At 58.2% G+C, this 69,362-nt stretch overlaps 3 protein-coding genes across 3 annotated transcripts; all 3 read left to right on the plus strand.

The window, feature by feature from the left end:
- Nucleotides 1-6,832: 6,832 nt before the first annotated feature.
- Nucleotides 6,833-9,406, plus strand: CIRBP (cold inducible RNA binding protein; the record flags this gene model as incomplete). Its single annotated transcript, XM_084250944.1, has 6 exons — nucleotides 6,833-6,950; nucleotides 7,033-7,139; nucleotides 7,248-7,386; nucleotides 7,482-7,563; nucleotides 7,649-7,719; nucleotides 9,306-9,406. The coding sequence occupies exons 1-6, from the start codon at nucleotides 6,848-6,850 to the stop codon at nucleotides 9,404-9,406; spliced, it is 603 nt and encodes a 200-aa protein (XP_084107070.1). The 5' UTR covers nucleotides 6,833-6,847.
- Nucleotides 9,407-11,153: 1,747 nt separating this feature from the next.
- On the plus strand, nucleotides 11,154-13,088 carry FAM174C (family with sequence similarity 174 member C; the record flags this gene model as incomplete). Its single annotated transcript, XM_084248616.1, has 2 exons — nucleotides 11,154-11,386; nucleotides 12,522-13,088. The coding sequence occupies 2 exons, from the start codon at nucleotides 11,154-11,156 to the stop codon at nucleotides 12,631-12,633; spliced, it is 345 nt and encodes a 114-aa protein (XP_084104742.1). The 3' UTR covers nucleotides 12,634-13,088.
- Nucleotides 13,089-20,949: 7,861 nt separating this feature from the next.
- Nucleotides 20,950-32,429, plus strand: EFNA2 (ephrin A2; the record flags this gene model as incomplete). The annotated part of the gene is made up of 4 exons (XM_084249651.1): nucleotides 20,950-21,098; nucleotides 29,820-30,133; nucleotides 31,736-31,801; nucleotides 32,308-32,429. 4 exons carry the CDS (start codon nucleotides 20,950-20,952, stop codon nucleotides 32,427-32,429), a joined length of 651 nt encoding a protein of 216 aa, XP_084105777.1.
- Nucleotides 32,430-69,362: the final 36,933 nt, after the last annotated feature.

The raw sequence follows: 69,362 nt of genomic DNA on the forward strand, positions 1-69,362 counted from the left end.
TCAAATGCGTAGACAGGGCATGGGTGGGGTTGCTTCCTCCTGCCCCTGGAGGTTGGAGTGGGGCTGTGGACCTCAGCCTGTTCCCAGCCTTAGAAACCCAGTGGCTTTTGTCCCCAGCCTGCACTGAGGCGAGCCTTGGGATTGTCGGCGCTGCATCTCACAGCACCCAATGTCGTACAAACAAGTTCTGCTGTGTGTTCGCCCAGCTGCCACCCCACCCACCCATGCCTCAGTTTCCTCAGAAAGGGACACCAGTCAGGTCTCTTTGGTGGAGCATCATGAGTATTGACAAAGGTGATGCCCAGGAGCCAGCTTATGGCTCCCACATGCTTTTCATCAAGGAGCAGGAAAGCCACATGTACCTGGAGTGTGCCCGTGGCATGTGCACGCAGCTGGCAGGGACTGTAATCACCAGCATGTCTCCTGTTTGTCCCAGGTGGGTGCTAATGGGTGGCAGCCTCCAAATTCCTGGGCCGTGAGTCACAGGGCTCTTCCCCCACCACACACAACACAAATCCTCCTCTATCTTGCAGACCTCCTCCTCCTAGGGACAAGGAGGGAAACTGAGGCCAGGGCACGGCCCCAGTCTGGTTCCCCTGTGAGGCAGGCAGCTGGATCTCCAATGTTCAAGTTGGCAACCACCTAGGGTCGCTTCGCGATCTCAGAAGTCCCCGCCCCCATCCTTGTGCAAGAGGACTAAAACACCTGAGACAGCTGCTCGCTTCATGTGGCACTGCACTGCCCTGGGGACCCTGGCTGCCACTGACAGTGTGCTCTCAGGGGCATGAGTCACACCAGCAAGCCATGGGCACTAATGCTGAGGAGGCCCAGCCCACCTGAGTCATGCACACCCAGCCCTGTCCCCTGCGCTCCCGGCCTACATCCCAATTATGCACGCGCTTTAGGATCTCCACACAGCCCCTGTGGTGATCCTTGCACATGTGGCACCGTGCAAACATGTTTTCATGAGTGCGAGCACGCATGAGTCCTGGGTGCCATGCACACACCTTCACGCCTCTGCACACACACACACACACACACACACACACACACACACGAGCTCCTTGCACAGAGCCCCACTTTCGTGTCCATACACGCACGAGTCCCCAGGAATCCTTGTTGCTCCGTCTTTGCACCCACGAGCGCCCTGCCCACGGGCACACCTGGCAACACGCATACAGATGCCATCACTGTTCCCCACCCTGGCTCTGGGCTCCGAGAATTCGGGCCGGGCGGGCTGGAGTCGGCCCCGTCGGCCCCGCTTCCGCGCCTCCGCCGGGCGGCCGCCAGGTGCACCGCCGACCCCGTCTGGTCGGCCGGGAGGGAGCGATAATTATGCGGCCCCGGGCCCCCTCCCGCCCCCCGCGCCTTTCATCCCCCGCCGCGCCCGTCCCGGACCCAGACGCTCATTACCGGCGCCCGCCCGGTCATTAGTCGCAGGGCCCGGCGTCCGGCGGGCCCCGCCCGCGGGGAGGGCGGGGCGGGAGGGGGCGGAGCGGGCGGGCCCGCCCCCGTCTCCATGGAGACGCGCGAGGCGGGGAGGACGGGGCACCCCTCCCGGAGACGGCGCCGGGTGGGGCTCGGGCGGCGCGCCCCGCTCCGCGCCCCGGGCCGGGCCGGGCTTCGTGGACGGGCCGCGAGGGCGCGCGGGGCGGGCGGCAGCTCCGCGTCCGGCTGCGAACAGTAGCCTCGCCCCGGCCGTCCCTGTGTCGAGCCCCTCCTCCCGCCGCCCTTCGGCGGTTCGGCCCCGGCGCGGGGCGAGGCCCGGGCGAGGCCGCGGGCGGGTCCAGGGCCCCCTCCCACGCTGGGCCCCGCGGCCGGGCGCGTCCCCGGGAAGGACCCGGAGTCCCGGGCCGGCGTGGTGCGCGGCCGCAGCGCCCCCTCGTGGCCGCGGGAGGGAGCGCCCTGCGCGGGTCCCGGAGGCGCCGGGCCGGGCCGGGCTAAGGTGCCGGCGCTCCCAGAGGCTCTCACGGGGACGCGCGGGCCTGGTCTCACACCGGATCCCAGGGACACGCAAACGCAGGTAACCGCAGCAGCGTAGCTACGGAGACACGAGGACACAGTTCCCACGCAGTGCCTGGTACAGGCACACCTGATGGCAGCTCCCCGCAGGTATGGGGGCGCCCAGGACGGACGGAGATACACGTGGCCCAGTACCCAGGAGCCAACTCATAGCGCTCGGTCCCCGTGTGCTGATGGAATGAGTGAATGAATGAACGAACGCAGGGCATGCCACAAAATCAGGAAAAGGCAGACTAGACTCAGAACTAGAGAACACTTTTGGGGGTCTGGGGTCGGGGCAGAGAATGGCCGTGCCACTGTGCCTGCAGGGACTCCTTGGACTGGTCTGGGGTCAGGAGTCTGCCCTCTGAGTTTGCTGAGCATCTGAACAGAAAGGGTGGGCCAGAATCTTTCCTAGGCTGGGCCTGCAGGGCCCGAGACTTCAAGCCAGCAGAAGGGGGAGCACATTGCTTCTAATGCTGATGTCTCCCTCTGTTCCTTCCAATAACCGCCCTCAGAGTGGCTGAAGCAGCAGCTTGCTGCTTAAAGGGAGTTGTCCCCCTAACCCTCTCACCCCATCCTCCAGCCCTAGGTGCCTAGGGGGCCTTTACTCATGGGCTGCTGCCTGGGGGAGGGGGTTTCTGAGGAGGGGGCCCAGCAACCTTGTAGCAGGAAATAGTGCCCTTGCCCCTCATACCTTGCTGCCTTCAGCTAGAACAACCTGAGCCAGCCTGAGGCCTGGAGTGGGCCAGAACTTCTCTGGGATGGGCAGCAAAGGGGTCATCTGTTCCATATCCCCCCAGTCTTCTGCAAAGGGTCTGACTGCATGTAAAGCCTTTCCAGGGCAAAATCGTAGCTTGGGTCTCTGGTCTGGTCGGACAGGGATCCCCACTAGCTTCTTCCATCCTACAGAAGGGTCTAGGGCCAGGGTAGGCAGCATGAGCTAGGGTCTGGGCTAGGACCTTGGGGATAAGGGTACCTGCAAGGCTATTGTTAGTTCTGGTAACAGAGGTCTTGGGGTCTCCAGAATTTGGTGTGTGCCATTTTTTTTTTTAAGATTTATTTAGGGCCTCCCTGGCAGTGCAAGGGGTTAAGTTGCAGCACTGCACGAGTTCAATACCTGGCCAGGAAGCTGACCCACATGACGCAGCAGAGTTCTCCTGTGTCACCCGCAGCTCCCCTCAGCTGTGTATTTTAATTTTTAAAAAAGATTTATTTATTTATACAAGCACTGAGTACAGTCAGAAGCACGGGAGGTTAAGAGAATTCACCAGTTGGGCCTCCCCGGTGGCGCAGTGGTTGAGCGCTGGGTTGCGATGCTGACTGTGGTCTCTGCGGCGCCGGTTCGATCCCCAGCTGCTCCCCGGCCACCAGAGGAGGGTCCCACGTGGCGCGCAGACCTCTCCTGCCGCCTGCTGCTCCCCTCAGCAGCGTCCTTCGGTCCTTCTGCCTGCTCTGCTCCCCGCTCTGGCTCTGGTGAATTCTCTCACCCTCCCGTGCTTCTGACTGTACCCAGTGCTTGTATAAATAAATAAATCTTAAAAAAAAAAAAAAAAAAATTAAAAAAAAAAAAAAAAAAAAAAAGAGAATTCACCAGAGCCAGAGCGGGGAAACAGAACAGGCAGACTGCTGAAATACACTGCTGAGGGGAGCAGCAGGCATGGCAGGAGAGGTCTGCGTGCCATGTGGGACCCTTGCCTGCGGCAAGGGATCGAACTGGTGCTGCATAAGCTTCCGGCAGCTTAGCAGCCCAGCGCTCAAACACTGCGCCACCAGGGGAGGCCCTCAGCAGTGTATTTTAATGGATCCGCCTGTTCTGTTCCCCACTCTGTCTCTGGTGAATCCTCTTATCCTCTGCACCTCTGGCCTACACCCCAGCTCTTTTTTTTTTTTTTTTAAAGATTTATTTATCTATGCATACAAGAACTGGGATACAGGTCAGATGTGCAGGGGATGAGAGTATTCACCAGAGACAGAGTGGGGAGCAAAACAGGTGGATTGAGTGAAATACACTGCTGAGAGGAGCAACGGGCGATACAGGAGAGGTCTGCTGCGCCATGTGGGTCAGCTCCCTGGCTGGCCAGGGATTGAACTCATGCTGCAGTGGCTGCGCATAGTTTCATAGTGCTGCGACTTGATCCCTTGTGTCACCAGGGAGGCCCCCTACATCCCAGCTCTTGTATGCATAAATAAATAAATCTTAAAAAAAAAAAAAAAAAGACCTATTCATTTATTTATTTATTTTTAAAGATTTATTTATTTATGCATACAAGAACTGGGGTACAGGCCAGAGGCGTGGGGGTGAGAGGATTCACCAGAGACAGAGTGAGGAACAGAACAAGCAGATTGAAACACACTGCTGAGGGGGGCAGTGGGCACATCAGGAGAGGTCTGCTGCGCCATGTGGATCCGCTCCCTGGCCGGGGATCGAACTAGTGCTGCTGTGGCTGCAGACAGCCCCACAGGTTGTGTCTTAACCCTTTGGGCCACCAGATTTATTTATTTATGCATGCAAGGCCTAAGATTTATTTATTTATGCATACAAAAGCTGGGGTGTAGGCCAGAGGTGCTGGGCAGAGGATTCACCAGAGACAGAGTGGGGAGCAGAACAGGCACATCTATTGAAATACACCACTGAGGAGAGCAGCAGGCAAGCAGTGGCTGGCAATAGCTTGATAGTGCTGAGACTTGAACCCATCAGGGAGGCCCAGCGTGTACCTTTTAGAGATGTTGGTGTTCCCCATGGGTAATGAGTGGATCCTGGGTGTACAGAACTGTGCTGGCAGGGCTGGGGGTGAAGGGCTGGAGCATTGAAAGAGAAGGCCCAGGGCTGAGCTGAATATTGGGGTGCAGTAAGGATACAGGGCTAACCCTAGTAGGGGGCTTAGGAGCCCAGGTGGGGGTCAGCCCAGCATAGAAGTGGGATGTACAGAATGTCTTGCTAGATTGGTGTTGTGGTGTCGCTCCTACAAGAGGCAGAGTCAGGGTTGGGGCTCAAGTTAGGTGTAGGTACAGGTTGGGATCTGAACAGAAAGGGTGGGCCAGAATCTTTCCTGGCCCACCAACTGGGTTGGTGAAGTTGGGGTGGCCCAAGGTTGAGGAGTAGGAAGAATTGGGATGTGAATATTGGGGTTCACATAAATAGGATTCTCAGTATTGACTAGATTTTGGGACCAATCAAGTGAGTGGGTTATCCGTCAGCCGGGAAATGACCGGAGTATCAGGAATGATGTCCGAGTTTAGATGAAGTTGGGGTGTCTGAGAGCGGAAGCCAGGCGGGAAGGAATGAGATGGATGTGTTGGTGACTGCTGCAGCACAGCACAGGTCGGGGCTCCAACGACTCTCGAAGGGGCTCAGCCCCTGGAAGCAGCTGTGAGAGACCCCTTTGTTCCCTGCATCTTGCCGGGGGGCTGGGGGGACAGGCACGCGGAAGTGGGTCAGCCCTGACCCCCGCCCGCACGCTCGAGGGCGGAGGACTGCAGTCTGTGCGCGTCGCCGCCAAACTCCGCGTCCCGCGCCGGCGCGGGGGAGGAGGCGGGGCAGAGACAGGCCCGGCCCCCAGCTCATGAATATGAGGCGCGGTCGCGGCCTTCGGCGCCTCTGATTGGCCGGCGCGGTGAGGGGGGCGGGCCCGGCAGGCGGGGCCCGGCGGCGGCGTACATAAGGCCAGGCGCCGTTCCCCCCCCACTTGCTCGTTAGGAGGCTCGGGTCGTTGTGCTGTGCCGTCTCTCTGCCTGCGTCAGGGACCTGCCAGATTCCGTGGTGAGGGTCCCGGCGGCACCGGCTCCACGAGCTCGGGGCGGCGGGCGGCCTGCGGCCGGCCGGCCGAGACGGGGCTGTAGCGGCACGCCCCTGGGCGGGGACGGGCCCGGGGCGGGCCCGGGGTGGAGTCTGCCCCGCCGCTGGCGGCGGCGAGGGACAGCGGGAGACCGGGTCTAGTGGCGGCCGGAGGGCGTCCCCCACCTCCCCGGCAGGCCCGGTCGGCTGCGCGCGGCCGCAAAATGGCGGCTACAAGCGCCAGGCTGCGCCCCGCGAAATGGCGGGAGCGCCGAGTGCCCGGATGCAGTGGCGCAGGGCGCGCGCGGGGCGCATGCGGGGGCGGGGCCGGGGCACGTGATGGGGCGGACCGAGCCCCCCTCTTGCCGGCCCCAGGTTAAGTTGCGCGAGGAGGGGTCCGAGGCATCCCGCTAGAGCCCCGGTGTCAACCGCCCCACCCCCATGCACGCGCGCGCACGCACCCAGTCTGCACCCGGGCGCCGTGGCTACACATCGTTCGCCCCTATCCCCAGTGTGACCTCCAGTGCCCCGTGTGGGCCCGTCTCCCGTACCTCCCGCTCTTCGCAGGCTCCCGACAGTAGACCAAGCACTTTGTCACCCCGCGCCCTCCACGGCTAGGTTTAGGAGTTAGCCCCAATTTAAAGGGGAGAACTGTGGTGCAGGCAGTTCCGACCACGGAGGGAGGCCTGTGGGTTCAGCCCTCAGCACCCCCTGAGGAGGTTGGTCTGCTAAAGTTGTGCCTCCCTCCAGCCCAGGAAGCCCTGAGGCGCTCTGCAGGCCTCCACTGTGGTCGCTGCCCTCCCCTTGGCAGCTTCCACTGGGAGGTAAGTGAGGGGAGTCGAGGCTGGGCCGAGAAAGGGAGCAAAGGATGTAGGATAAGAGGAATGAAGGGTTTATTCCAGTAAAGTCCTCGGTGTGGGTTTTGGGTTGACTGAAGAATCGGTAATTTCCCAGTGTCTCCCTAAAGAGCTTGTGGTGTTCGTATAAAGTGAGGCATGGGGGAGGGGTGAGCATGAAGCTCCTTGAGGATCTCAGTGACGATTTCATCTGTGTTTGCCACAGGCCACCATGGCATCAGATGAAGGCAAGCTTTTCGTGGGGGGGCTGAGTTTTGACACCAATGAGCAGTCGCTGGAGCAGGTGTTCTCAAAATATGGACAGATTTCTGAAGGTGAGACTGGTGCTGGGGGTGGGGGTGGGGCAGCCCTTGGGGAGGGCTGGGTGCCAACTGCAGATCTCTCTCCTTGGCACAGTGGTGGTTGTGAAAGATAGGGAGACCCAGCGATCTCGGGGGTTTGGGTTTGTCACCTTTGAGAACATCGACGATGCCAAGGACGCCATGATGGCCATGAATGGGAAGGTGAGGGGTATTGCTCTGGGGGGCAGAGGGCTGGGTTTGCAGAGAATGAGCCCTGCCTCTCTCAGGGTGGGGAGATGGAGGCTCACCCTGCCTATCTCTGCTCTCCAGTCTGTGGATGGGCGACAGATCCGAGTTGACCAGGCAGGCAAGTCCTCCGACAACCGATCCCGCGGGTACCGAGGTGGCTCTGCCGGGGGCCGGGGCTTCTTCCGTGGAGGCAGAGGCCGGGGGCGTGGGTTCTCTAGAGGTGAGTGCTACTCACAGGGCCTTGGGCCCTCAGGGATGAGGTGGGGTCCATTACTGCTGGCAAGAGCAGGCACTTCTTCATGTTCTTTCCTGCAGGAGGAGGGGACAGAGGCTATGGGGGGAGCCGGTTTGAGTCCAGGAGTGGGGGCTATGGAGGCTCTAGAGACTACTACAGCAGGTGAGAATGGTCCTACCTGGGGTTGGAGGGAGGCGTCTGGTGTGTAGGCTTCAATGGCCTCTAGCGCCTGTGTGTCCTCCTGCAGCCGGAGTCAGGGTAGCAGCTATGGTGACAGGAGCTCGGGCGGGTCCTACAGAGACAGCTATGACAGTTACGGTAAGTTGCGCTCCGAGGGCACCATGCTGCCGTGGCCTGTGGTGGGAACTCAGTAATCTTTGGCACCCTCTGTGAGCTACGTAGGCTGGACGCTCAGACCTTGTCACTGTGCTTGCCCATAAGGAACAAGAGTACCCTTGGGTCTTGCCCGCAACCGTTTCTACCACAAAACAAAGGCAAAAACAAACTGACCAGAGAGGAAAGGGAGCGTGAGGGACAGCCAACAGGCAGCATAGGTGCATGTGCGGCCGCCCGGCCCTGCGGCCCGGGGGGGTTGGTTGCTCCGTGGCCGCAGGGCGCGCCCCCCAGGTCCGGACCCGGGAGTGGAATGCTGCATCTTGTTGCGTGCTTCAGTGCCTTTACACTGTCCCTGCTTCTTGTTCTCAGCTACACACAACGAGTAAAAATCCTTCCTGCTCAAGATCGTCCTTCCAATGGCTGTATATTTAAAGATTTTGGGAGCTTCGCTGAATCGTTAATGTGTAGTGAACACACCTCCTTGTATCCCACTTTTGTAGCCTTCTCAGTTCTGAGCTTGTCAAACACAGCCTGACTGCTTCTGACCCCAGATGGCCTCATGACCAGACTTTTCTTTTTAAAGAAGTGCCGTCCATTTTTAGGGGTTTAAAAACGTTTGAAAAGCACTTTTGACTTCACATTTTTCTTTTTACCATGAGCCGTAAATTGAAAAAAAAATTCTTTGGGGGTTGTGTGGGGTTTGGTTTTTTTGTTTTGGTTGTGTTGCCTTTTTTGTTTCTTTTTAGCGGGGTTACCTTGAAGTCAGTGCCCCAGTTCACTTCTCTTTGAGATTGAACGGACTCTCAATCTGCTCTTTGTCGGAAGCTGAGCAAGCTGTGGCTTTTTTTCCAACTCGTGTACCGTTTCTGAGTGTAGCGTGGTAGGACCTGCCCAGGGCACTGCAGGGCGGGCTGGCCTGTCTGCCCATCTGTGCTGGGGGCCCGCAGTAGACGCACAGACGTCCCGTGAGGTTCTTGAAAATGTTTATTTATATTGTCCTTTTTTACTGGAAGACATGCATACCCATTGATGTTGTATTTGAAGTGGTTAAGGAATTGTACGCAGTTTCTTTGGCTTTACGAAGCCGATTAAAAGACCGTCTGAAATGAACTTGCTCTGACAATTTCCCTTTCATTGCACAACACACCTCTGCTGTGGGTTCGCGGCTGTCAGGCCTGAGCAGAGAGGCAGTGTGAGAAGCAGGTCTGCCAGCCCTGCTTGAGCCCAAAGGAGAGATAGACGAGGAAGGCAGAATAAGCTGATGCTGGTGGGCCCTTTGACAGCGACTGCCACCGGTCCTGGTTAGGTGAGCGAGGTGGGTGACGGGAGCGGGCAGCTGACCACAGGACAGCCCTGGGAGCCCTCTGGCGGTGGCAGCCAGAGGGCTCGATGGGGCGGGCAGCCCAGCAGGGACAGTGGATGTGCGGGCACCTGACCCTGACCTGAACCCTTCACCTTAGCTTAGACTCTGGTTAGACAGACGGCAGGCAGCATCCCTGGGTGACCAGACTGATGGCTCGGTAGCTAGCTCTGCTGTTACTTTACAAGTTCTGAGCGTTCTCCGCTAGCCTATGGAAGCTGCAGCCCTCGGAGGACAGAAGTGTTGTGCGCCCAACAGAAACCTCTGAGATGCAAGCTGCTCCCTTGGCTAGCTCATATGTGGAAATAGCCCTGTAATTCGAGGTAACTCCTTTTGCTCGTGTCCGCATCCCTCCTCTTGTCAAGAGCTCATTTGAAAATGTACCCGGGGAATGTTCCTTTGACTTTTTTTGTTTTTTCCAATTTTTTTAAATCAAGCTAGAACTAAAAACGTCAGACCCTGGCCCCACGGGCAGTTGCGCCTCAAGAGTAGGTTCGGTCCATAAGCAGGATTGGAGACCACCGAACACCATGCCTTTTGGATTTTTTGTGCATCAATTGACAGTCTTTTCCAGACCTCCTTAAGTCACACTCCTACCTGGCTCTCTGATGTCTGTTGCTGCCATGAGTTTTTTTCCCAGAGCCCATGCCATCTATAAGCAGCTCCATCCCATGTGGATAGCTGGCTCTGCTTAAGGTGGGACGTGGCCTGGCCCATCTGGAAAGGCACAGGCCCACCAGGGCTCACCGCCGTGACGGGCCTTTGCCAGGATGGCCTGATAACTAGCTTGAGACCCTCCTAGGATCTGTGGATGGTTTCAGGGGAGGTGGGGAGGACAGCTTCCAGGTGCAGAGCAGCCAGGATGTTGGGTAACGCTCCTTTGCTTTGGCAGGTTGAAGGGAAGGAAGCCCAACTGGGAAGGGTGGTCCAAGAGCGGCGATGACCTGGGGTCACTGTCCCAGGAGGGACTTCACCTGGGAGCAAGAGCCAGAGGTGCAGCCACCGTTGTGGAAGTCCGTCGCCTGTGAGTGCTTTTTGGGGTGGGTGATGTGGACCCTCTGACACTGGCAGTGTCTGGCTCTTCCATGGGTTCTCCTGGTCTCCTGCCCTAACCAGGAGCCAGCGCCTCCCTACCCCCAGACCCCAACACCACCTTGTTTTTCCAGCAGATGCTTCATCTCGAAGGTTGGGGCTTTTAAGTCCCTCCAGGAGGATGGGTGGTGGCAGCAGAGGGTGAGGCGGACAGTCTTTACCGGCAACAGTGACAGGACGTGGAAGTCCAAATTGAATAAAGGACTGGTGTGTGCTCCTAGAAACCTGAGTCTGGTTTGGGGGTGCAGCTGTGGGTGGTGGGGGAATCCATGAGAGAGCGCTGCCTCAGATCTGTTCAGGGTACCAGCTGGATCCAAGTAAAACCAGCCACCCAAGTCACTGCCCCCTTCAGGCTGGGCTCTTAGGGGCATGGCCAACCTGAGCGGAGGTGGTAGACATCTCACTCACAGGAGGCCTTGCTGAGGATAGGGCAGAGTGACCAGGACCCCTTCATCTGTGCTATTCAGGCTGAGCCTGCTGCCAGATCTTGGGGGGTGCTGAGCAGAGTGTTGGGACTGAACCGGAGCCAGCAGTGTGGGGGGGCATGTGATGCCTGTACTTCTCCCAGTGGTGGGGACTGGCCAGGGGGTGGTGACAGTTGCCCCAGGCTAGCGGGCCACAGTTTCTCCAAAAAGTCTCCCAGGACAGGCAGGGCTGCAGGCACAACAGCCAGAAGCCTGGGTGGGAAGGCAGGCCCAAATTGGGCTGGCATCCACAGCAGGTTTCGAATCTGCTGTCGCCCCGGTTTCCTCAAGCGAGGACCTCACTTCTGGCTAGAGGAGGGAGGGAGCTGGCTGCGGGGCTCCGGGAGCCGCCTGAGCTGTGCGGAAACCAGCGACCAGGCTTAAGAGAGATAAAGGAGCTAGGTGGGCGCGTGCCCCGCCCCCGTGGGCTATTGGTTGGCACCGCCCAAGAGTGGCAGCCACGCCCGGGGGCGGGGCGCATCCGCCGCTTCCGCCGGGCCATGGGACCACGCATGCTGCTGCTGTCGGCGCTGCTGCTCGGGGCTGCGTCCCGGCCGAGCCTCGCGCAGGACACGCTCTCCCCGCCGTCCGCCCTCACGAACGGGAGCCGGCCGGGCGCGCCGCACAACAGCACGCGCCTGTGGCCGCCGGGCTCCCCGCTGCAGCGTTCCTTCTACGTGCTCTTGGGCTTCAGCGGCCTGGCCGTGCTCTACTTCCTCATCCGGGCGTTTAGGTGCGTCTGCCCAAGGCCCCCCTCCCCGCGCTGCCGCAGCCAATTGGCGCGTGCGCTGCCCGTCACCGGTTGGGCGACAGCCCGCCCCTGCGGGGGGCGTGGCGAGGCGGCGTCGGTCGGGTGGTCTCAAAATCACGTGACCGCGCAATTTCTTAGCCGGGGGCGCTGCCCCGGTGTTCCGAGGCGCGGCGGCTGAGGCCTGCGGGTCTGCTGGGACCGCCGGCCCTCACGCTCCTCTCACCCCGCGATGAGCCAGGAAATGGCTGGCTCTGGCGACTCGCTTGGGGGCTTGGCCGCAACTGTCAGCGAGATTGTCCCGCCGGGTTCCGCCTGGCCTGTGTGTGTGTCTGCTGCTGCCCCGCCTGGGGATGGAAGGGCCGTGCCCACCCTCCCAGGCCGGGCAGTGGCCCGGTGGGCCCAGCACCTCTTCCTTCAGTTCGTCCTCCAGCCCGGGACTGGAGCGCAGCGGGCCTTCGTTCGCGATCACGCGGGGTTTGGCCAGCGTGCTCCTTACAGTGATGGACACTGCCCACACTCCAGGCCCGGGTTGAGCCCCTGGCTTCCCTTCTCAGTCCCCTGATTGCTCCTTTGGCTTCTTGGGAGGTGACCTCTGGCACCTGTTTGTCACACAGTTGGCCTCGTCCAGGCATGGTAACATCCGCTGACACGCTGCGGGTGTGGAATGCGCCCACAGAGCTGCTCTTTCGGGGTCTTTGCGGAGAAGTCACTTCTCCACCCTAGTGCTGGCCAGAAGCCCGGGCTTCAGTGCCAAACAGCGCTACATTCCGTGATCTTTGCGAAACCCTCTTTCCCTCTCTGTACCTGGATTTCTCATCAGTGAGGTGAAATGACAGCTCTGCCCTTGTAGTCTGGGAGACTCCACTCGGGTCAACCAAGGGAGCTGTGCACTTTCTGCTGCTGACACAGGAGCAGCCAGTAGCTCTTGGGACCCTCATACGGCAAGAGAAACGGGGTTAGACCTGAGGGTTCACGGGAGGGCTTTTGGGTGTGGCAGAGGAGCCTGCTGGTGAGGCCACCAGGATTCTGGGGTGAGGGGTAGGGGGTGGAAGCAAGATGGGGCAAGGTGGGGTGGACTGGAACAGCAACCCCACCGAGCTTCTGGGCCTGCTAACAGGTTGAAGAAACCACAGAAGAGGTATGGCCTCCTGGCCAACACAGAGGATCCCATGGAAATGGACAGCGGTGAGGAGGAGACGGTGTTTGAGACTCGCAATCTGAGATGGTAGTGTAACCCTTCCTGCACTCGGGCTGGTTGGGGGTCAAGCTGAATTGGAGAGCGGGGAGACCAGACCCATCAGGTCATTGTTATGATCCACAGCATGTGCTGTGCTGCAGCAGTTGCAGGCTGTTTTGCCTCAGGTGGAGCATCCCCCTCCTGGCCTCAGTTTCCCATTTTATTTATTATTTATTTGTTTGTTTATATGTTTAAAAAGCAGGGTTATTAGAAAAAGTGCAGAAAAGTAAGACACTTGCATAGACACAAGGGGGCAGGAAGATTTGCCTCCCATTTATTTTTTTATTCAATTTAATTTTTTTTTTAGCTTTATATATTTATACAAGTACTGGGTACAGTCAGAAGTGCGGGGGGGTGAGAGGATTCACCAGAGCCAGAGCGGGGAACAGAACAGGCAGAAGGACCGAAGTTCACTGCTGAGGGGAGCAGCAGGCGCGGCAGGAGACGTCTGCGTGCCATGTGGGACCCTTGCTGGCGGCCGGGGATCGAACTGGCGCTGCAGAGGTTGCAGGCAGCTTCGCAGCCCAGCGCTCAACCGCTGCGCCACCAGGAGAGGCCCTCCCATTTATTTTTTAAAGATTTTATTATGCATACAAGAGCTGGGGTATAGGCCAGAGGTGGGGGTGGGGGAGCATGAGAGGACTTGCCAGAGACAGAGTCAAGAGCAGAACAGGTGAATCTACTGAAATATACTGCTGAGGGGAGCAGCGGGGAGACAGGAGAGGTTTGCTGCGCCATGTGGGTCAGCTCCCTGGCTGGGGATCAAACTCAGGCCGCAGTGGCTGGTGATAGCTTGATGGCGCTGAGACTTTTACTCCTATGCCACCAGGGAGGCCCAGATTCCCATTTCTTCAAGGTGGGGTGAGGCTACCGTGCATGAATCTGTGGGGTACCTCCCCTGGGCAGGACCCCAAAGGACAAGATCAATGTCAAAGATGCAGAATTAACTATAGAGTTTGGTGTGGGCGTTGGATCAGGGAAGGCCCTTCTGTGGCACCCTGAGACCAGCCCCAACCCCTTGAAGAGTATTCAGGCAAGAGGGAACAGCCAGGACAAAAACTCAGACCCTACAGGTGGGCTGAACTGAGATGAGCCAGAGGCCTGGAGCTAGTGATGGGGCCTGTTCCGTCTCAGTGCTGTGTGGCAGGAAACCAGGGCTTGGCTTTGACTTATCGAACCCCTGGAAGGAAGTGTTGGTAAGATCTGGGAGCTCCTCAATGGCTTCCTCCACTCTCCTGACTGGAAGACTCCTTTCCTAGGGAGCAAGCTGTCCTGCTGGACCTGGCAGACTAGGGGACCTGGACCCCTGTTCACCGCTAGGGGGCTACAGCAGCGCCTTTTCTGCCCAGTCTTTTTTTTTTTCAATTTTTAAAAAAAGTCTTTTTTTTTTTTTAGTTACTTACTTTTTTAAAAAAAGATTTATTGGGACTCCCTGGTGGTGCAAGGGATTAAGCACCACACTATGAAGCAATCTGCAGCCTCTGCAGCATGAGTTCAATCCCTGGCCAGCCAGAGAGCAACCCACATGGTACAGCAGACCGCTCCTGATTTGCCTGCTGCTCCCCTCAGCAGTGTATTTCGGTCAGTCTGCCTGTTCTGTTCCCCACTGTGTTTCTGGTGAATCTTCTCACACCCTGCATCTCTGGCCTGTACCTCAGCTCTTGTATGCATAAATAAATCAATTGTTAAAAAAATAAGAGTGAAATCTTAAAAAAAAAATTATTTTAGTTATTTATGCATACAAGAAGTGGGGTGTAGGCCAGAGGTGTGGGGAGTAAGAGGATTCACCAGAGACAGAGTGGGGAGCAGAACAACCTGATCTACTGAAATACTCTGCTGAGGGGAGCAGCAGGGAGACAGGAGAGGTCTACTATGCTGTGGGGGCCAGCTCCCTGGCTGGGGCTTGAACTCAGGCCACTATAGTGGTAGCACTGGTATTAAGCTCTGCACCACCAGGGAGACCCAGCCCAGCCTTTTGGGTGTTGAACAGGGAGGGCTCCTTCCTCCACACTTCTCATCCCTATCACCTTCCAGATGCTGAGATCTGGGAGGAGGTATTTGCAGCTGCCCTGGCAGAAGGACAGAAGCCAGTGCCAGTTCTCCCAGCTTTGGTGCCAGCCCTGAGAGCTCCTGTGGGACCTGCCCAACCTGCCTGAAGCCATCTCAGCCCTCACCTGGACATGACTGCCCCGGATGCTGGGTGGAAGCCGAAAGGGCCCTGATAGCTCCCACTGAAGACTCTGAGCCCCTCTGACAGAACTATGGCTTACCTTTCCTTATGAGGACACAGCAGCCTTGGGCTGAGGCCTGGTGGGTGGGCAGGCTGAGGGCCCTGTCTGAGTGGATATTCCTTCATGCCTGGAGATAATAAAGGCAGTTCCACGTAGTCCCGATCCCGGCTCACACCTGGTGGGGCAGACAGCAAAGTGGGGCTCATTTAGGGGCTCCCTTCTCCAATCTCACGGGGCTTGGCTGCTTTGGTCTCACCTCAGCTGTCCAGGTTAGATGAGGAATCTCAGATGATGGATAGATGGGGGGCCCGCATGGAGCAAGGCCTGTGGGTCATTGTCTGAATCTAGAGAGAACTTCACCCAGTAGTCCCTAATCAAGTGCTCCTTCCTTTCTGCCACCTGCAACCAGGAGCCCTCAAGGGTCATGCCCTTTTGGATCCCTGGCTCATACCACCAGCACATTTGGGGGTATTTCCAAAGGAGCCCCAAGGTTGTATTTTATAGGTACTGGAGTGTCTTTCAGCTCGGGGACCTACTGTGCCCCACCCCCAGCATCCTCTTGTGGAATCATTGATGACTTCAACCATATACTGGGTACCTGAGCCCTCATTCCAGGACCCCAAGCCCCACCCAGAGCACCTGAACCCATATCCTGAGCACTTGAGCCCCCATTCTTGGCATCTGAGTCTCATTCCAGGCCTCAGTCTCCATTTATGATGAGAGGTTTGGGGGAGTTCTTATGTGGGCCTTCTCTTCCCTTTGAGGCCCTATGTTGGGGCACATTACAGCTGTGGCCATTTACTCCCCAAGTCTGATCGTGGGAACGGGTGGAGTCTGGTCAGCTTGTGGTCTTCCTAGTCACGGGCCAGAGCCAACAAAATGTCATAAGGAGGGTCTGCCACTAGGGGGCAGCATTGCACCGCCAGTCCTGACCTGCAGGCCCAGGTGTGGCCTGACAAGCCTCCCCACCGACCCCATCATGTACTGCCGGGGACTAGGCCCAGCTGGGTGCTCTTCCCCCCTATTTCCACCTGCCTCAACACCCCCCACCTCTGATTTCCCCTTGTCTGCTATCCACTGAGAGCTGGGCAGTGCCTCGTGCCCAGTGGGACCCATCTGATCCCTGGGTGCCATCCATCCTGCAGCCCCTATGACCCTCCCTGCCCAGCCCCAGCCTGGGCCCCTGTGCCTGGGAGGGTGCAAACTAGCGGTTCCCATCATGGTCCACTGGCCACCCCTCTTCCCAGCTGGGGGTGTCTGTTCCGTCCCCGCACACACTTCCCACTTCCCCACTCCAGGGTTCAACTGCCTCCTCCAGGAAACCCTCCTTGACTGTCCCTCCCACCCCCAGCCCCTGGGACATCCAAGATGTCACACCCCTCCCTCTGACCGTTCTCTCCCGTCCGCCCCCCACTCATCTTTCTGTCTCTGCGCCTCTGTCTCCCGCTCGGAGCCCCTGCCTGTCTCCGTTGACGTCTCTCCATCTGCGCGCTCTTCCTCGCGGTCTCCCTGCTTCCGCGTGCCCCTCGCCGTCTCCATCTCTCCGAGCCTGACCCACTGGGATGCGTTTTGAACAGGCTTGCGCACACCCTCCTGCCCCCCTCCCCGCCCGTGATCGGCGCCCCTTTCCCACAGCTCCGAGCGATTTCTCCAGCTTCAAAAGGCACATTAATTACTCTAATGAGGTCAGGAGAGACCCCGCGTTCTGCCATCCGGAGCCAGGGACGCGGTGTGTCCCCCCCTCAGCCCACAGTCTCCTGCCTGCCCCCGCCAGGCGCCCCGCCCGCTTTCCGGCCCCTGTGCCTGCCAGTGAGCCTGAAGCCCCGGCATTAGTGCCGAGTAATTGGCAGCCCCCGCCAAGGTTAATGCACGATTAGCAGGAAGTTCTTGGCGGCTAAAAGCTGGGAGAGGAGCCTGTCAGTGCGAGATGAAAGGCCCGTGGCCCGGCTGGCTCCAGGGCCCACATGTGTCCATGTGTATGCTACAGCCAGCACGGGAGGGGGCTTCCAGCACCTTCTTGCGCTCGCATTTCCACAAGTAGACACAGGCACCGATGGCGGCCACGAGGACACGGAACAGACGACAGAGTCACACACAGCAGGAAGGACACAGGACATTTGTGTGCCTGCAGCAGGCCCCAAGCCCGTGACCAATGGGCTGGGCAGACCCACTACCTTTGTCCCCCCCGGTCCCTGGACCAGAGTCCAGGCTGGTGTCTTAGCTCCTGGTCAGGTCAGCCGTAGGTCCTGCCCCCAGGCTCAGTGCTCCATCTGGCGGGCGGGGACCACTCAGCTAATTGAAAGAATGGCCTGTGGGGGTGGTCAAGGGGAAACGTGTTACAGGACATCAGACTGGGGGCCCCTGACTTCAGGCTCTACTTGCCTTTGCAAGGACATGGCCCAGCACCCATCAGGGCAGCCGCCCGCACTGGGGCTGGCAGGCAGGGGACGTGGGATGCCTGTCCTGCGTGGGGTTCAGCTCCTGGAGCTCCATCTCACCCTCACTGGGAGGTCTGAGTTGCCGCTGCCTCAAGGTACCCTTGAGGGTACCTGGTCCTGGCGAGGTATGGTTGTCCAGGTGCCTACCTAGGTACGACTCAGATGTGCCCAGAGGTGGGCACCCAGTGCAGCAGCCACAAGCACTACTTACATTCACACTGAAGTAGGAGAAACTTAAAATCCTGTTCTCCAGCTGCATGTGCCACATCTCAGTGCCCGGTAACCACATGGGCAGGGGGCTCCTGTATTGGAGAGCACCAGTCTGGACCGTGCCCAGCATCGTGGGAACGCTGGACGGTAGAGGCCTAGCCCGCAGACTGGTGGGCGATTGCCATGGGAAGGTGGTATCTGTGTCCAGGCACTATGACTGGTGGGGGTGGGGTGGGGGGGCAAAGTCGGACGCAGGAGGATGAGGAGGAAGGAAATGGGTGGAAGGAGGAGGAGGAGGAGATGGGAAAGGGAGGGGAGGAGGGTGAGTGGGAGAAAGCGGGGACCGATGCCTTTCAGCCTGTCGCCAGCTGAGGGTGTTGCAGAAATCCTAGGTTTGGGGCTGAGATTCTGAGATTTCAAGGGCCTGGCTGGACCCCAGACGTGGGGGTGGGGGGAATTTTAATTTGTGAGCAAGAGAAAGGGATACATTTTTATTTTCAGTGACCTCAACTGACAGCCCCAGGGTAATTTCTCCTTGATTGCTCCCCCCCACCCCATCCTCACCTGGTGCTACACAGGCTGGTGCAGATGCCCTGTGTCTGCCCACATGGGAACCAGGGTCAGGGGAGCCCCCCATCTGCCAAGGCCTCCACCCTCCCCAATGACCCCTTCCCCTGCTCCTACCCCTGCCTAGCCCAGGGGTAGGAGCTTCTGAAAACGGCTGGAGCCAGAGCAGGCAGCAAATTTGGTCCAATTTATTCTGTAATGAGAAATTTCTCTCCACATATTTTTAGCTTCCTCCACAGCCCCGTGGCCTTTGAAGACTGAGGGGCGCCAGACGCTGATCCTGAGCCCTAGGGACTCACCCTGCAGGCCTGCAGGTGCTGGGCCAGGGTCAGTGGGTGGTGGGCCGAGTGTCCATGGCCACACCTGCTGGGCACACAGCCTGGGAGTCATGTCTGGCCCTAGCTGGGCGAGATCCTACCCGAATCTGGGACAGACTCCCATGAAAGAGCCTGCCTGGGCCTGGGACTGACAGCTAACTCTGGATAATCCCTGACCCCAACTAACCCTTGAACCCAAACCTGACCTCTGTCCCCAAAGTGAGCCTGACGTCTCTCACCCTTGACTCCAGAGCAACTTGATTCCAGAATGACCCCTGTCCCTAGCAGACCCCCTGCTGGCTGAGCCTGGCTACTGGAAGGCCACTAGCCCTGGGACGGGCTCTCCGAGTGGTCCCCACTGGGCAGGGGTCCCCAAGAGCATCTGGGCAGCTATACCCACTCCCCCAGCCCCGCCTCGCCCCAGGCCAGGCCTCCGGAGCTCCCTGCTCTCCCTCCTCAGGGCCCCTCCTCTGGGAGCAGCCAGCGGGCACAGGGAGGTTGAATGGGGGACGAGCTGCCTTTGTTCCCGTCCCTGCTCCGGCTCTGACCTTGAGAGAGAGACAAGAACAGAAGGAAAACGGAGCTTCTGCTCAAATCTGTTTGGCAGCAGCGGCGGCAGCAGCGGTGGTGGCAGCTCTCGCCTTGGTGGCCCCTGCATGCAAATGAGTCGACCCATCCCCAGGCCTTTGCTGTCCTCTCTGCCCTGTGCCATCCCGGCTCCCTCTGTGCAGGAGGGCCTGCTGGGCTTGCCGGGAAAGACCCCCACCCCATCAAGTAGGTGATGGGTTCTGTTCCCAGGGCAGAGGGCATATCCAGAGGCACCCCTGTGCCAGAAAGGATGCTGGGCTGGGCTGGCCCACTGCTGGGTTTGAGCTGCTACCTCTGAGCTGCTACCTCTCTCACCTCTCTCGGGAGGTGCTCTCTTTGGGAAGCAGAACCAGCCAGCCACCAGGGTTGAGCCAGGTCTGTCGCTGGAACCCCACCCTCCAGTGGGGTCCTGAGCATCTGTTTGAAGGCCCTGCCAAGTGATCTGTTCCCTTTCTGGATCTCTCAGGCAGAGGGCAGTTTCCTGTCCTTCTCCACCTGAGCCAGCCCTGAGACCCCTGGTCCCATCAGAGGACATGACCCAGAAGCCAGAACCCCACAGTAGCTGGGAAGAATTCCCCAGACTGGCAACTTCATCCTGGGGCTGAGGAGGCACAGGGTGTGACAGGACTTGAAAGGTGAACAGAATTTTCCTAAGAGAAAAGGAGTTTCCAGGCAGGGCACAGCCTAGGCAGGGGCTGGGAGGTGTAGTGGGCAGGGGAGCCCGGGAGGGACCACGCTCAGGGGGCTTGAGCCAGGGGCCCACAACACGTGGCAGGGTGCGCGGCTACAGTGCGTCCCTCTGCCACCCCTACCTTGCGGAGACTGGGGTTACTTTGCCCGTCTCTGGACAGTTCCCACCGGGAATTCTGCTCATCCCTTGAACACGGGGCCTTCCAGTCCCAGAGATCCTGGCCCCCAGGCGCTAGCCCAGGCCTAGGTGAGGAGACAAGCCCAGGGAGGTGGGGCCTGGCCGGCGCCACTAGAGCGTCCCACCAGCACTTGGTGGTGGCTTCGCTCTAGGAGCCCGGCGTGCAGTGGCCTGAATAAGGCCGGAGAGGGGCGCCCCGGTTCCCGGCCCGCAGTCAGCCTCCAGGGGGGGTGGCCCTGAGCTCCCGAGGCAGGTCCAGCACCGCGGGCCTGCGCTTCCCATCCTGCACCCCGCTGGACTCCGCCCGCAGTGCGCGGGTTTGCCGGGTCCCCGGGTCGCACTCTGGGTGCCGTGGGCCCCATCCTGAGCCGCTGGGGCGCCTACTGCTTGCCCCGCACCCCGCGGGGGGCGGAAGAGGCTCCTGTCCCTTTTCCCAGGGGAGGAAACGGGCCGCGGGCCGCGACGGCTGGGGCTGCGCAGGGGCCGGCGCGTGGCCCCGGGTCAGTCCGAGGCGGGTCCGGCACCAGGCCCGGGGGGGGGGCGCGCGGGGCCGGCCCGGCGGGTGCCTCCCGGTCTGGGTTTGGGCAGCGCTGCCCGCCGGCCGGCCCGGCCCGCTGAGGACGGGAGGTGACGGCGGGGGCGCGGGCAGCCGGGGGCGCAGGGCCGGGCCGGGGGGGGCGGCCGCGGGGTCCGGCGCGCGGGGGGCCCGGCCGGGGCCGGCGGTGGGCGCGGCCGAGCAGCCCCGCGCCGGCGCCCGCGCGGCCGGGACGCGGCGGGAGGGGGCGCCCTCGGCCCTCCTGGCGCTCGCGCGGGACAAAGGCCGGCCCCGGCCCCTCCCGGCGGGCGCGGCGGCGGCGGCCCGCGTCCCAGAGTCCGCGCCGCGCGGCCGAAGCCGGGGCGACCCCGCGCCCCGCCCCGCCCCCCGCTCCCCGGCGCCCGAGGCCGCGCGCTGAGGCGGGGGCGGCGGGATCTCCAAGCGCGCCGCGCCCTCCGCGCCCGCCCGCCCGCCCGCCCGCCCGCCCGCCGGCGGCAGGAGGCGGAGACGGCGGCAGGCGGCGGCCAGGCGAGCGCGGCGGCCGGACCGGGGCCATGGCGCCCGCGCAGCGCCCGCTGCTGCCGCTGCTGCTGCTGCTGCTGCCCCTGCCGCTGCCGCCGCCGCCGCCCCTCGCGCGCGCCGAGGACCCCGCGCGCGCCGGCGCCGACCGCTACGCCGTCTACTGGAACCGCAGCAACCCCAGGTGAGCCGGCCGGGCGGCGCCGGGGCGCCCCGGGACCGCGGCCCCCCGCCGGCCCCTCCGCGGCGCGCCCCGCGCCCCCTCCGAGCGGAGCGCCCGGCGCCGCGCAGCCCCCGGGGAGCCTCACCCCCCGGAGTTTGGGGGACTTGTGCTCGTCGGGCGTCCTGCCCCCGGGCGCCCCGCCGCCGGGCAGACTTGGGGGACGTGCGCCCTGGGTGCCCCGGAGCGGCCGCGTCCCCCGGAGTTTGGAGAACCCCTCTAGCACCCGCAGACGCCGCGCAGCCCCGAGCCGGGGACTTGGGGAACCCCCACCCTCAGGCCTCTCCCGGGACCCTAGCCGGCGTCAGAGTTGTCGGGATCCTCTGGGACCTCATCGCTGAGGCGTGTCCGGGGCGGGGACCGTGGCCCCTGCTGTGAGGGGCCCACGGATGCTGCTGCCAGCGGGTCCCCAGATGAACTTGAGCAAGTTGGGAGATCCCTGCCGCCAGCTCCGCCGCAGAGGGCTCCCGGGCTGGGCTTTGTGGGGACGCGGGGAGACTGAGGCACTGAAGGGCTGGCGGTCAGTCTATGAGGTTTTTCCCGGGCAAAGTCCTCTCCTGTCCCCTTGGCGCGGATGGGGAAACTGAGGCACAGAAGGGGTGAGTGACGGGTTCAAGGTCACAGGAGAGGAGCAGAGCTGGGGTCGGGACCCCGGTGGCCCCACGCCCAGCCTGCCATGCCTGCAGAGGTGCCCCACCCGCCTGCTCGCACAGCCTCCTCAGCGCCAGCCGCGGAGACAGCCGGAGAGCAGTAGAAGCCCCTGGTAGTGGGAGCAAGAAAAGTTTGCTAGTGACTGACCACTCGTGGACACCAGTAGGAGCCTCTGGGCCATGCCGGGGTCTCAAAGGCCGACGTGGACGGGGGGTCAGGTAGGAGACAGGGCTGCAGGTTCCTGCGGCTCTGAGGTCAGCCCAACATTCGGGGTCACAATCTCCCTGAGGCTGGCTAGGCTGCCCATGGGGCAACCAAGGTGGCCGGCCTCCCCACTCCCTGCCCTTCTGCCACGGTCACTCTGGTTTTAAAAGCCAGTTGAGTCATCCTCGGGGGCCCGCCATCCCCTGCTGTCCCCCCGCTGTCCCCTGCCGTCTTCCAGCCATGTGTGGCCGGAAAGTTGCATAAAGAGCCGCCTTTGAGGCAGGCTCTGGGACAAGGGCAGCCAGTGTCCTGCCGTGGGGGCAGGGAGCGTGTCCAGACCCTCCCTCAATTGCTTGGCTGTGGGGTCGGGGGCTAAGGGCAGGGATCGGAGCTGCAGAGGGGCTGCGGGGCCACCTTTGCGCCAGGCCACCTTGGAGCCGGTCCCCCAGCCGCCTGCCCCACTGGCCACATGTGGGTTTGATTAAGTCTCTTCCCTGCAGCCGGCTGGGGAGCCCAGCGGACAGTGCTTTCCCGGACCAAGTTTTTGGTTTCAGCTCCGGAATCTCTGTCCCCGGTATGGCCCGTCCTTTGTTCTAGCAAATGCCAAAACCACAAGGAGCCTCAAACAGGTAGAGGAGGATCTTTCGGGCACCACCAGCCGGGGGGCCACAGCGCCGAGGGCAGGGTCCTGACCGTGAGGAGGCGGCTCCTGGCTTGGGCAGCTACTTGGCCACCTCCTGTTGCTCACCGGACAGCCCTGTTCTGACCGGCTGCTCGAGGGCCGGCTTCGCTGTCTGGCGCAGAGCTAGTCACCAGCCTTCCTCACGCTCCTCTCCCTTCCTCGTGCGTGGGGTCACAGGTGAGAGGCGGTCTCCGTGACGTCTGAGATGGGCCTGGGGTCAGGGTGGCAGCTAGCCCGGGCCGCCCAGGTTGGGGCTGCGTCCTCACTGAGGTTGAAGGGCTCTGCTGAAGGGCCATCAAGGCCTGGGGCCCCTCGGGGTGTTTGGCGTCCAGGGGTTGCTGGGCCAGACCCTGTGCCCGGTGACTGGGCGTGTCCGGCACGGGAGCAGGGGTGACAGGTCAGGAGTCCAGAGGCACCAAGAACAGAGATCTCCCAAGGGTGCCCAGGGCCAGCGACAGGAGCCTGGAGAGAGGCACCAGCTAGCAGCCCGGCGAGCAGGGATGAGAGACAGCCTGCTGGGGAGGGCACGGGAGTGGGGGAAACAGACTAGCGCAGTAGCACACGCAGACACGGGGGTCTCAGGGACAGGGTCCATGCTTGAGAGGGGCGCCCCAGCGGTGCCACGGGGATAGGCTGGCCGCAGAGGAGCCAAGGGCGGACCTGCTCCAGCGGGCACAGGCCGGGCTGCAGCGGGCCTGCCTCCCCTCGCCTGGCTCGGCCTGGTACCTGCTCCGAGGTAATAAGCAAGTGGCTGTGCCTCCCCAGCAGCCCTCTCCTGCTGTACCGTGCATTTACTGTGCACATGGCCAGCGACTGGGGCCTAGGGAGCCCCTCACCCACCTCCCCGGCCTTTGTAGGGTGGGGCTGGCATCAACCCCAGCACCTGCAGTTGCTGGCTGTCCTGCTGGCCCGTTGGGCCGGGGAGCCCTGGGCTGGCTGCTGGGCATCTCTGGGCCCGCCTCCAGCGAGGCTGGGCTGGGCTGGGCTGCCACACCCGGTCTTGCCCGTGGGCCAGGTGTGGGGTGTACATGCACTGGCAGGGGCTGGCGTGAGCCTCAGCCTGGCGGGACCGCAGGGTGTGTGTGCTCGCGTCGCAGTGTGGCCGCATGATCATCTGTGTGACTTGTGAGCGCCCTGGGAGGGACGAGCTCGTGTGTGGGGTACACATGTGTGTCCGCGTGTCAGGGGGACGCCTGTGCTTGCGTGTGCACGGTGGCCCTGGCCGCAGGGCTTGGACGTGTCTGAGTGACCTGCCGGGCGTGCACTCATGTGGAGCACGTATGTTAGCGTTTGCGGAGCGGGTCTGTGTGCGGAGTGTGTGTGATGTCTAGTGCAAATCTGCGTGTGCAGATCTGTGCTTGGTGAGGATGTGTCTGTGTGTGGAGGGCGCGCGTGTAGCTGTGTGTGCAGCTCTGACTGTCCTGGGTGTCTCGTGTGGGGACAGCGCGTCCACCGCCCGGCTGTGCTCCCTGCCTGCCCTGGCGGCTCTTCCGCCCCTTTCTCGAGCCAGGTGGGTGCCGGCTGGAGGGACACGTCCAGGTCCCGCGGGCCCGGTGCTGCCTGTGGTGCAGGGCCCCTGCCCAGCTGGAGTCCCCCACTCCGTTGGGCGCCTGGAACCCGAGTGAACCCGGCGGTGCTCGCTCAGGCGGAGGCTCTGGGGGGAGGGCCAGGCACGTCGGCCCTCCTCAGCCCCTGGCAGGCAGGATCACCCCAGGTTCAGGCAGCGGCCTGCTGTCCCCGCGAAGTTGCAGGCAGGAAAATGGCAACTCGGGAAGTCTCTCCCTGCGGCGGACGTGCCAGGGCATCCCGGGCCTCGGGATTCCACCCTCTCACTCCAGCTTCTCGGGGGAGCCAGCTTGGAAGGAGTGAGGCTGGTTTTTGCCTCATGAGGGTTTTTGTTTTGTTTGAAAGGAGCTAGCCTGCCGGCTTACGGGGGCTGGGAGGGCGAGGCCCGTGAGTCTGGGGGATGTGGGGCCAGAGGATGCAATCGGGGGCTCTGCAGGGAACCTGGGCTCCGGCTTGGGAGTCTGGGAGCTTGGGCATGACCTCCGGCAGGTGCTTGACGGGTTGGAGCCCCCACGTCTGTGATGTGGGGGGCTCGTGAGTCATGCCACTCAGCTGACTGTACCCCGCTGGTATGAACGGGCAAGGCAGGGGCATGGTTCCGGGGGCTCAGGGATCTTGACAGAGAGGGAACCCGAGACAGCACCTGTTAGCGAGGGGAGAGGCTTCCAGCAGTGGGTGTGCCCCAGCCTGGGCCTGGGCCCCGAACCTGCAGGGGCAGTGCCATTCCAGCCTGACACAAGGGCGGAGACTGGCAGGCCGGGGAGCTGAGCCGTCTGAGTTCTGAGATGCCCCTGCCCTCTGCCCAGGTCTGATGCCAGTGTCCGCAGGTGCCCTGGAGTCCAAGGGGTGAGGAGTCCTTCCTGTCGCCCACCTCGGTCCCTCCCCGCCCTCGCGCCACGGGCGGCCTGGGCAGCGGCGGGCAGTGGGGAGGCGGGCTCGTGGAGGGAGGGGGCCGGAGCGGGGCCCGCCCCAGCGCCTGCCCAGCCCGGCCCTCCGGGGACTCCTTCGGTGGCCCCCGGGTCACAGGTGGAGGTCAGCGACGCCACTGTTCTCGGGGCAGCAGGTACGTTAATAGCGGTCTGGGGGGCAGTGCTTTTGTGGGGCGATGATTTCCTGAGCGAGGTCCGTGTGGGGGTGCAGAGACAGGGTTTGGCTGTGTCCCGCACAGGGGGAGTCCGTGTTGCAGGAAGGGGCTGGGGCAGCTCTGTGCATCTCTGCGGCATCGCCCCCACCCAGCACAGCTGAGAGCTGGGCGCGGAGGCGCGGGGGGCCGAGGCCTTTCATTTTCAGGGCCCCGGGACCGGGCCCTGCAGCCGCCAGCCCTGGCAGGGCCTGCCCCGGGCCTGCTCTCGCTCCTGGTCGGCGTGGCAGCCTGGCCTCTGGGCCCAGGTCTCCCTGGCAGCCCCGAGACCCCGGCTCCTCCACCCGGGCCCCTTGTTCCCTGGCCCCCGCAGGGCGTGCACCCTTCCATCCCCGCCCCATCAACCCCGTGTTCTGCCTCGTGTCACAGACCGCGAGAAGGTGACTCATTCGCAGCCACCAGCAAGACGGGCCCAGTCGGGGTACCCCGCCGTGTGTCTGGGACTGGCTGGCGAGCTTCAGGGACACCTACACGCGTTACGGGGTGCGGGAGGAGGACGGGGGGGCCAAGCGGCTGCTCCTTCTTGACTGCTCCGGCCTCCGGTTTCCTGAGATCAGGGCCCAGGGGATGGGTTGACCCTTCCCCCTGCACCCCAGGCTTTTGAGCCTAGCCTGGCCATTTTCGCCCTCTCTCTGCTACTCCGCATCCTGCCTCATTTTACCCCCTGCATCCACAGGCACATGTTTCTTTCTCCGGCCGACCCTGCACTGCCCTGGGGCCTGACTGCCTCTGAGGTCCCGCTTAGCCCTTTGATGGGCAGGAGGGAAGGCGGCCAGACTGTGCCGGGGGTCTCCTGGCCCCTTGGAAAGCTGGGGGCGGGCTCTGCGGTCTTATGGGGGGGCAGCCGGGATGGCCTGCTCTGCCCCAGCCTAGGCCTGGAGTCACTGCTGCCCCCTCAGGAGCTGACCTGGGCATTCCCTTTGCCAGCTCTTCTTGAGCATCTGTGGCTCCTTTCCCGGAAACTGTGAATGAGCCTACACCAGGGAGACAGGAGGGAGGAAGGGATTGAGAGGGGCACGTCCTCTCGGGGGCAGGATGGATTCTCGGGGCCTGGCTCTCCTGTGCCTCAGTTTCCAGGGTGGGAAGGTGGCATAGCCCACCCCCACTCCATTTTGGTGAGACTCCTAATTAGTTGCTTTGCTATTAGCATCTAATGACTTGACAATCGCCTGATTGGAGTTAATTAGCTTCGGGCTGGGTGGTTGCCTGGAGGGGGTGGCAGGCGGGTGTGCTGGCTGGCTGGGGAGGGTCCACCTGAGTCTGGAAGGGCCGCCTGGAGGAACGGACCTTGGCAGGCAACCGGCAGGGTGAGCCAGCTTGGAAGCAAAGGTGTGGTGGGCTAGGGGTGGGGAGGTATGCAAACCCCACAAGCCCTCCGTCTGGGAACCATCCCAAGTCAGTCATTAACCCCTTAGTGAGAATTTCTATCTCTATCTGCGGCTCCCACAGAGCGTTTGCATATCAGGTTTTGGAGGAAACGAGGGCTTTGTCTTGCTCTCACCAGCCTCAGTTTTGGGGTTGGGGCCTCCTCCCCCACACAGGCGCCACCCTGTGCAGGGGCTAGGCACCCGCCCATAGCTTGCCCGCCAACTTGGAACCGGGAATGCCAACGCAGCAAGGCTGTCGCTATTTTAGAGCCGGAAAGGGAAAAAAAGGCCTGCTTAGGCAGCCAGAGTTTGGGTGAGCGGGTGCCTCTCCTGGGACCTGTCTGCCTGGGGTCCTCACCAACTCCTACCATCTGGGGTCCGCTTTCTGCTCCCCATAACTCTAGCACCCCAAAGACCTTGAATCCTCGACCTTTGTTCTATCAAAAAACACGTGTTGAGCGCCACTGTGCCGGTCGTGTTGAGGGCCAGTGCTGGTCAGTGGCTGGGAGGGGGTGGAAGCTGACCGACCCCTCCCCTCGGAGAACTATGAAGAGGTCTAAGTATGGTGATGGCAGAACAGCATGCGTGCGAGGTGGCAGAGGTGGGTGAGGCATTCCAGAGTAGGTGCAAAGGCCCTGGGGTGGGAACAGGAATAGCCAGGGGGCTGGTGTGGCTGGAGGGACATGGGGGGCGGGTGGCAGGAGGGGGCTGAGGCTGGGGCTGGCGGGCCTAGAAGGGCGGGGTTAGTGTCTGAGTGAGGGGAGCTCATGAGCGGCTTTGTGCCAGCAGATCACAGGGATTGATTTTCATTCAGAAAAGTAAACCCTGTATTTTCGGAGGTCAGGAGCCCCGCCAGCCCTCCGGCTGTGGCCTCGTGGGGCCCAAGCGTCCAGCCTCCGAGCCAGCAGCCTTGGTTTCTGACATTTTATGTAGGACAGTGCTGGCTTCCAGCACAGGGGGGAGGGTAGGCATAATGGGGTATATGCATACTGGTGGGGGAGAGGGGAAAAGGGGATCCTGTGGCCCCATCTTTTGGGGTCCTGAGAAAGCTCCTGCCGAGAGCCAAGCTCTCTTCCAGGCCGAGTGTGCAACCCTAGGCACAACGCCAGGGACAGGAGAGGAGGCTGAGGCCCAGAGGGGCGCAGGGAACCAGAATGGTGGCCCCTCCCCGCCTGTGATTCCCCTGTCACAGCCCCCCCATCTCACTGCCTAGGTCTCCACTTGGGTGCTGGGCCTGGGCTGCCTTGGATCACTCATCAGTGGGGTTTTCAGTGGGGCGGGGAAGGAGTGACAATGACTTGAAAAAACCTGCAGCAGCTTCTGTATGGATGGCTCCTAAGGGGCCAGAGGATGTGGCCAGCCGATGAGACACCTGTGCCCTGCTGGCCGGGGGCAGCGGGAGGGATGGGTAGGGACCCAGTCTGACCCAGGTCTGTGCAGCGCCTGCTAGTGTGCGTGCTTGGTGCCCGCTGCTTGGGGCTGGAGATGGGGTCTGAGTAAAGAATAAACACCCAGCTGGGCCCAAACCCAATTCTGAACCCCAAGCTACATGTTTTTCTAGCCCCCGACTGACCCCCACTTCCTGAGTCTCCCTGCCAGACAAAGCCCCTCCCACCTCTGTGCCAAGCTCACTAGGAGTGATAATAGCGGTGGGATCAGCCCCCCTTTCCTGGGCACACCCAACCTGAAATTCTTCCAGCCTCACCCTCAGCCAGACTTGCAAAATGGCGCTGGAGCTCTGGCGGTGGATGGGCGAATTTAGGCACCTCCGGGACCCCCTGTGCAGACTCAGCGGCGGTGGGGGAGGCCAGCCTGTGCCACCTGATGACCCAGCTGCCGGCTCAGGTGCCCGTGTGCTAGTAGCACGCCCAGCATGGGGACCTCCCGCAGCTCAGCCACTGGCACCGTGGGCACAGTCTGAATCCAAGTATCCTGCCTGGACGCTTGCTGGGCCTCAGTTTCCCTCTTGCCTGTGCAGAGATGAAGGAGGCTGGGGGAGCCTGCCCCCAACCCTGGGCTGCTCTGGCCTTTTATATGCTAATAAGTCCCACTCGGGAGGCCCCCTTAGTCCCCCCTCGGTCCAGGCCGCCTTTACATGACAGGGGCCCAGGAGACCACGTCTGGGAGATCTAAGGGCTCCTGGCACTCTGTAGCCTGAGGCGCTGATGGAAGGGGAGCTGCCAGTCCCTCGCTCAGCTGACCTCTATTCTCACAAAGGAGGCTGGGCCAGGGGCCCTACTGGGAGGAGGGGGGGCGGGACCTGAGGGCAAAGGCCGGAGGCAGGGCTGGGGGAGGAGCTGTCAGGAAAGTGGAGCCTGGTGGGGGTGACCTGGAGGTTGGGGGCCAGTTGTGAGATTCCAGAGACAGGGTGAGTTCACATAAAATGGAAGGAGGGAGGCTGGGGGTCGAACTCAGGGCACCTGGAGTTGGGAGGGCCTGAGGCAGCTTCACTGCAGGCCCCTCCGCATTGAAGGGAAGCAGGTTAGGAGTCTGGGCAGTTTGCCCCAAAGTGGGTAAAACACCCAGCTTTTCCCTTCAACAGCGGCCGCCCCCCCCTTTTTTGGTAGTGAAGGTGCAGAAAGCAAGCTAAGGAGGCTGTATCTGCTGGGCAGGATGGGGGACTGCTTGGAGGAGGGGGCGTGGAAGTCGAACAGTAATGCTTGTGGGGAGGCGGGCCCTGGGGGCAGGGAACAGATTTGTAGGACCCAGAGGGGCCCAGACGTCCGGGCTGTTGCGGGGGCTGGGGGGCTGGGGGGCCGGTGGGGGATGTTTTGAGACACCTGGCGCCATTTATTTGCCAGTTAGCCAGAGTGCCCCGCGCCCCTGCCCTCACCCCGAGCGCTGTCAGGTGCGCTGGGGACCGAGGACGATGCCCCGCGGCGGCGGGTGGGGCGAGCCTGCCGCCGGCCGAGGGCTCAGCCCCCGGAGGGAGCCTCCCCGAGAGGTGCCCGGCCCCCCGCCGCCCCCGGGAAGCGGCCCCCCGCCCCGCCCCCGCCCCTCTGCCCGGCCCGGTCCCCTTCCCGGCGCGGCTGACCGACCCCCCCTTGTCCCCGCCCCCCGCTGGGCGCCCCCAGGTTCCACGCGGGCGCGGCGGCCGACGGCGGCGGCTACACGGTGGAGGTGAGCATCAACGACTACCTGGACATCTACTGCCCGCACTACGGCGCGCCGCTGCCGCCGGCCGAGCTCATGGAGCACTACGTGCTGTACATGGTCAACGGCGAGGGCCACGCCTCCTGCGACCACCGGCAGCGCGGCTTCAAGCGCTGGGAGTGCAACCGGCCCGCGGCGCCCGGGGGGCCGCTCAAGTTCTCCGAGAAGTTCCAGCTCTTCACGCCCTTCTCGCTCGGCTTCGAGTTCCGCCCGGGCCACGAGTACTACTACATCTGTGAGCGCCGCGGGGGGGGGGGCGGGCGCCCAGCACCTGGCGGCCCCTTCGGCACCCCCCTTTGCACATGGGGCACCAGGCTCGGAGCGAGTCTGGGACCCTCCAAGCCGCTGCCAATTCAAGATCTCAGGCTCGCGGCCAGCCAGGGCCTCTGGGGGGGCCGGCCACGCGGAGAGGGCCCCGCCTCTGCAGTGACTGCCCAGCGGAGGTTCCAGGCGGCCCGCGGTGGGAGGCGAGGGGATCGAGGGGCTAGGGCCTGGCCTGGCCGTGGGGGAGGGGCTGGGGAATGGGGTGCGGGGTCTCCCTGGGCCCTCCCCCAGCACCTGCCCACTCAGGGCCCAGGTGGAGTCAGTGGAGGTGTCTCCGCAGGGCGTGCGCCCCAGGCAGCCTTGGGAGCTGGGGAACAGCGTCCCACGGCGGGCCTGACCCTGGCACCCCGGCTGCTGCGCATGTTCCCTCCCTACGAAGTGCAAATGGTGGGGCCCGGGAGGTGGGGAAAAGCCGGGAGGTGGGGAAAAGCCGAGTTGGGCCCGGTTGGCAGCCCCTTGTTCCGTGCGAACCTGAGCCGGGAATGTGGGAGTCTGGGTGTCACCCCGCAGCCGTGCAGGTGTTGCAGTCCCACCTTGGCCTCAGACTCCGCCTTTACCAGGGGATTGTGGGATCCCCATCTCGCAGCATCTTGGGACTGATGGGGAGCTCATTGGGTGGTAGGGACGCTGCACCCCCCCCTTGTGGGGAGGGGCCCCCAGCCTCCTGCTGTGTCAAATTAAACTCCACAAGGCCCGATTTCCTCCTTTCTCTGCTATATTTGGATTTTTTCCTTTTAATTCGGGGAAGAAGGGAGTGGGGGAGGAGGGAAGAAGGTGTTTAAATTAAGTCCTTGTAATATAAGAAAAATTACATTTTTCTTTCCAAGACGGGAGTTTCATAAAGATAATTATTGTAATTATTCGGCCTATCTCTGTGTCGAATATTATTTTTATTACGTGCTTTTTATCTTCATCTCCCAGCGTGAGGGGTGGGGGGGTGGGCGGGGGGCGGCCGGGCGGAGGTGGCGGCCGGGAGAGGACAGGCCCAGGGGACAGTCACTTCCAGGGTGTGCTGGGTCGCTGGATGCCCACGGCCCATGTTCTGGTGATCAGCTGAAAACAAATGGATTTTTGCTCATGAAGTTTGAGCCTTGCCTGTGCTGCCCTGAGGTGAGATGGGTCCGGACACAACCAACCCCGCCTCTGGGGAACTGGGGTGTAGGCCAGAGGTGCAGGGGGTGAGAGGATTCACCAGAGACAGAGTGGGGAGCAGAACAGGTGAATCTATTGAAATGCACTGCTGAGGGGAGCAGCGGGGAGACAGGAGAGGTCTGCTGCGCCCTGCGAGTCACCTCCCTGGACAGGGATCCAACTCCTGCTGCAGTGGCTTTGGATCGCTTGATAGCGCTGCAACTTGTGCCCTTGCGCCACCAGGCAGGGCCTGATTATGAGTTTTATGGGTGCATCCTTCCCGCCTGGGTCAGGGCTGGGTCACCAACCATGTGGTATAGCTCCGTTATGTCTCTGACACTGAGAACCCTCTGCCCTGCTAACCCCAACGCTTCTCTTCCAGCTGCTACACCACCCAATGCTGTGGACCGACCCTGCCTGCGGCTGAAAGTTTATGTGCGACCAACCAGTAAGTGCTGGGGGTTGATCAGGATGCAGGCATCAACCTCTGTGTCCTCCACCCATAAACCCCATTAGGTGGTCAGCAGGGTTAGCTGCTGGGGGGGGGGGTGTCCCACAACCTCAGTGATGCTGGGGCATTTCTCATCCCTGAGCCTCAGTTTTTCCATCTGCAAATAGGACATATCAGACCTTCCAGAATGAGGGTTGAAGTCCATGGCCATCCCCCAGGCTGAGTCGCCAGCCTCCCCTTCACCCAAAGGGTAGTGTCAGGGGAGTTTCCTGAGATGGACACAGGCCTCTTGCTTGGAGCTATTGGAATGAGAGTCAGGCACAGGGAGAGGACCTCTGCAGCTGCCGACTTAACCCGGATGCCACGCACGCGGTTTCCGGGCGCTGCCCTCTGCCTTGCTCTGCACGGGGGGCACAGGAAGCCGGGCAGGTGTTAGCCAGTTAGGAAAGGGGGGGCGAAGAGGCGTGGGTGCCTGCTGACCGTCTTGTCTTGTGTTCCTCCAGACGAGACCCTGTATGAAGCCCCCGAGCCCATCTTCACCAGCAATAACTCGTGCAGCAGCCTGGGCAGCTGCCCACTCTTTCTGAGCACTGTCCCGGTGCTGTGGACCCTCTTGGGCTCCTAGTGCTAGCCCCGCTGGATGCTGGCCCTGCTGGACAGCCCGCCTCCGAGACCAAATAGAGACGCCGCTTCTCCCACTGGTGCTGCCCCTGCCAGGCAGGGGGCTTCTACCCACCCGCCCCAGGACCAGCCTCTGGCGTGGGGGGCAGCCAAGGCCCCCCCACCGATGCCCGAGGGGTGGGTGTCGGCTCAGCCCTTGGCCAAGGCATCTTGTCGGGACATGGAGAACCTGAGAACCTCTTGGGGATGTGTGTGTGTGAGAGAGAGTGTGTGTATGTGTGTGTGTGTGTGTTTAGTGTATTTTTCATGGTTGGATCAGAAAGACTTGAATTTTAAATTTAATTTATTTCTTGCTGTCACCAGTGACTTTGGGACGGAAACAGAATGGACGAGGTTGGGGGTCCCTTGCCGCCTCAGGGAGGGACAGGCTGGTCTGAGGTGGAATGGGCAAGTGGCGAGACTCCAACTCTGGTTCGGGGTCCTTGGATTCCTGCCCCCCAGCTCCACCTTCACGCTCGCTTGATATCTCCTAGAGTGGAAACCCACGATATTTCACCAGAGAGCCTGGTCCTCTCGGAATTACAGCACCCCACTTCTTAGAAACTGCTTAGCCCCCCCCAACCCCTCGTTGAGTGGTTGTCTCCAAGGCTGAGAAGACATTGTTTCTGTAAATAGAGCCAGCAGGTATATACTGTGATTTCTTTTTATCATATTCCTGAGGTTGGACTGGAAAGTTTCTTTGTCTGTTCCCACCCTTTATGGGGGGGGGGCTTTTATGTTGGTGGGGGGGTGGACTTTTTAGAGTAGGAGCTGCACTTCGCAATAAGTTCATTGTCTGTCGGGGGCCCCTCCCTCTACCCTGTGACCTAATAACGTTTCTAAGAAAAAAGAAAAAAAGACAAAAGGGGGGGGAACACCATCCAAAAAAAATAAGAACCCCCTCCCAAAGACACTTTAATGAAGCAAACAGCGCATTTATACAAGATTTACTATTTCTACCCCCTTTCCTGATCTGTGTTTTATATATATTATATATAAATATATATTGTGCACGGCTGCTGGGAGATGGCCCAGGCACACCAGGTGGGGGGCTTTTGTAGGGGTTGGCATGGGCGGGCGGCGTTGCCATGCCTGGAGCTGGCAACGGGGCTTCCCTCCCTCCCTTCACAATCAACTTTGGATTCTGTATTTTTTTATAATAAAATGAGTGTCAACCTCAAGGGTATGCATCTGTGCTTGGGGCCTTGACCCTGCTTGCAGGAACATTTCGACCTACTTGGAATCTGGAATATTTCAGGAAGAGGTGTCTTTTAGGAATGCAGGGGCAGATCTGATTCTTTGGTTTTGTGTATCATTTGGGGCCCTGACCCTCCTTATCTGTACTCATAGCCGCGGTTCCCTCCCTTTTTAAAAATTTTTTATTTTACTTTTTTTTAAAGATTTATTTATTTATGCAAGAACCGGGTTATAGGCCAGATGCGTGGGAGGGTGAGAGGGTTCACCAGAGACAGAGTGGGGAACAGAATGGGCAGACTGACCGAAATACACTGCTGAGGGGAGCAGCGGGCGAGACAGGAGAGGTCTGTCGCGCCACGTGGGACCCTCGCCGGACGGCCGGTATTGAACTGGTGCTGCATAGGCTGAGGACAGCTTCACAGCGCTGCGCTCAATCGCCTGCGCCACCAGGGGAGTCCCCCCATTTTTTTTAAAGATTTATTTATGCATACAAGGACTGGGGTACAGGCCAGAGGTGGGTGAGAGGTACAGGGAGGGTGAGAGGATTCACCAGAGACAGAGTGGGGAGTAGAACAGGCAGTTGACTGAAATACACTGCTGAGGGGAGCAGCAGGTAAGTCAGGAGAGGTCTGCTGCGCCATGTGGGTATCTCCCTGGGTGGGGATCGAACTTGTGCTGCAGTGGCTGTGGATAGCTTCATAGTTGCATCCTAACCCCTTGCGCCACCAGGGAGGCCCCGTTCCCCCTTTTAAGAGAAGGGAACAAATTCCCTTAGCCCTGCACATCTGGGAGGTGGGGAAGCAATGGGGCTGGCTCTGTGTACTGGCTGGGGTGAGTGCCCATGCATGTTGGGGTCCCTGGAGCTCGGGACTCCTCCAGGTCCCTTGTCCTCTTTCCCATTCTGGGGAGTCCAGGACAGTTCTCTTAGAAGCCAGACAAATTCTGTGACATCTCTATTGCCAGCTCCACCACTGTGTGACTCAGTTTCCCCAGCTGCCCAGGCCAGGGTGGGGATCTGTCTGTTGTCTCTTAATCACATCCTGACTTTGCAGAGAGCCTAGATCAGTGGGTTCTGGGACCCACTGCGAAGCTGGGAGCTACCAGCAGGACAGAGATGGGTCCCTACTGGCTACTCTTGTCTTGCTGCCACCCGCTGGGATGGCAGGGTCTTGGGCACAACTAGCAACAAGGAAAGGCTCTCCGCTAATTAATTCAGCTGCACTGGGCCCAGCGACAGGAGCTGCCTCTTAATGAGGCCAGCGAGTGGCACAAAGACCCCTGTGTGTGCCCCACCCGCCCCTGTTCAGCAGTGAGGGACAGACTCTTGGCGCCTGGGCTGGGCACTACAGAGGGATCTACCCCACGGGAGGACCCCGCGCCTTAGAGAGGGTTCCCTAATCTCCTGCCTCCACTCTCCTCCAGACCCCTCACAAACACTCCACATAGAGCCAGGGACAGAGGGACAGAAGTCAGCAGGGGTCATAGGGCAGAATCCTAGCAGCTTTGATTTTGTTATTTTTGAAAAGGTATTGAGATAACGATTCACAAACCACACCCACCATCCATCTAAGGTACAATTCCACAATTTTAATACATTCCCAAAGTTGTGCAATTATGACCACTAAGTCCAGAACATTCCATCATCCCTAAAGGAAACGCCGTCCTCATAGCATCCATAGCCCCTCCCTATCCACCAGCACCACAAACCTGCACCACCACTCTCTGGCTGGGCCTGTCCTGGACGTCACTCATCAGTGGCCTCACACCGCGTGGCCTCGCATGTCTGGCTTCTCTCCCTGAGCGTCGTGAATTCAGGCCCCTCCCGTGGTGGCAAGTGTCAGAGCTGCCCCCTTTTCGTGGCCAGTGTGGGGATGGACACACCGTATCCCTACACCTGCAGCTGGACACTGGGGTTGTGACCGCCATTTAGTTATTAATGAGGATTTTTTTTTATTGTCATCATTTCTTTTTTAAATTAAGAGACAGTTACATTTATATATTGCAATATGATTACCTCTTGTTATTTTTCAGACAGAGCTTGAATACAGAGGGTCACCTTGGATGAGTAAATACAAAAACAGCTTTATTCCACCTCAGGACCTCCCCCCTGCCTAAGCAGGCCTCCCCCTGTCCCCCCAGACTCCTGCTCAGCTCTCCCTCAGCTCCTTCAGTTAGGTCAGAGGTCCCATCCCACCCCCTCCCATGCCCCTTGCTGTAAAACCTCTGACTCTTGACTGAGCGCCCCCAGAGGGCAGGGGCCAGGTCTGGTTGGTCAGCTTTGGGACCCAGCACCTGAAGACAGTAGGGGTCTCCCTCAGACTCGCTGCCCAGCACGCAGACACACGTGCAAGCACAGTTGCAGTCGCCAGTGGGCAGCCCTGCGCTGGACACTTGTATCTGGGTCCAGGCCTCTCAAGAACCACCTTATCCTGTGAGGCCACAGTCACTGCCTCAGGGACCACCACGTGTGCAGGTGCTGCCCCCCACCCCACCCCTGGGCGGTGAGGGGGCTGCGCTGTGCTGCCCTGCAAGGCAAGAGGGGCCTGGAAGCAACCCCCTCAGGCAGCTGAGACCCTGATGTTGCCCTCCATCCTTAGGCCCCTGGCTGGCCTTTGGAGTGTGGGTCCCCTGGGGAGCCTTTCCTGTGAGGTTTAAGAGAGAAGCGATTTCCCTCCTGCCACCTGTTGCTGCCAGTTCACTGTCCTGCACAGGGAGAGGCAGAGAAGGTGAGGTCCCAGAGGCCCCCCGGAACTACATGGGAGTTGGAACCAGGCCGTTTTTCTGTCTTTTTTTTTTTTTTAAAGATTTATTCAATCAGGGCCTCCCCAGTGGCGCAGCGGTTGAGCGCTGGGTTGCGAAGCTGCCCGCGGCCTCTGCGGTGCCAGTTCGATCCCCGGCTGCTCCCCGGCCACCGGAGGAGGGTCCCACATGGCACGCAGACCTCTCCTGCCGCCCGCTGCTCCCCTCAGCAGTGTACTTCGGTCCTTCTGCCTGCTCTGCTCCCTGCTCTGGCTCTGGTGAATTCTCTCACCCTACCGCGCTTCTGACTGTACCCAGTGCATGTACAAACAAACAAACAAATAAATAAATAAAAATACATGCCTCTTTAAAAAAAAAAAAATTACCAAAAAAAAAAAAAAAGATTTATTCAATCATCCGTATAAGCACTGGGCACAGTCAGAAGCATGGGAGGGTGAGAGGATTCACCAGAGCCAGAGAGGGGAACAGAACAGGCAGACTGATGAAATACACTGCTGAGGGGAGCAGCGGGCACAGCAGGAGAGGTCTGCGTGCCATGTGGGACCCTCGCCGGCGGCCGGGGATCGAAACAGTGCTGCAGAGGCTGCGGGCAGCCTCGCAGCCCAGCGCGGCCACCAGGGGAGGCCCCACTTTTCTGTCTTGGAGGGAGTCATGGTTCAGTCACAGGATGGGCACCCCCCAGCCTATCTCCTCTGGGGCTCGGTGTCCATCTGTATCTCCATTTCAGGAAAAGCCCCAGGGCCACCCTCTGGTTACTGATGAGGCTCAATCCTCTCCCTCAGGACTGAAGGGGACCACCCTGACTTTTAGGGGTCCCCTGACCACAGTAACACAGCTGGAAACCCCCATGGCTCCCCACACTCCCTGGGGAGGAAAAACTTGAGTCCCCAGTGACCCCAGAGTCACCCCCCTTCTTAGCTCTCCCTTGTAAATCCCCATCTCCCTCCAGGCCTTGCCCTGACTGTGCCCTCTGCCTGGGGCACCCTCCCCAGAGAGCCTCCCTTCCGCCCTCTCTCCTCAGGGCTTTCCTCCAACAACTCCCTCAGAGCCTCTGCTGATCCCTTCCCATAAGGCCGCCGCTGCTCTTGCACCTTGGCTCCACTGTCTTTCCTCTTTGGTGTTTATATTTATCATCTGCAGGCACACCCCATGTTTCTTGTCTCCTCTGGATTCCGCTCCCTGAGGGTGGGATAAATGCGCAATAAAGAATAAATGCTGTAGATACATATATATTTATGTGAAAGGCAACGTGGTTAGAAAAGGGAACATGTGTCACGTTGCATGTATCAGTGTGAGCGCCTCTGGGACGGGGGCCTACCTGTGGTAGTGCTGGGCCTGCCTTGGTGTGAGGGGAGCGGGGCCTGCCCCAGTGGCCTCCTGGGGCCATATTTGGGGGGGCTTGTGGGTCACCAGAGGATGAGGACGATGATCCAGCTTGTGGTGGCCAGGTGGTCATTGATGAACAAATTAAAAGTGAGCTTGCAGCCCCGGAGGCCCCGAGGAGCCATAAATCACCATGAGATGACACATCAGCCAGAAATTAAGTGGCCAAAGCAGGGGGTGGCGGCTGGTGGGGCAGGCAGCAGGAAGGAGGGCCCAGGGGATGGCAGTCGTGATTATTAGTACAATGCTTGTGATGACCAGTGGGGCAGGGGTTGGGTGTGGCCAGCCCAGAGGAGGGGCCTTGAATGCAGAGCACAGGGCAGGTAGCCGGTTGGGCATAGGCTGAGCCCCAGAAACCAGGCCCATAGAGGAACCAGTCATTTAATAGAGGCTACAAAGAGAGGGGCAGGGACCTAAGGGGGTGACCTTGAAAACTAAACAAAGGTGGAGGGCAGGAGAGCCAGGATAGCCTTTTGGGGCAGAATCAGAGGCCAGACAGGAGAGGACCTGGGGTTGGGGTGCTGTTGATCCCAAGAACTACACCTTTTCTCAGAGAGGTGTCCAGGAGGCCATAGGGCCCTTCTAAACCCTTGTTTTCTGTTGCCTGATGGAGCAGAAACCTCTTTGGTGCCCCCCCTCATCCCTTCCACACAGTGGGCTCACTTTGGGAGCCAGGGACCTTGGGTTGCACATTTTCTGGTTGAGGAAGGAATGTCTGGAGCAAGGCCCCTCCCTCTGAGGCCAAGTAGTTCAGCCCTTAAGGAGCTGACCACTAGTAGCCCCTGGGCGGTACCCACTGATCCAGAATGCAGGCTGAGAGGCCCAGAGTGAATGATGGGCCCTAATGGGAATGCAGTCAGTGTGTGCGTGTGGGGACTCCATTTGGGCCTCAGCCTGTGCCCAACCCGCCACCTACTTCTGTGCAGATGGAGAAACTGAGGCCCCACCAGGTGTCAGTTTCCAGGCCTCTGTGGGATCAGAATTCAGGAATCCAGGGTAAGTGCCAAGCCTCTGTGGAATCAGGAGTTGGGTCTGGCCTGGGCCTAGGGCAGCCCCAAATGGATGGGCCAAGGGAGCATTAAGTGGAGGAGGTCCACTGTGTATGTCACTCCCCAGGGAAATATTCATTCACCCCCCCTCCCCTGGCAGTGTTGGGGACCCTGGGTCTCTCATTTGCTTGCATGAGTTTGGGGGTGCTGGACTCTGATGCAACTTCAAGGCCAGGTTCCCCCACCATGGCCATGTAGCCTCTGGGCCTGGAGCCCACAGCACCCAGCTCCTGAGGGGAAGAGACGCCTCCAGGAGCCAATCCATGAAAGGCCCCACTTTCCGACCCTCTGAGCTGTAGTCCCCAAGGGCTCACTGGTGGAGGGCAGAGAGATGGAAAGAGGTGTGGGGGCTGGCAAGGGAAGCCTTTGCCCCGGCTACTTCCTGCACGGGGCCTCATTCCCTGTACCCTTTCAGTTGTGAAAATATCATCCTGGCTCTCAGATCTAGACTCTGCACTCGAGGCCTCAGTTTCCTCATGTGCACAATGAGGTTGTGAGCTCCGGTTTCCGAGCAGGCTGGAGGGGAGACTTCTTCAAAGCGTTTGGCTGAACTGCCTGCCCCCTACCCCCCGTGTGTGTGTGCTGCAAAGTCACGTCCCAGAGGCTCAGCCTCTTTTTCCATTGGAACCTCCTCAGGGAAGGGAAGCCTTTCATTTCTAGGCCTCAGGTTACCCTGAGGTGAGACTCATTTTACAGATGAGAAAGCGGAGGCCAGAGGCGGGTGAGGGAGGCTGTCTTACCTGCTCCAACTCCAGCCAATCAAAAAGAACCCAGCCTCTCCCCAACCCCCAACTTTCCACGTAAGCTGTGCAGGTGAGTCTGGAATATTTATTCGCAGCAATAACTGTCCTCAGTGGGCTCCGTGGAGCTGCAAGGAAGGCGTGGGCGCCAGAGCGGGCAGGGCTAGGTGACTGGACTGTCCTGGGCCAGCAGCAAAAAGTAGAGCCTGTTATTACCCTGCCTTGGGGAGCACCCGGGGAAGGACTCGCAGCGGATCTGTTCAGCGACAACCAGCCTCCCCAACGGGGATCAGTTCCCTGCCTTCTGCGCCTTCCCGCGCCCCCAGGCACTCCAGAATTATGATTTGCAATATCCTTGCTCCCCTCCAGGCCAGAGTGAGTGTTAATGACGACAGCGCCCGCCGCGTCCCCGCACGTGGGGGAGGGGCTGGTATTAACATCGTTCATCTTGTGCAGGGCGAGGCTAGGGTTCTAGATGCCCTGTGGGCAGGAGGGGAGACTGAGGCATAGAGAGGTTAATTGCCTTCGTGGCTGAAGGCACAGCTGCAAGAATGGGAAAAGCCCACTTTCCAGTGTGGCCAGGGGTGAGTTCTGTGGGTAGAAGCTCAGTTTAGTGATCTGAAAAATGGTGTTATCATGGCACACGATGGGAGATCAGCCTGGGGCGTCTTAATACATGAGTGTTCAAACGGATGACCCCACAGGGCAGGGCTATTAATTCTGCCCCTTTACCCACCATGGCCGGTGCCTGGCACAAAGTCAGCCGGCCCTCAGGGAAGGTTATTCTTGTGCCCTCCGGGGCGGCCCAGGAGACCCTGAATGTGCGTTTCGCATGTGGACTCCAAATCAAGTGCTCTTTCTCATCCACTGGGCAAGGCTAAAGGCGCTGGCCTCATTCTCCAGCGTTCGCTCCTTGGGGAAAGCCTGGATGGGAAGGAGGGGCGGCAGGGAACAGTCTCTCTCAGATGAGGGGGGCGGTGGGGAACGGCAGGAGCCAGCCCTGCTGGCTGGCAGATCTTTAAATTAAAATACATATATACACCAGATAAATAACCCAGCCCACACCCCGGTGACAAGCAGAATGAAGTAGCCCAGTTGGGGACCCGGCAGCAACAGCCAGGGGTTTGGGGGTGGGGACCCATCTCTGAATCTATCCATGAACACTCAACACCTCTGCGGCCCTCCGTGGGGAACCGGGGAGGCCATCAGGGAATTGGGAAGTAAGATCCCGGGGCTAATACCCGAGTTCTGAGCTCCTGGGTGGGAGTGAAGACCTGCTCCCGCCCAGCCTGCTTCCAATCAGGCTGACTGCTCTGCTGATTCCCACCCCGCAGGGGCTGCGGTGGCGGTTGGCATCGGTCCAAGTCCTGGCACTGCCCCTCCGGGGCTGGAGTTGGCAGGGGGATCATCCTTGTGAGGTCCTGCTAGGCTCCTGCCCTCAGATGCCAGGGAGACCCCCATTCCAGAACAAGGGAGGCCACTTTGGCGCCCCCCCCTCCTTGTGCAGTACAGCAGGGGGCTCCATCCTGGTCCCCTCCCTCCTTCCTCAACCAAGAAGAGAAAGGCAGAGGGGGCAGGAAGGGAGTTTTCAATTAAGGAGCAGCTAATTGCCCAGAGAGGGCCTTTCTGGGGCTGGGTAAATCTATTATGAAAAGCCTCTAAATGTATGTAAAATGGGCTCTGATAATCCAACAGTCCCAGGATTAGGTCACAGGGAGGGGAACTGAGGAGAAGGCAGTCAGGTGGATTAACCAGGCATGGCCCTCCGATGGTTGGAAAGGCGGATAGGGCAGAGGGGCAGAGGCCAACCCCCATTTTACAGGTGGGGAAACTGAGGTCCAGCTAGGCCCAGAGCCAGGATGAAGGGCCACCTTCCAGGGTGCCGGCTAGTTTGCACCCCAGAGCACCCAGAGCAGACCCCATCCAGAAGTGGTTGTGGCACATTTCGCTGCTGGCCCTTCCATCGATGCTCACCAGGGTGCTTTTCCACCAGGGAGCTTTGACAGAGGTGCCAAAGAACCCAGGCCCCGCGGCTAGAAGCGTCCCTGCAGGGAGGCAAAGGTTGTCAGCCTGTGGTTCCAGCTTAAGTCCGGGTAGATGTGCCCACACCTTCCGCTCAGGGTCCCAGGCCCTTTATCTTCACGCTTTTGCGGTGTCTTTACTGAACATCTGTGCTTTGCTAAGCCCAGATGAGGCAGCAGATGAACAAGGGGGAGGGGCCTTGCGCAGGCCAGGAGTCTGTGCCACAGGCACAAAAGAGAACTGGTTGGGCCGGGTGAGGGGACCCAAGACTTGGGCTGGCCGGGGAGAAGCAGCAAAGGCAGAGTGGGAGGGGCCTGAGCAGAGGCTTGGCGGCCTGGAGGACTCAGCATAAAGCCTTGAGACAGGGGTGGGAGGAGAGGCTGGCCAAGGGGCCTGTCATCTTTCCCTCTGAGGGGGACAGGAGCCTTGGGCCCTGGCCCCTCTCCCAGAATCCGGGGTTCATGCCCACACCACCCCAGGCCCCATCCAACTCCTGCGATATGCAGGTGTGCTAACTATCCTGCCCCTGCTCGTGCTTGCGCTGTTCCTGCCTCCCAGGATGCACCCTCCCTCGCCTTTGGAAATCCTTCCCAGTGCCTTGGGAGGTGGGAGGAGATGGGCCCTGCCTGCCCCTCCTGGGGACCACAGGCCGGAGCTGCTCTGCAGAGCGGCTCTGATAGCAAGGGAGACCTAGGTGGGCCTCCGGAAGCAGCTGTGGGGTTCCCTGGTGTCCTGGGTCTGGCTGCAAGGCTAAAGGCGCTGGCCTCATTCTCCAGCGTTCGCTCCTTGGGGAAAGCCTGGATGGGAAGGAGGGGCGGCAGGGAACAGTCTCTCTCAGATGAGGGGGGCGGTGGGGAAACGGCAGGAGCCGTTACCTGTGTGTAACTTTCTGCTCAGGGGCTGGGGAATGAGCAGGAGGTAAGTGATTCCCATGAGTCAGCCAGGTCCAGGCCCCCAAATTCCCCCAGATCCCAGGTGAGGTTGTGTGGCTGGTGGGGGTGGGAGGTCCCAGCAAGGTCAATCTGGGGTCTGGGCCCCCCAGGCTGCTCGTGCCTTGTTTTGTGATATGAGAGAACATGTGTGCTGCTCTGTGACTCAGTTTCCCCATCATCATTACCAGCAATGGCTCTTATGCTGTTCCTAGCAGTGGGGGTAAATGGGGGGGGTGGATTCAGGCGGCTGCACTCACCCAACCCCCCCCCACCACGTGTCAGTCAGGTCCTCCAGGCCCCTTCAAGTGGTCATGGCCCAGCAGTGGTCGCAGGAGGGATTATTCCGGCCTGTCCAGGATGGACTCAACTGGAACTGACACTGACGAGCGGAACGCTTCCCCGCTGACCCGGCCTGCCCGTCTCTGTTGCTGGCCCCGCGCCCGCTCACCATAACGGACACCGCCTCCAGTGGCGCATCACACAGCGCCCGCCTGAGGCTGGAGCAAGCGCCAGGCTCTCAGCAGCGTGGCTCCCAGGCCCGAGCCCCTTTAGCGTCCCGTCCCTAGCCTCAGTTTCCCGGTCTGTAGCTTGGGTATGCCCATTGTGGCAGCTCCACGGTCACTGGAGGATCAGATGGGGACTGTGTGGGTGGGACAGCTGGGGAGGGGTCAGATAGCCTTCCTGAGCTTTCCCAGGGGTCCTTGGCCCAGTCTCCCACCCGGCCCCTCCTCAGAGGCTTTGTCCAGGAAATCCGAGGTGACAGGGAAGAACGGATTTGCTCTTGGTCTGAAAGGAGCCACAGCAAATGTTCTTGACCCCTGATCCTGGCCCCCTAATCCTGAGGTTGAGGCTGTCAGTGGGAGGGGCCCCAAGACATAGGCAGGGGTTGACCCCCACCCCGAGCACTGAGGAGTGCGGGACGTCAGGTCACAGGGGCGTGGAGGGGGACACAGTTGTACCACTGGCCACAAGTCTGGTTACCACCCCGCAGAGGCCCACAGGAGAAACTGAGAGTAGGCGTGGCCCTTGAGGGCCTCCAGCCCTGGCCGGCATCAGGCCGCGCCACTTCCAGGCTGGGAAACACGGGCCAGCAGCCACCCTCTGATGGGTCTTAAAATGGGAAATTTGTAGAAGTCTGGCTTGGAAGGCAGCCCTTAGCCACAGCTGGACATGTGGCTTCTAACTGACTCTGTGCCTCAGTGTGCCCCTTCGGAGATGGATAAGGAAGTTTGTAGCCCTGGGATCTTCTGTGGAAGGTCCTGGGAGACCCTTGTATGGAGTGTGGGGCGGGGCTTCCTACCTGACTACCCTCTTGCTCTAGACTTCTCCATGGGTCCCTGTCTTGGAGATAGTTTTTCCCACATAGACAGGGGCCAGAGAAATGGTGGCAAAAGCTTTTGCCATCCGGCTTCATCACCTGGGTTCAGATCTCAGCTCCCCCTCTCTGAGTGTGGGTTCTTGGGCAAGCCCTCTCACCTCCCAGTAGGCACGAGAAGATAACACCACTGCTGTTGGGAAGATAAAATGGGAAACCACTTTGATGAGGCTGTGCCCAGGCCAGGCACACAGCAGGTGCTCAATATATGCAACTCAGGATGGTGCAGGATTTCAGCCCTGGCTCTGGCCCTGAGCTTGGGCAGACTTGGAGTAGAGACTTTACCTTCCCTGCTACCACCAGTGTGGCAGAAATGGCAGAGGCTGAACCAAGACCATTATCATCAGCGCTGCTGGAGGGAGAATGCTACGGAAAGAAAGGATGAGGGAATGAATGGGGGGGGGTGTTCACTTCTGCTAGCTGCGAAGACTTAGCCCCTTGCCTTCTGGTTCCTTGGAGGTTTCGTCTAGAAGCTTCCACAGAAGATTAAACGATTCTCCATCGCTGGCCAGGATGCGCTCGAATGCTCGGGTACCCCTGTGCTCCCCGGTGGCCTCGTGTCTGTTCCACCCAGCTGAACTGTTCCCCATGATCAATTTCAATTTGGCCTGGTCCCTGTCTCTGCATTCTCACCCTCCTCAGGGGCTGGCATCGGGGAGGGAGTGGTGGCGGCTTCCTCAGCCTATCCCATCAGCTCTCAGATCTGCATCTGCTGACCTGAGAGCCCCTGTCTGAGGCCTCAGTTTCCCCAGACTTGGGCATGAGGAAGGGTAGTCTGGGGCCAGCTCGGTTTTCCTCCAACCTCATGCCTTTATTGAGTGCGAGCTATGTGCCTGACCCAGGCCTAGCGCTTTGGGAACCACAGCAGACAACTTGAGTTGCAGTTAATCAGGGTAAGGGAGAGGGAAAGGCATTCCTGGGAGGGGTCTGTGCCAAGACCCTTCCACAGCGTGAGGCTTAGTGCCTGCAGGAGCAAGGGCTGTGTGTCGGGAGCAGGTATGGAAACGGGGAGGAATGTGACGATATTACTCCACGTTAGCCAGCAGGCAGCATTTATTGAGCACTTACTATGTACCAGACATTGGCCTGCGGGCTTTCCCCACCCTCTCGTCCCTGGAAGCTCATCCTCTGCAGTCTCGCCCACCTCACAAACACCGCATGGAGGCCACAGTCGAGGTGACCAAGCAGGCCGGGCAGAGCTGACACTTGGTGCCCGCGTAGATCTGTCCTAGAATCCCAAGGGGACAGAGGTGTGGCCCCATGGCCAGCCCCCCGCCCCCCGCCCCTCCACACACCTTTCCCTGCCCGCCTCTCTCCATGCCGAGTCCCGCCCGCCCATCGATCTTTAGGGTGAGGCTCATGGATGTCAACGGGGGTTTGGTGTGAACCTGCCTGTGCTTCTGTGTGATCTTGGGGTGCGTGACTGTCCCTTCCTGCTCCTGTCCCAGCTTCTTTACAAGACACTGCGGGAGCTCTCCTCCCACGCAGACGGCGGGGAGCGGGGAAGCCTGCGGCCCCACCCTTCCCGGCTGAGGCCCGGCAGCCCTTCCCCAGCTCGCACTCCCACCGCGCACCTGCCGCGGGGAGCTATTCCCAGCGCGCCTCCCGGCCCGGGGCCAGCCGCGCGCCCCCCCAGCCCCGCGCCTCCCTGGGCAGCCGCCGCGCCCCCCCGCCGGCCCTGCCCGCCGCCCCCGCTCTGAGCGCGGCCCCGCCGAGCGCCTCGGGGCCCTGTCCAGCCTGGCCGCGCGCCGTGCGCCCCGGGGGACCCCGCGCCCGGGCTGGGTCCCGCGCAGTCGCGGGCTCCCGCCGCCGCTAGGTGGAGCGAGGGGGCTGGTGGAGACGCGGCGCCCGCGGACGCGCGCTCCGGGCTGCGGGGGCCCGAGGGCGGGGGCGCGGGGGGTCGACCGCGATCCCGGGGCGCTCCGGCCTCCCGCCCCGCACACGGCGGCGCTGCGAGGGCGAACCCCGTGTGCGGGCCGGGCAGCCAGAGAGGGGCGCGCGCGGGGAGCCCAAGGGGCGGGGTCCGCAGTACGCCGTGGAGACCCCAAGCACCGCCCCGCCTTGACCCCGGCCCCTGGCTCGCCGCAGAGGGGACGCGGGTACCGGCGCCCGCCCGGCTCCCGACCCGCCCGCAGCCTCACCGCTGGGCACCCAGGCGAATGCCGCCCTGGGTGGGGCCTGCGAGCACCCGTTAGAGTGAGGGCGTGGCTGGGGCCGGGCGCACGTCTCTGGGGCCGCAGGACCCTCTCTCCACCCACAGAGGACCCAACGGAGGGCTTCCCCATGAGGTGACGTCTCAGCTGAAAACTGAAGTATGAGAAATATTGGGGTGGGGGCATTCTGCAGAGGGGCTGGGCTTTGCCACGGCCCCAAGCTGGCGTCCCAAGTGACACGGGGACTGCAGACCAGGTGGAAGAGGGAGACAAGCCGGACCACACCTTCAGGCCTTGGCAGGCCATGAGGGGCACTTGAATTTTATGCGGGGTGGGGGTGGGGGTGGAGGGGAGAGGGGGGCAGGGGGAGAGCATGCAGTATGTTCTAAATTGGCCCACACTGTCTGAGGCTGCTGCGCAGGTGTGGGGACGGAGGCACCAGCCAGGAGCCTGAGTGGGGGTCCAGGTGGGGCCTGTAAAGGGCGTCTCCGACCCAGATATATGAGTGGTCTGGGCAGATCAGGTGCCAGGCAAGCCCGTGGGCACACCCACCAGCCCCTTGCTGCCCCCTGCCTCCTGGAGCGCAGAGGGGGCCCCACCTTGCTCTGGACCCTCTCCTCCAAACTGCTTAAGGCCCCCTCCTGCCTCTGCCTCACCCACTGCCTAGTGAATGACCTCTGCTGAATCTTTCGGGAGACCCATTTTCTAGAAAAGGAAACTGAGTCACAGTGGGTTTGCCTGCCCCCCGCCCCCCCAGCCCAGCACATTTGGGCCCTCTTCTGTGTAACATGTTCATCTGGGTTTCTTCTTTTGAGTAATTAACACACTGGCTCCTCCCAGCCCAATGTAATTAGCACAGCTGGATCCTCCCTCTTTGTATTAGCACATCTGGACCCCCCTTCTGCATAATTAGTACACCTGAGTTCTCCTTCTGCATAACTAGCACATCTGGGGCTTGTTTCTCTGTCCTGGACCATAAAGAGAACACACCTCCCTGCAACCCTTGTTTTCGTGGCGGGGAGGAACTCCCTGAAGCCCCCAGAGTGGTCCGACTCAACATATCCTTACAATGCTGTAGGAACCAAACAGGATTGGGGTTCTAGTCAGGAACCCCAACTGGATCAAACAGAGTAGCCCACTTGCTCGCTGTGTCTTTGGGTCTTTGCCTGTGGGTGAGGAAGGGCTACTGAGGGCCCTGAGTGGTCCCACCTGGCCCCTAACTCTGAGGCGTGCTTCAGTTTTTACCCGAGAGGCTAAATCTAACACTGAAGCTCTGGGTGGCAGGGGTCGGCTTGAGGCTGGTGAGCCAGTGTCTCTGAGCCTTCATGCTCTGCTCCAGAGCCCCTGTCCTGGCTGCTTGTGCCATGTGGGTTCACCGTACCAGGAATCAAATCTCTGGTCTCATCCCTTTCCTCCCTGCCTGCTCCCTCCCACCTGGCTTTGGAAAAAAGCCAACCTTGTCCCTGCCCCAGGGCCTTTGCACCGGCTGCCCCCTTCCCTTCCACTGTGTGTTAACCCTCAACTGGCCAGGCAAAGAACAGTGCCTGCCCTTCCACAACTGGGTGTGCCCTCCCCACCTGCTGACATCCATTTTCACTTTCAGCTGGGCAGTACTTATGACACATGGGGCAGGTTTGTTCCCATACATGAGCGACACATACTATTTTCCCTCCAGAAAGTTCCAGTGGTATTTAGGAGAAAAACATGATTAAAAGGGGCAAATAGAATACACACACAAATGGAATAAACAAACCCATTTTTGCTAGGAAGAGCGAATGATTCCTGTTTCTATGTCATTTCAGAATGTTCTATCACCCCAAAAGAAATCCCATCCCCTCCCCAACCCCTAGCACAACAAGCCCAGTTGCTGCCTCAATGGCTGGGCCTGTCCTCGATGCTTGTCCTCAGTGGCCTCACACTGCTTGGCCTCATGTGTCTGGCTTCTCTTCCTGAGCGTCAAGTGTTTGGGGTACCTCCACGCTGTAGTGTGTGTCAGAGCTGCCCTCCTCAACATGGCCGAGTGATGTTCCCATGTGTGGGGGGACACATTGTGTACCTTGACCCTGTCTCTGCATTGATCAGGGTCCGTGTCAGGGCCTGACGACTCACATCCGAAGGCTGGACATAGATAGGCACCGCGTCTGGCCCTCCTCGGCTGGGGCCCCAAGGGGGCCACCCCCTGTCCAGCCTCACCTTGGGAATCATGCTCTAAAGCATGCCAGCTGGCCCCCTTCCTCTATCCCTGCCTCCGCCTGGGCCAGGCCCCTTACCTGCCCCCACCACCTCCTCTCCGGGGCGACCAGGGGGTCTTTAGAACCAAAAATCAGACCGAGACCCTCTGCTCCTCAACCCTCCCGTGGTCCCATGGCACTCCGAGTTAATCTGCATTCCAAGGTAGGGGGCACCCCTGCTAGTTGGGGGGTGCTGGAAACCTTCCAGTTGACTCCCAGTGGTGTGAGGAAGGGGGTGCTTCCTGCCACCAGGGAAAGCAGGAAGTAGGTTGTCCCCACTTACTCTTGTTCCCCTGCCCAGAAGGGAACAGAGGGCCCGCCCTGCTTCAGGGCCGGCGGTGCGGCGGGGAGGGTGCTTATCAGAGACCTGCGGGACACCGCTAGTCTAATGAGGGTCCCAGGGCCCCCCGGCTGGCCCAGGCAGGGTTGTGGGGGGATAAAGGCCGCCTCTTCCATTCCCCTGTTTCACCACCCCCCGCCATAATAGGATTGGGACTTTTGAAGTTAATAGGAACTGAGGGAGGTTCCCTTGCAGGGAATACTGACGCCAAGGGCTTAGACAAGCCTTTGTGAGCCGGCCGGCCACCTCCCCCTGCCAGCCGGCATGATGAAAGCACCATGAAATCCATGGTGTCACCCTGCCCTGTGACCATGACAGGCCCCATTACGGGAAGAAAAGCGGGGGTGAAATCCTCGAACATTCTATGTGCTCCTGTGAGCGCACATGTGGGTGTACACAGGGCTCTGGCCTCGCAGCGAGTGCCTGAGGCCCCAGAGGTGCCATCTCAGCAGGGTGCCCACCTGTGCCCCCTTATACCAGGCAAGGGTACCTGAGGAGCTGGGTAGCTTTAGTGTCAGGAGTTCCTGACACTATACTAGTGTCAGGGATTTTGGATACTAGTCTTGGGAGTCACCCAGGAAGGCAGTCGTGCCCGTGGCTTGCTGCTTGCTTGCCTCTGGAGGCGGGGAGCTCACTACCCATAAGACTTCCAGACAAGGACTCCTTGCACATGGCCTCAGGTGAAGTTTCACCTCCCCTGGGCGTGGACAAGAGGGAGGAATGGCAGCACAGGACAGGAGACGATGTCGTTTTGAATAAGCAGCTTTATTGAGATATTCACATACTTTATTGCTCATTTATTTATTTACTTATTTTTTAAAAATATTTATTTATTTATACAAGAACCTGGGTACAGGCCAGATGCGCGGGAGGGTGAGAGGATTCACCAGAGACAGAGCGGGGAACAGAACAGGCAGACTGATGAAATACACTGCTGAGGGGAGCAGCGGGCGAGACAGGAGAGGTCAGCTGTGCCATGTGGGATTCTCCCTGACTGGCTGGGATCGAACCTGTGCTGCAGAGGTTGCGGACAGCTTCACAGTGCGGCGCTCAAACCGCTGCGCCACCAGGGAGGCCCTGCTCATTTGTTTAAAGTGTGTAATTCATTTGTTTCACAGAGCTGTACACCTGTCACCACTATAGTTCTAAAACATTCCATCATTCCCAAAAGAAACCTCACCCCCATCAGCAGTTACCCCCCACCCACCCCCAGCCCCTGGTACCATGAATCCACTGGCTGGCTGTGGCTGTGCCTGTCTTGGACGTTTCTCGGCAGTGGACGCAGGGTGTGTGGGCTTGTGTGTCCAGCTTCTCTCCCTGAGCATTATATTTTCAGGGTCCCTCCATCAAAGCTTAGCCCCTTTCCACGGCTGAGTGATATGTGGGTGTGTGGGTGGGCACTTTATATGTGGGCATTTGTGGCATTTCCCCTCTTTGGGCGTTTATGAAGGTAATGTTATTCTCTAAAACCCTTTAAACAGCCCTTGTCTTGTACACAAGGTCATGGCCCACTGAGGGGTAATTTCTCTGAAGGGACCATTCTGGGGTGTTTGGGGCACAAAGATTCCTCATGTGGGTTCAGGGATATGGACCCCAAGTTTCTTTGGTGCTGTCTAGGGTGAAGAGTTGCTGCTTCTCACCCCAGCACCCATGGAAGGGCTGCCCAGCCTGACCCTGGTGCTCAGAGAGCGCCTCCATGAATGTAAGAGGCCTGGAGACCAGACAGGGAAGCCCTGGGCTGCCCAGAAGTGGAGGAGGGCTCAGAGAGCTTCAGGCCAGGTCTTAGGATGGGAGGAAGGGGCAGGAGAGCATGCAGAGCGGCATGGGGCTGCGCAGAATTGTGGGCAGAATTGTGTCCTTCAGAAAGATATGTCTACCCCTGGAATGGAACCTTATTTGGAAATAGGTTCTTTGCAGATGAGATCAAGGTAAGATGAGGCCATTGAGGCAGTCCTCGTCCGGGGTGGTCGCTGCTGTGATACGCATACGTGTGCGCTTGCCAACCCCTGTGTGTGCCCTGGGCACTGAGGAGCAGCTGCAAAGACCTTGGCCTTGGTTATCAGGATAAGAATCCCTAGCTCTTAGGCAGGCCAGTGGGTCCATATTTGCAAAACACATGGAACAGTGTGTGGCACAGAATCAACACATGTTAAGTGTCTGAAAAGGGAATGAAATGGAAAATGATGCTAAAATAAAACAAAGACAGAACTAGTAGCTATTCTCAGCTAGCTTGTTGTAAGGGAGCTAGAGAGAGCCGTCTCTGCTGTTCTCTGTCTCTCTTTGTCTGTCTTGACTAATTCTAAGGGAAGGGACAGGAGGGCTTCTCTGAGGAGGTGCCTTTTGAGCTGAGACATGAAGGGCGAGAAGGAGCCAGCCTTGGTAGGGGCACCATGGAGGCAGAAGGAACAAGTGCAAAGGTCCTGAGATACCACGTAGCCCAGTGTGTTTGCAGGTCCTCTGGGAATCAGTTGTGGCGAGAGCAGGGGGTTGGGGGAGGGCACTGGGGAGCCACAGCAGAGTCTAGAGCAGGGGAGGGATGTGATCGGGGTGTCCCCATTGAGAGGGTCAGGCAGGGAGGCTGCTGGAGAAAGGGGAGGAGCTCAGGGCAGAAACCCTCCCCAGGGAAACAATAGGAAGATTTTCTTCTGTTCTCTTTTCCTTCGGTTCTGTCACTGGTGGGGAAATGGGAAGAAAGGCTTCAGGGCGGTGAATTTTCTGCCCAGGTGTTGAGGGAGAATGCTGCGAGGTTTGCACCATGGGACAGCAGTCCTGATTCTGTGGCCTGGGGGTGGCTCCAGGCTTAGGGATCTGGCCTTTACTGGTCCCAGTCTGCCCTCCACCCCTGTCCCATGCTGGGCCCTGGCAGAGCCACACACTGCAGATGGGGACAGTGAGGCTGGATGAGCATTCAAGGTGTTTGCTGATTCCCAGGCCGCTCCACCCTGGAATGTGCATTTCTAACCCTCTCCTGGGATGCTGTCCCTGCCTCAAGTTTAGGGAAGCCTGCGCTGCCTGGATTGAAATTCTCAGGCCGTGCTCGCCAGCAGAGAAATCCATAATGCATTGTTTAGACAGATGCCTTTAAACTGTTCCTCGGCGGGAGGGGGGCAGCGAGGAGGGTACACGTTGGGAAGGTCGTCCTTTTTTCTGCACAAAGGTCAGTTGCAGACTGTTGCCAAGGCAACGACCGGCTTAAAGATGGAGGCTTAATGAGAACAGACAAAGCCCCTCCTTGAGATACCCCTAGAGAGGTCTGGCTGCAGCTTGGGGACTGGTTGCTGAACAGGGTAAGGTGGGGAGTGGAGACACTGGGAGGGATGTGGGGGCCTGGGGCAGACCTCAGCCCTGCCCCGCTGGGTCAGGATCCCTCCTGAGAGTCCTACTGTGTTGCCGCCCCTGGCTTTGGTGTTCATGTCTGTGTAATGGGAACAGTGTGCACCGGCAGTGGACATCACCTGCACAGCCCTGGGCACTTAGGGGCTCAGACTCAGTAGGGAGAGGTGGCAGTTTTGCCAGTGTCCCAGGGTTACCCCAACCTCAGCTTGTGAGGCAGCGCTCATGAAGATGGACTGGGCATGGGGAGTCAGGCTCTCCTGATCTTTCCCTGGGACCTGGGCTGTGACTCAGCACCTCCCCTTCCCTGAGGCTAAGGGAGACCTGGGAGGAGCGTAAAAGGAGGGCCTGAGACCCCAACAGCCAGCGGGGGGCGGGCCACTGCCACGTTCTTGGGCAATTATGTTAAAATTGCACCGTGCACATAGACCTCTCCCTGCAAGTGCCTTTGAACGCTGGCGCCTTCTCACTGCTGGCTTCCCTGTCTCAGTTAACAAGGACCGTGCCTCATTTCTGCAATTAAATAAAATATTGGGAAGTTACAGTCTTTATTTAGATGAAATCCACACACATTACATTAACTATTTTTTAAAAGATTTATTTATTTATGCATGTAAGAGCTGGGGCACAGGCCAGAAGTGGGGAGCACAACAGGAAGATCAACTGAATACACTGCTGAGGGGAGTAGTGGGTGAGACAGGAGAGGTCTGCTGCGCCATGTGGGTAGCTCCCTGGCTGGGGATCGAACTCATGCTGCAGTGGCTGCAGACAGCTTCATAGGTTGCGTCCTAACCCCTTGCACTACCAGGGAGGCTCAACATTAACATTTTTTTTTAAAGATTTATTTATTTATACAAGAACTGGGGTACAAGCCAGATGCATGGGAGAATGAGAGGATTCACCAGAAACGGAGCAGGGAACAGAACAGGCAGACTAACAAAATACATTGCTGAGGGGAGCAATGGGCGAGACAGGAGAGGTCTGCCACACCATGTGGGATTCTTGCTGGCCGGCTGGGATCGAACCCGCGCTGCAGAGGCTGCAGACAGCTTCACAGTGCGGTGCTCAACCATGTGCGCCACCAGGGAGGCCCCCAACATTAACTATTTTAAAGTAAACATCTCCTTGGCATTGGTGCCAAGGTTGTATATCTTGCACACTATTTCTAGAACATTCCACCACCCCAAAAAGAAACCCCTTTAGCATGAGCAATCAACCCCATCTTTAGCCCCTGGCACCATGAACCCCTCTCTGCCTGTGGCTGTGCCTTTCCTGGACATTTCTGGTCAGTGGACTCACACCATGTGGCTTCCTGTGTCTGGCTTCTTTCCCTGAGCATCATGTGTTCAGGGTCCCTCCCTGTGGTCATGAGAGTCAGAGCTGCCCCCCTTTTCATGGCCAGTGATGCTCCACTATGAGCATATAGAAAGGTAACTTTTTATGACTGCTTGAGTGAATTGGGTGCCCTGATGGTGCTCATGGTCACAGGTGTCTGGATCCCAGGACAGCTTGGGATGCTGAACCTGCACATGGCCTCCCGGCTTGGCCAGCCTGGGCCAGGCCTGAGAGTCAGCAGGAGGATTGAGGCTGGTTCCAGGTGTTACTGAGCTCCTGCTGGGTGCCACATCTTGTGCTGAGCCCCAGGAAGTCCAAGTGTGTCAGGAGCACCTCCCTCAGGAAACTGCAAGGGCGGGTCCTTCCTGCCTCACCCAGCTTCTGGGGCCACAGGCATCCTTCTGGGCTTCTAAGGACTCTTGTCATAGGCTCTAGGGCCACCCTAGTCCAGGAAGACCTTCTCTGGATACCCTTACATTGATATCTACCAAGAGCTCCCACCTGGGTGCAAGTATGGATGGAGATTTCCCAATGGAATGGTAAATCAGGGGCTAGGGAGAGCCCAGACTCGGAATTGAGAGGGAGAGAGACAGATTCACATGTCCTGGAGCCTGGCTGGCGGTTAATGATAGAGACTAAAAGAGAGCGAGAAATTCAGGTGGCCACCAATTTCTGGGGGAGAAGGGGGAGAAGCAGTCACTGCTCTTGCTTTTCCCCAAATGCAGGATGTCTGTAGGAAGCAGGAGAGAGATATCTGCTTAGACATACAGATGTTGGGGTGGTTGAGGGGTGGGATGGGGTGAGACATCTGATGGGCAGTCGGTGCTGCAGGTTGCAAAGAACCTTCTAAATAATGTCACATTCACAGGTCCTGAGACCTGTGTCAGAATTTCCTCCCCATTTTCAGGGCTGACTAATATTCTAGTGGGTGGACGGACACATGTTCATCCCTTCATCTCTTGATATTGCTTTTGGCTATTGTGAATCATGCAGCTGTGACCATGGGTGTGAAAATATCTTCATGGCCCTACTTTTAATTATTTTGGGTACATACCCAGAGAGGAATTGCTGGATCATATAGTAATTATTTGTTCACAGTCATGCATGATTAAAGACATTTCCGTCAACACCGGCCTGCATATACCACAGTGTCCCAGCCGTGTGTGCTCTGGAACCGCAGTGTGTTTGTGTCAGTACACTCTATGACGTTTGCGCAATGATGAGATTATGTGATGAAACTTTTCTCAGCAAGCATCCCTGTCGCTAAGAGACATGTATTGTAATTATTAGACAACCCTCTACACTTTGCGGAGTGGCTGACCAGTTCCCTCTCGACCCCCATTTCCATGGAGCACCAGTTCCTGACCCAGTCTCACTGCCCTGGCATCAACATGGTGGCTGAGCTTTTGTGTGCTGTTTTTTAAAAATATTTTATTTATTTAGCGTAGAAGAACTGGGGTACAGGCCAGAGGAGCAGGGGGTGAGAGGATTCACCAGAGACAGAGCAGGGAACAGGCAGATTGACTGAAATCCACTGCTGAGGAGAGCTGCGGGGAGATAGGCGAGGTCTGCTGCGCCATGTGGGTTGCTCCCTGGCTGGCCAGGGGATCGTACCCGTGCTGCAGAGGCTGTAGATAGCTTCCCAGTGCTGTGCTTAACCCCTTGCACCACCAGGGAGGCCCAAATTTCCCTTTTCTTATTAGGATATCAGATTTAGAGCCACCCCAATCCAGTACAGCTTTTTAACTTGATCACATCCTTAAAGATGTTATTTCCAAATAAGATCACATTTGCAGGTTGCAGGAGCTGGGACATGGACACAAAGCAACACCGAAAGATGAAAACCCTCCTTCCGGAGATCAGAAATAATGCCTGTGAGTGTCATGGGGAAAACGTCAAATGATTCTCAAATGACAATGAGGTCTGTCCAGAGGCGCCTGGGAGAAGTGAAAATTAAATGCAACATGAAATCCTGGATGGGATCCAGGATGGGGAAGAAGACATCAGTGGAGAAAGGGGTGAAATCAGGGCAAGGAGGACTCTCAGAGCCCCTTCCTGATGGTGGGAATGCCAGCTGTTGACAGGGGGGAAGCTGGTGCTGGGAATCCTCTGTGGCTGCTTTGCCACCATTGTAAAATTATCCCCAAATTAAAGTTCTCTTAAAACGTATGTTCCTGGGCTATTCATAGAACCACAAAGCCCTAGGAGAAATTCTGGATATTTTTTTAATAGTGGGGTGAGGGAATCCTTTTCACATATGCTTTAAAAGCCAAAAAACCACAAGGAAAAAAAAATCTTCAGAAATTTGACCACTGAAAAGCTAAAAATAAATGTCCAGAGAGTAGCAGTTGGGACTCACAATTAAGTCCTCAATATAAAAACATCTCTCAGGAAGCAACAAAGTTCAATAACCGAGTAGAAAAATGGGCAAAGTCCGTGAAAATACAGTTCATTTTGCAGTTCAGTAACTACACGAATATCACCCAAAAGGAGGTGCTTGTATTTTTTTTTTTAAATTTGTATTGAAGCATCATCATTTTACATCCTTGCATGTGTTTGGACACTTCAGGGGTCCCCCCGCATCAGGTGGCATCACCTTAGCCCTCTCACCCATAGTTCTCTGTTACAGTGCACCGTGCTGTGCTCCCCCAGCCCCCTACTTCTCCCCTCATCCCCTTCTTCTCCGCCCCCTCTGGAAGCCCAGATCTATGGTCACCTTTCAAAGGTTGCTTTCAAAGTTTGTCTTTGGCTGAAAAACCAAATAAAGAGTCAGACAAAGGTGCTGGTAATTTTTTTGCCTGTGGGGCCAACGCAGATTTAAAAGGACTAGTGTGTATAGATCCTTCTATAGAGACCTGAACTGGCTACAACGATGTAGCTTTCACATTTTATACACACACACACACACACACACACACACACGCACGCGCGTGCGCCAGATATTGGTAAAAAAAAAAAAAAGATTTAATTTACCCATGACTTATGCTATCTATTTTTTAGAGTTTAACATTATGCTGAGATAAATAAATCAGACAAAAAAATCTTGTATGATCTCTTATGTGCAATCTAAACAAGCAAATCCAGACACAGAACAGATCGGTGTTTGCCAGAGGTGGGGTGGGAGGTGGGCGAAGGGGGCCACCCAGTTATCTTATGCAGTTTATACGACAAGGACGCGCTGGGAGGTGACGTGCAGCCTGGCGGGGATGGTGAGCCATTCTGGGCTCTGCATTTGAAGGTGGCTAAAAAAAAAGCCATTGTAACTATATGGTGATGGATGTTAATTACACTGATTGTGATCATTTCACCATGTGTGCAAGTGTCAAATAATCGTGCTGCACATCTGGAGCACATGCAGATTCCATGTCGGTTATATCTCGCACGCACAAAAAGCAACATTAAATAGAAGTTTAAATACACTGAAGGGGGCCTCCCTGGTGGTGCAAGGGGTTAAGTCTCAGCACTATGCAACTATCCACAGCCACTGCAGTATGAGTTCAAGCCCTGTCCAGGGAACTACCCACATGGCACCACAGACCTCTCCTGTCTCCCCGCTGCTCCCTTCAGCAGTGGATTTCAGTCAATGCACCTATTTTGCTCCCCGCTCTGGCTCTGGGGCATCCTCTCCCCATTCCCACCCGCCCACACACACATCTCTGGCCTAGATCTCAGCTCTTGTATGCGGTGGCGCAGTGGTTGAGCGCTGGGTTGCAAGGCTGCCCACAGCCTCTGCAGTGCTGGTTCGATCCCCAGCCTCTGGGCGAGGTTCCCACATGGCGTGCAGACCTCTCCTGCCTCCTGCTGCTCCCCTCAGCAGTGTACTTTGTCAGTCTGCCTGTTCTGTACCCTGCTCTGGCTCTGGTGAGTTCTGTCACCCTCCCGCGCTTCTGACTGTACCCAGTGCTTGTATGAATAAATAAATCTTTAAAAAAAATTTTTTTAATACACTGAAGGGCACATGGCCATGTATACCAACATGTGGGTGCACACCCAGTGTCCAGGATTCCGTTTCATCCATGGCGTGCAAACACTTCCCCCGAAGTCACAGGATGAGTCTGTGGGTACAGCGCAGCACCCTCTCCTGCTGCCAGAATAACCTGCAGACTCATCTTCAGGGCGTTCGGGGGAAATGCATCCCTGTGGAGGAATCCCAGGTGGTCTGTACCTGACAGCGTACCTTCCTTTCCAGCAACAAGGGACCCCAGCAGTACATGGAACACCGAGGACTCCACCCCACAGTGCCTGTGTTCTGGAGCTAATCCCAGGGAAATGACCATCCACACTGCACACGAGCTGGGCCCGAGCTCCACACTCGCTTCCAGAGCCCTGAGCTGCAGCTGCCTCAGCAGGTGACGGGTCAGACCGGCCGGGCCAGGGACAACACAGCGGGTGTGCTAAGTGAGGAGCCACGCACTTAGCATTCTTTATAGGACCTGCAGGAGTGTCCTTTATAGGACATTCCCAAAATGACAGAATCACGGGGATGGAGGACAGCTTGGTGCTCGCTGGGGGGAGGGGTGGCGGTGTGGGGGGACTGTCAAGGGGAGGTAGAGCAGATGTTTGTGGGGTGGATATGACCCCTCTCTGTATTGAGGAGCAGGGTGGTGAGGTGGGACAAGCCGGGGCGGGGGGGGGGGGGGCTGGGTGAACAATCCCAGAGGCCCCTGCTCTGTCTCCCCAAGTTCCTTTGAATCCATTATGATTAAAAAAAAAAAGTAAGAATAAGCTGCACATAAAATAGGACCCCATTTATATAAAAACGCACAAATGGGGGTGCTCCCAGATGCCGACACCTGTCCACTCCAAGCAGGCGTCCTGGTGTTGCGTCCCTTCTTCTTGTCCATTTTTGGAGTAAAACAATTTTCTTCCATGAGGATGTCTTTTCACGACGCCCACAAAGGCAGTCTTGGCATTCTGGAAAGTATTTTTATTTTGGGATCCTGTGCGCGTGGTCTGCGCCCCGAGTGCAGCTGTCCCCAGCCGTGCGCCCCCGGGCCAGCGTGGAGCCCTCCTTTGCCACCTTGTCCCAGAAGAGGCGGGAGGCGAGTGTTAGTGGCTCCAACCCCAGAGGAGCTGGTGTCCCCCGCTGAGGCCGCACCCCTCCTGCCTCCGGGCGCCCCCAGCCCCTGGTCCCTTGTGTCCTGCTGTCTTTAAGGCGCACCACGTCTTCCCGCCACTCCTGGGGCAGCACCACAGTGTCACTGAAAACATTTTCAACACAGAAAAGCACCCAGAGCACCGAAGGGCAACATTTTCACCCAGACGTTCGCACCCAGCCGCCGCGCCCGCGCCGAGCTGCGTGTCTCCCTCCCGGCGTGTGCTCCAGACTTGTGTCACCCTCGTTCACTTTTCTGTGGACTTGTAGCTCATTTACCACGTAACAGTGTAGGACTCTCAGGCCCTTTTCCCTGTACAGTGTTGTTCTGGGACAGAATTTTTAATGGCTTCATCTCCTCGTCAGGACCAGGCAGGATTTGAGACTCTCTGGGGCCCCTCCCCGGCGGCTTCTCCCCTCGGAGCTGCTACCACAGGGGAGACTTTGGGTTTTGGTTTTGTTTTTTTTTTTAAGATTTATTTATTTATGCATACAAGAGGTGGGGTATAGACCAGAGGTATGGGAGTGAGAGGATTCACCAGAGACAGAGTGGGGAGCAGAACAGGCAGACTGACTGAAATACACTGCTGAGGGGAGCAGCGGGGAGACAGGAGAGGTCTGCTGCGCCATGTGGGTAGCTCCCTGTGCGGGGATCGAACTTGTGCTGCAGCGGCTGCTGATAGCTTGATAATGCTGAGACTTAACCCCTGTGCCACCAGGGAGGCCCCCCACTGGGTAGACGTTGAGCACCTGTTACCTAACTGCCCCTCCGAAGGGTGGCTCTGGAGATGGGGAGAGCCCTGCCTTGGGCTGGGGATTAATTTTGATTTTCATTTTGGCCAATTTTATTTATTTATTTTTTTCTCTCACTTCATCCAAGTTCAAAGCTCCCAACAGTAGGGTGCTATTTGGATTTGCGGGTGATTATGGACGCCCCCCACCGCTGCCCCCAAGGTGTTTCTAGCTGTTTGTGTTTCTCCTCTCCTGCCGCAGGGTGCTGGCTGCTTGTCTTTCCCCTGGTCCTGTGGCTGCTTGCTCCTGGCCCAGGCATCTTCTCTCCTCCAGTTCTGACAGGGGAGCCGGGCATGACAGCTTTGTGTGTGTTTTGGGGATGATGGAAGTCATGGGGGGCACATTTTATCACCAAAGTCTCTGCGTTGTGCTTCCTCCATGAACCCGGGATTGCCTTAGACCCTGCAGGCAAGAGGGCCCTCACTTGGAAGTGGAGGGGCTAAATAGCCCTGACACCCTGTCCCTAGCCCAGGGAGCCCCACCTAGCCCACCCCCCCCTTGACTCACTGCCCACTCCCTACTCCTCTCTCTGACTCCAAATAACACGCTGCTTCCTTTGACCTTCTGGAAACGTTCCCTTAGGAGCTCTAGTAAAGTCCCAAACCCCCTCCAGACAGTAACCGGCAGAGAGCGGGCCCCTGTGCAGGTGCCTCTGGGAGGGAATCCTGGCGGGGGAGCGGGCCTGAGGCCAGGAGGGTGGGGCTGAGGGAACTGCTTGGGGACCCGCTGGGGCTGGTGGAATGAGATGGGCACACTAACTGAAGCGTATTCACACTGGGGTCTCCCTCTGTACCCCAGGAAGCCTTGGGCCCCAGATCTGACTCTATCCCATCTGTGGGGCCAACACTCTGGGGAGACTTCCCCCAAAAAGCCAATGGACTGACGGTGAACTGAGCCCCAGGAGCCCTCGGGAAACGGGGGGGGGGGTCTGAGGTGGGGGCTCAGGGGCCCTGAGCCCTCCTCTGGTTCTGGCTACCCCCAAATCGGATGAACAGAACCGTAGAGGGCTCCTGCTTCCAGCGAGGCCGGGCGTCTGGCGCACAATGCCGCCTGTCAGCCCACGTTTTCTGCCGTCCCCGCCTCTGTGGTCTGCTGTCCCTGGGGCCCCTGAGGAAAATGGGGCTGAGAGCTCTTCCAGGCAGGCTGTCTTTGTTGCTGTTTTGTGCGCCCCTTTTGGGAGACAATAGAGGACACTGTCCTTTTTGCCCTTTGTACAAGCCTGGATGACGACACTCAGCCAGCGGTGCTGCAGCTCTGCCACTCATGCCTGGACACTCAGGCTCCCGGGGCGGGGTGGAGGGAGGGGCACTGGTCTGCATCCCTCAGGCGCCTGTCCCCTCTAGAAATCCTGCACTCAGCCTAGTGTTCATTTCCCTGTGGGCATGGGTCCCCCTCAGCACCAAGCCTGGGAGGGCCCGCCCCAGCGATCTCAGGCTGACGGGGGAAGAAGGGCAGCCACCCGTGACCTGGCCTGAGGGGTGGCCCAGGTAGGAGAGGGCTCAGAGCTGAGTGTTGCAAAATTATGCCGCTTCCGGCCAACGCCAAAAATATAAGGGTAGATGCAACTCTTGCAACCACCCCAGAGCAAAGACTCCAGGCAGTGACTGCCACCAGCCGCCCCTTGTAAGGCAGTTTCCAGAAATGAAGGGTGTTTACGTGATTTTCAAACAGCTTGTTCTAGGGACAGAACCTTGGTGTTCCACACAGAGGGTGATGGCGTCACAAGCCGGCTATCTCCCTGACCTCTGAAAGGTACCTGGGGCCCTGTGACCACAGGTAACAGCACTTCTCAGCTCTTCTTGTTGGCCCAGCTTCCCTGCTAAGGCCTGTAGTGGTTTTGAAGAAGCCAGGCCCATGAATAAAACAGGAGCCTCTCACTGGCTTCCTCCCTCCTCCAGGGCAGCAAACGCATAACCAGAGCCGACTGCACTGACTTAGGAGGCCCAGGTAGCAAGGTGACACCCCAGCAGCCATCAGCAGGTCTTACTCATCTGCTAACAGCTTCTTGCCAGGGTCCAAGATTCACATTAGGTCCCTAACTGCCCTGGGGTCCCCAGATGGTGAAACTGCTTCCTCCTTCCTCTGGGGTGATCTGTTATTTTATCCTCTTGGGGATGCAGGTCTAGGAGAGGAAGAGGCGCTGGTTGCCCAAGCCTCGCTTGCACACAGATAGGTTTCTGTGCTGAGAGGTGCCTGTGGGTGCCAGTGCAGGGAGTCACATTCACCTCCTGGCGGCCCCTGTTCTCTGTGAAGCCCTGAAAGGTGGGGTGTCACAGATCAATACCAGGCCTTCAGATGGCCTCACTGTGCAAGGTGGCCACTGTGGAAGCCAAGTAGAGCTTGGGAGGGTAGTTGGTACCCCTGATAATATAGGTTTTTCTGACTTCTGGCACAAATTCCCCCTCTGAAGGTGAAGTCTGAAATTTCCATAACATAGAGGTAACCATTTTTTCTTTTTTAAGAATTTTTTTTTTATAGAGGCATGTTTTATTTATTTGTTTGTTTGTTTGTTTATACAAGCACTGGGTACAGTCAGAAGCACGGGAGGGTGAGAGAATTCACCAGAGCCAGAGCGGGGAGCAGAGCAGGCAGAAGGACCTAAGCACACTGCTGAGGGGAGCAGAGGGCGGCAGGAGAGGTCTGCGCACCATGTGGGACCCTCCTCTGGTGGCCGGGGAGCAGCCGGGGATCGAACTGGCGCCGCAGAGGCTGCGGGCAGCCTCGCAACCCAGCGCTCAACCGCTGCGCCACCGGGGAGGCCCGAGGTAACCATTTTTAAAGTGAACAATTCAATGGTTTTTAGCACATTCTCAAGGGTGTGCAAACATCACTGCTATCTAATTTCATAAAACTCCATCACCCCAAAGAAACTCCATCCCTATCAAGTGTCACCCCATCCCTCCCTCCTCCAGCCCATGGTACCATAAGCCCACTTCCTGTCTCCTTGGGGTGTGCCTGTTCTGGACATTTCTCATCAGCGGAATCACACTCGCTGTGACTATAAGTAGCTGGAGCGGGTCCTGAGTGCTTTCTGGCACACACTCACGACCAAAATCATTTGTTGCTTCTCTGAAATTCACATTCTGCTGGTTGTGCTTGATTTCTTTTTTAAAAGATTTGTTTTTATGCATGCAAGAATTGGGGTGCATGCCAGAGGTGTGGGGATGAGAGGATTCACCAGAGACAGAGTGGGGAGCAGAACAGCTAGATTTACTGAAATCCACTGCTGAGGGGGGCAGTGGGGAGACAGGAGAGGTCTGCTGCGCCCTGTGGGTCAGCTCCCTGGACAGGGATCCAACTCGTGCTGCAGTGGCTGCGGACAGCTTCATAGTGCTGAGACTTACCTTGCGCCACCAGGGAGGCCCTGGTTGCACTTGATTCTGACTCCCCACATCCAGCAGCCTAATCTGGGCACTTACCTGTGCTACCAGGGGAGGAATGGCTCTGGAGGACCCATACTGCCCTGGACTACAGGAGGCCATTCTCTGCAGTCCTGAGCCACCTGAGAAGGTGTAGGCATGAGGCCATGACCAGGGCCTTCTAAGATGGGCATATGCTTGTTTTCAGCCTGGCCTCTGTGCTTGGTGGGGCCAGGGGGCAAGGCACCTGAGGATCATACCCAACAGGACGCTGACGCTGACCACTCCAAGTGGCAATGGCCCAGAGCAGCTTGAGTATAAGCCAGGAGGTGCAGTGCGCACAATGTGGTCAGAGCTTTTACAGGTTCCTGGTCCCCCATAGTCCCAGGTACGCAAATGGAATCAGAGAAACCTGCTTCCCAAACTAATGCTGAGCAGACCCACCACTTGCCTGGGGGTGAACATGTAAATGGCTTCAAAATTGCATCAGGGCTGGCAGAGATGACAGTTGCCCGTCTGCCACCGCAGCCCTCCATGCCTGTGGAAAGAGACCCAGACCTTCTTGAAAATCTGAAAATGGAAATACCATCACCCAGCAATGGCCCCTTTGGGCAAATATCCAAAGAGTGTGAAAATATCAATCAGAATATTACATGCTCGAGAGTGCTGATTGCAGCGTTATTTATAGTTGTTGGGCTTGGAAGCAACCTAAGTGGCCACTGACAGAAGGTGGCCAAAGCAGACATGGTCCATCCACACTGTGGGAAGGTGAAGGTCCATCCACCCCATTTAGCTGGAAGGGAAGGTGAAGTTTTACCACTGACAACCAATTGGAAGGAGTTCGAGGGAATTATGTGTAGTAAGTCAAGTCGCAAAGACAGGGGCAAATAGTGGATATTTTCATGTATGTAGGTAAGCAAGGAAACACAGCAGATGAATCGACAAAGCAAAATATTTATAAACTAGTGGACAGTCGTAAACAGGGAGGTATCTGAGACTAAAAAGGAGTCGGGGGAGAAAGGAGCAGAGGGTTATGTATAAGGGATGGTGGTGGGGAAAAAAATAAAATGTTTAGGGCCTCCCTGGTGGTGCAGTGGGTTGAGCGCAGCACTGTGAAGCTGTCCGCAGCCTCTGCAGTGCAGGTTAGATTCCCGGACCGCCAGGGAGTTACCCTCATGGCGCAGCAGACCTCTCCTGTCTCGCCCACTGCTCCCCTCAGCAGTACTTTCCGTCCGTCTGCCTGTTCTGCTCCCCGCTTTGTCTCTGGTGATTCCTCTCACCCTCCTGCGCCTCTGGCCTGTACCCCAGATCTTGTATAAATAAATAAATCTTTAAAAAAAATAAAAATGTTTGGCCTTCAAAATCATAGACTAGAAAAAAAAAGAATATGTATGTTCTTTTAGTCTTTGTTTTAAAGACTTATTTTTTTATTTATTTATGCATACAAGAGCTGGGGTGTAGGCCAGAGGTTCCGGGGGGTGAGGGGGATGAGAGGATTCACCAGAGACAGAGTGGGGAGCAGAACAGGTGGATCTACTGAAATCCACTGCTGAGGGGAGGAGCGGGGAGACAGGAGAGGTCTGCTGCACCATGTGGGTAGCTCCCTGGCTGGAGATGGAACTCAGGCTGCAGTGGACAGCTTCACAGTGCTGAGACTTAACCCCTGCGTCACCAAGGAGGCCCCCAAGAATATGTATATTCTTTTTAAATGAAAAAGGTAGCACATTAGCTCAGATACACCTTCATGAGAAATTTACCCACAGTAGGAGTCACACCCGGGGACCCTCGCCCAGGGGACGCTGGGGACATCTGGGAGCATCTGTGTAGTCACACTTGGGGTGCTCTTGAGTGGAGCCGGCACTGCTGCTCAGCCCCTCACAGTGAGTGCCTGCCCCCTCCCACAGTGCTGAGGTAGGGGGCCCTGTGCACCCCTCTGCGCACATCTGTGTCTAATGCCCCCTCTTGTGAGGACAGCAGCACATTGGTCAGGGCGGCCTGCTGCAGCCTGACCTCATCTTAATAATGTCTCCTGTAACGACACTCTTTGCAAGTGAGAGACTATTCTCAGGCCCTGGGGGTTAAGGTTCCAACACATGGATGGGGGAATCTCGACTGAACCCTTAACATGCAGCTTCCTCTCTGTCCAGCTAGATCCCTGGGTACCATGTGCTCCGCACTGCTGCGGTTCTCGCCACGGTCATTGGGATGCTGGTCCCATACTCAGTGCGTCTTTGTGTCAGACTGTGGCTTCAGCTGGCCGCCAAGCAGGCGCGAGCAGTGCTTCTTCAAGCTTCCCTGCGGCCAGCCACCTGCATCCCGGCCCACCATGGGCTCTAGGGGCAAGGAAGGACTTCCAGCTCCTAGAGGGCACTGTCCTGCTGGGCAGCCAGGAACTCCAGGCCTTTGGTCTCCACCCAGGAGCCTGGAGTTCCTGCAGATATTCAACCCAGACTCTGGAGATGGTGTCTGAGGGGACAGGCCACCCCCCCATGCCTCAAAATTCCAGCCCCCAAATGTGCATGGGTTGTGGCTGCCACTTGTAGCGGGACTTCATTTTAATGCACTGCCCCCCTTCAGGGCACACTGTATCTCTTTCTCCCTGGAATCCTATTATTACCATGGTGTCTGCATTTTCTTTGTTTTTTTTTTTAAAGATTTATTTATTTATATAGAACCGGGGTACAAGCCAGATGCGCGGGAGGGTGAGAGGATTCACCAGAGACAGAGCAGGGAGCAGAACAGGCAGACGACAGAAATCCACTGCTGAGGGGAGCAGCGGGCGAGACATGAGAGGTCTGCCGTGCCATGTGTGTATCTCTGAGGCCGGCGGGGATTCACAGCACTGTGCTCAACTGCCTGCACCACCAGGGAGGCCCAGTGTCTGCATTTTCTGATGGGCATTTTCTGGTTGCTTCTGGACCCTTTATTTTATTATTTTTAAAAAGATTTATTTATTTATTTATGCATACAAGAGCTGGGGTGCAGGCCAGAGGAGTAGGAGGTGAGAAGAGTCAGCAGAGACAGAGTAGGGAGCAGAACAGGAGGATCTACTGAAATACGCTGCTGAGGGGAGCAGTGGGCGAGACAGGAGAGGGCTGCTGCGCCATGTGTGTAGCTCCCTGGCCAGAGAGTGAACTCAGACCTTGGCAGGGATAGCACTGAGACTTAGCCCCTATGCCACCTCTTTTTCTTCTTAATACGTCTTTTAGCTTATCACTCTGAAATCATCTTAGAGTTCCAGAATGGTGCAAAGAGATATATACAGTTCTGGTGCACCTTTTACTCAGCCTCTTCCAATGGCAACATCTCGTAACTAGAGTGCCTAGACATGGGAGCACCCGGACACCAGTGTAACCAGACAGTACATGCCCAGACACCAGGGAGCCTCGACATGATGGAGTATCAGATCGCACACAGGTGCTGACCCAATCTACACATTTATTCTGGTCTTACTGGCTTTGCACGCTTGCAGCACCCATGTCGTCTCCATTCCCTCTCGGTGCATGCTCCGTGGCCAGGTCACAGAAGGCTGCATCCACCACCACCGGAAAGCCTGCCTGGGGTCTGAGAGCCCCAGGCACAAGGCACCACTTCCCGCCTCTGGTGCTCCAGTGACAAGGCGTGTCACTGAATGAGGGACTGCGTAGCACAACTGTGATCTGGGATACAGCATGCATCGTGACCCCAAAAGTTTATTTATTTATTTAATTTATTTTTTTTTTGTGGGACCCTCGCTGGTGCCCGGGGATCGAACTGACGCTGCAGAGGCTGTGGGCAGCCTCTCTACCCAGCGCTCAACCGCTGCGCCACCAGGGGAGGCCCCCAAATGTTTATTTTTATTATTTTTCCTTCCCTTTCTCTCACTCCTTTATATTCTGCTCTATGGTGCTGATGAACGCAGGTGTTCAGAGTCAAAGATTGTCATGCAATGGGGCAGAAAGGAAGTGTTTATGGAGAAGTTACAGCTCTATGGACCAAAGAAAAGAGCTTCCCGGCAGAGAGAGCAGGACGTTTGATGTGCTAAACTCCCTTCCAAGCTGCATCCCTAATGATGGGAAGATGTTCAACACACAGATTCAGGGCAGCCTGGGAGATGGTGCTGCCCCCACTGCACATGGCGGAGAGACAAGCCCGGGGAACAGGCCTTCTCTTCCTGACACCCTCATTGTCATCGTGGAAAAGGGACCGTCTCTTCAGCTTTTATCACTCTGACATGGAGTTGTGAGTTTTATTTTTTATCGATCCGTTTCACATCCACAGGATGAAATCCTAGACAACCGAGAGACCAACATTTTCTGCCGGGTGTTCTGCTTCATTTAGTAAGATTATAGTGTGAATTCATCTGGTCTTTATTAAAATAATTAAAATCCTTAATACACAATGGTTCGTATCAATGCACTGCACGATCATATAAAAGGAGTCACTAAAATAAATGCTTGTGTTGTTGAGTCCTTCACCAGACCTGCGGCGGAGCTGTCGTCCAGATGACAGTCGTGTGTGCAACAAACCGGAGGCTAGAAGCAGAGCTTACTGATTTTTAATACATCCGTTGTTTTATCATAACTTTTAAAATTAAAGTAACATTCATATAGAGCCAGTGTGTAAAGACCTCCCTGTGGCTGTGGCTGTGGCTGGAGTGGGGGTTAGTGTGGGTGGGGACAGAGACCCCGTGGGCGAGGAAGAGAAATCCTGGAGCTGGGGGGTGGGTGGGGATGGCTGTGTGTCACCGGGATGGCACTCAGTGTCACCAAGCTGCGCGCTATGATGGTTAAAATGGTGCATTTTTTGTTATGTGTATTTTCACACAATTTTTCAAAACTGCGCCTCTGTGAGAGTTAACAGCGATAGATAGGGTTCCACGGGATCTGCTTTGAATTCACAGTGCAGAATGAGTTTCTGTCCACGTGAGAGGAAGGTGACAGCACGCAGCCCAGGCTCGGGGGGCTCACACCTGGGGTGCAGCGCGCCCTACCAGTGTTTTTCCAGGGGATCCTCATGGAGCAGTTTGGCCCCCGTGGGTGCCAAGGTTTTGGGGACTTAAAAAGCCACTGGGCGGGTCTCGCGTGGCACAGGGCTGCAGGCCCTGAGAATCTGAGGTCCTGCGCCAGGTGGCCCCGGGCCCCGGGCGGGGAGCGGGCCGGGCAGCTGCGCCCGCGTGGGAGTCCAGACAAAGAAGAAAGTTAGTGCCTGGGAAGAATGTGCGACAATGTGCTAGAGGACCTTGAAGAAAACAAATAAAAGACGGTTGTAGATTATGGACGTCTGGGAGAAGAACAAGGAAACAGAAAAGAAAGAAAGAAAAAAAGAAAGAAAACAAATCCGCGCAGCGGCGCTTTTTTGAAATGCAGATGGCACCGCGCAGGCTGCCCGGCCTGCCTAATAGCGCAAATGAAAGCTTTTTACAAAAAATCAAAGGCAAACAGGATGGAGACTCAACGGGACTTAATCTTTCCTCTTTGTTGACGAGGCTGCAGTGCGTCGCCCTTCCTGGTCGCGACGCTGGTCTGGGGGGGCCCGAGGACGCGGGGACCCCGGGAGCGCAGCCCGCCACCCCGGCGGGGGGTCTGTCACCCCGCGATCCTGACAGTGAACATGGCAGGAGACTTCCCACATGGTATGGGAAAGGCTTGGCTTCCTGGAATGGATTAAAAAATTTTTTTATGTGGTAAAATATGTTTTTTTAAAAACATGTTTAACATAAAAATTTACCATCTTAACCATTTTTAAGCGTACAGCTCAGGGCCTCCCTGGTGGCGCAGGAGTTAAAAAAAAAACAACAGAGAGTACAGCTCAGTGACATTAAATACATTCATATTGTCATGCGACCACCCCACCCACCAGCTCCAGAACTTTTTTTTTAAGGTTTATTTATTTACGCATACAAGAATGGGGTACAGGCCAGAGGTGCAGAGGGTCAGAGGCCCCTACCCCCCAGAGACAGAACAGGCAGATCCACTGAAATCCACTGCTGAGGGGAGCAGCGGGCAGATGGGAGAGGTCTGCTGGCCTTGTGGGTAGCTCCCTGACTGGGGGTTGAACTCATGCTGCAGTGGCTGGCGATTAGCTTGATAGCGTTGTCTTTAACCCCTGCACCACCAGGGAGGCCCACCGCTCCAGAACTTCCTCATCTTCCCCAGATGGAACTCTGTCCCCATTAAACATTAACTCCCGTCCCCTCTCTCAGCCCCGGAATCCCACCACCTACCCCCTGTCTCTGTGGATGTGGCGCCTCCAGGTCCCTCCTGTGAGTGGATCACACTCTGTGTCTTTCTGTGTCTGGCTTGTCTCACTCAGTATCCTGTCCTCAAGGTCCATTCATCTTGTAGCTGTGTCAGAATTTCCTTCCTTCCCAAGCCTGAGGAAAATTCCAGTATGTGAATGCGCACATTTTGTCTGTCCATTCATCCTTCCATGTTCACGTGGGCTGCTTCCACCTTTTGGCTTCTGTGAATAATGCCGCTGTGAGCAGGACCGCGCAAGCATGTCTTTAAGAACCAGGCTTCAAGGGCCTCCCTGGTGGTGCAAGGGGTTAAGCACCGCACTATGAAGCAATCCGCAGCCTCTGCAGCATGAGTTCAATCCCCAGCCGGCCAGGGAGCAACCCTCATGGCACGGCAGACCTCTCCTGTCTTGCCCGCTGCTCCCCTCAGCAGTGTATTTCAGTCAGTCTGCCTGTTCTGCTCCCCACTCTGTCTCTGATGAATCCTCTACTCTGTCTCAGGCATCTCTGGCCTGTACCCCAGCTCTTGTATGCATAAATAAATATTAAAAAACAAACAAACAAACAAAAAACAGCCTTCAA

Source organism: Talpa europaea, assembly GCF_964194135.1.
Source record: "Talpa europaea genome assembly, chromosome: 12".
Classification (NCBI taxonomy): domain Eukaryota; kingdom Metazoa; phylum Chordata; class Mammalia; order Eulipotyphla; family Talpidae; genus Talpa; species Talpa europaea.